Source organism: Mizuhopecten yessoensis, unplaced genomic scaffold (assembly GCF_002113885.1).
Source record: "Mizuhopecten yessoensis strain PY_sf001 unplaced genomic scaffold, ASM211388v2 scaffold8275, whole genome shotgun sequence".
NCBI lineage: Eukaryota > Metazoa > Mollusca > Bivalvia > Pectinida > Pectinidae > Mizuhopecten > Mizuhopecten yessoensis.
The window spans coordinates 74,987-145,146 of record NW_018407466.1 but is presented as its reverse complement, the minus strand read 5'-3'; the positions used below and the strand labels follow the sequence as shown (position 1 = coordinate 145,146).

The window sequence follows — 70,160 nt, the reverse complement described above, 5'->3', positions numbered from 1 at the left end:
AGTATAGGTACTAACACACCACTAACTACCACTGTGTTGTATCACCTAGTATAGGTACTAACACACCACTAACTACCACTGTGTTGTATCACCTAGTATAGGTACTAACTCACCACTAACTACCACTGTGTTGTATCCCCAAGTATAGGTACTAACATACCCCTAACTATCACTGTGTTGAATCCCCTAGCATAGGTACTAACACACCACTAACTACCACTGTGTTGTATCCCCTAGTATAGGTACTAACACAACCCTAACTACCACTGTGTTGTATCACCTAGTATAGGAACTAACTCACCACTAACTACCACTGTGTTGTATCCCCAAGTATAGGTACTAACATCCCCCTAACTATCACTGTGTTGAATCCCCTAGCATAGGTACTAACACACCACTAACTACCACTGTGTTGAATCCCCTAGTATAGGTACTAACACACCACTAACTACAATGTGTTGTATCCCCTAGTATAGGTTCTAACACACCACTAACTACAATGTGTTGTATCCCCTAGTATAGGTACTAACACAACCCTAACTACCACTGTGTTGAATCCCCTAGTATAGGTACTAACACACCACTAACCACCACTGTGTTGTATCACCTAGTATAGGTACTAGCACACCCCTAACTACCACTGTGTTGTATCACCTAGCACGGGTACTAACACACCCCTAACTCCCACTGTGTTGTATCACCTAGTATAGGTACTAGCACACCCCTAACTACCACTGTGTTGTATCACCTAGTATAGGTACTAACACCCCCCTAACTACCACTGTGATGTATCACCTAGTTTAGGCACTAACACACCCCTAACTACCACTGTGTTGAATCCCCTAGTATAGGTACTAACACCCCCCTAACTACCACTGTGTTGTATCACCTAGTATAGGTACTAACACACCCCTAACTACCACTGTGATGTATCACCTAGTTTAGGTACTAACACACCCCTAACTACCACTGTGTTGTATCCCCCCGTATAGGTAATAACACACCCCTAACTACCACTGTGATGTATCACCTAGATATCCATGTGTTGTATCTCCTAATACAGGTACTAACATATCCCTAATCTATCCCTGTGTTGTATCCCCTAGTATAGGTACTAACACACCACTACCTACCACTGTGTTGTATCACCTAGTACAGGTACTAACACACCACTAACTACCGCTGTGTTGTATCACCTAGTATAGGTACTAATACACCACTAACTACCACTGTGTTGTATCTCCTAGTATAGGTACTAACACACCCCTAACTACCACTGCGTTGTATCCCCTAGTATAGGTACTAACACACCACTACCTACCACTGTGTTGTATCACCTAGTATAGGCACTAACACACCCCTAACTACCACTGTGTTGTATCCCCTAGTATAGGTACTAACACACCCCTAACTACCACTGTGCTGTATCCCCTAGTACAGGTACTAACACACCACTAACTACCACTGTGTTGTATCCCCAAGTATAGGTAATAACACACCCCTAACTACCAATGTGATGTATCCCCTTGTATAGGTACTAACACACCCCTAACTACCAATGTGTTGTATCCCCAAGAATTGGTACTAACACACCCCTAACTACCAATGTGTTGTATCCCCAAGTATAGGTACTAACACACCCCTGACTACCAATGTGTTGTATCCCCTAGTACAGGTACTAACACCCCCCCTCCCCCAACTACCACTGTGTTGTATCCCCTTGTATAGGTACTAACACACCACTAACTACCACTGTGTTGTATCCCTAAGTATAGGTACTAACACCCACCTAATCACTCCTTGTACTGTATATCCCCTAGTACAGGTACTAACACCCACCTTACCAGCCTTTGCACTCTATATCCCCTGGTACAGGCACTAACACCCAACTAATCACTCCTTGTACTGTATATCCCCTTGTACAGGTATTTACACCCACCTAACCACCTGTTGCATCATATATCCCTTAGTAAAGGTACTAACACCCATCTAACCAACCCTTGCACTCTATATCCCCTAGTACAGGTACTAACACCAAACTACCCACTCCTTGTACTGTGTAACACCTAGTACAGGTACTAACACACCTACCTAGCCAGCCCTTGTACTCTATATCACCTAGTATAGGTATTAACACCCCCTAACCAGCCCTTGCACTCTAGATCACCTAGTACAGATACTAACACCCAACTAATCACTCCTTGTACTGTCTATCCCCTAGTACAGGTACCAACACCCACCAAACCACCTGTTGCATCATATATCCCCTAGTATAGGAACTAACCCCCACCTAACCAGCCCTTGCACTATATAGCCCCTAGTACAGGTACTAACCCCCACCTAACCACCCCTTGTACTCTATATAACCTAGTACAGGTACCAACACCCACCTAACCAGCCCTTGTATTGTGTATCCCCTAGTACAGGTACTAACATCCACCTAACCACCCCTTGTACTCTATATCCCCTAGTATAGGTACTAATACCCACCTAACCAGCCCTTGCACTCTATATCCCCTAGTACAGGTACTAACACCCACTTAACCAGCCCTTGTACTCTATATCCCCTAGTACAGGTACTAACCTCCACCTAACCAGCACTTGCACTCTATATCCCCTAGTACAGGTACTAACACCTACCTAACCAGCCCTTGTATTGTGTATCCCTTAGTACAGGTACTAACACCCACCTAACCAGCTCTTGCACTCTATATCCCCTAGTACAGGTACTAACACCCACCTAACCAGCCCTTGTACTCTATATCCCCTAGTACAGGTACTAACGTCCACCTAACCACCCCTTGTACACTATATCCCCTAGTTCAGGTACTAACACCCACCTAACCAGTCCTTGTATTGTGTATCCCCTAGTACAGGTACTAACACCCACCTAACCAGCTCTTGCACTTTATATCCCCTAGTATAGGTACTAACACCCACCTTACCAGCACTTGCACTCTATATCCCCTAGTACAGGTACTAACACCCACCTAACTAGCCCTTGTATTGTGTATCCCCTAGTACAGGTACTAACACCCACCTAACTAGCCCTTGTATTGTGTATCCCCTAGTACAGGTACTAACACCCACCTAACCACCCCTTGTATTGTGTATCCCCTAGTATAGGTATTAACACCCACCTAACCAGCCCTTGCACTCTTTATCCCCTAGTACAGGTACTAACACCCACCTAACCAGCCCTTGTATTGTGTATCCCCTAATACAGGTACTAACACCCACCTAACCAGCTCTTGCGCTATATCCCCTGGTACAGGTACTATCACCTACCCAACCAGCCCATGCACTCAATATCCCTTAGTATAGGTATAAACACCCACCTAACCAGCTCTTGTTCTCTATATCCCCTAGTAAGGGTACACCACTGCCCCTTGTCAGTGATTGCTCTGTTTATCCCCTAGTAAGTGTACATCACTGCCCCTCATCAGTGATTGCTGTTTATCCCATTGTAAGGGTACATCCCTGCACCTCGTCAGTGATTGCTGTTTATCCCATTGTAAGGGTACATCCCTGCACCTCGTCAGTGATTGCTGTTTATCCCCTTGTAAGTGTACATCACTGCACCTCGTCAGTGATTGCTGTTTATCCCATTGTAAGGGTACATCCCTGCACCTCGTCAGTGATTGCTGTTTACCCCCTAGTAAGGGTACATCACTGCACCTCGTCAGTGATTGCTGTTTATCCCCTAGTAAGGGTACATCACTGCCCCTCATCAGTGAATGCTCTGTTTATTCCCTAGTAAGGGTACATCACTGCCCCTCATCAGTGATTGCTCTGAGTATCCCCTAGTAAGGGTACATCACTGCCCCTCATCAGTGATTGCTCTGTTTATCCCCTTGTAAGGGTACATCACTGCCCCTCGTCAGTGATTGCTCTGTTTATCCCCTAGTAAGGGTACATCACTGCCCCTCGTCAGCGATTGCTCTGTTTATCCCCTAGTAAATGTACATCACTGCCCCTCATCAGTGATTGCTCTGTTTATTCCCCAGTAAGGGTACATCACTGCCCCTCATCAGTTATTGCTCTGTTTATCCCCTAGTAAGGGTTCATCACTGCCCCTCATCAGTGATTACTGTTTATCCCCGTGTAAGGGTACATCACAGCACCTCGTCAGTGATTGCTGTTTATCCCCTAGTAAGGGTACATCAATGCCCTTGTTCAGTTATTGCTCTGTTTATCCCCTTGTAAGGGAACATCACTGCCCCTCGTCAGTGATTGCTCTGAGGATCCCCTAGCAGTGATTGCTCTGTTTATTCCCTAGTAAGTGTACATCACTGCCCTTCATCAGTGATTGCTCTGTTTATTCCCCAGTAAGGGTACATCACTGCCCCTCATCAGTTATTGCTCTGTTTATCCCCTAGTAAGGGTTCATCACTGCCCCTCATCAGTGATTACTGTTTATCCCCGTGTAAGGGTACATCACAGCACCTCGTCAGTGATTGCTGTTTATCCCCTAGTAAGGGTACATCAATGCCCTTGTTCAGTTATTGCTCTGTTTATCCCCTTGTAAGGGTACATGACTGCCCCTCGTCAGTGATTGCTCTGTCAATCCCCTAGTAAGGGTACATCACTGCCCCTCGTCAGCGATTGCTATGTTTATCCCCTAGTAAATGTACATCACTGCCCCTCATCAGTGATAGTGATTGCTCTGTTTATTCCCTAGTAAGGGTACATCACTGGCCTTAATCAGTGATTGCTCTGTTTATTCCCTAGTAAGGGTACATCACTGCCCCTCGTCAGTGATTGCTCTGTTTATCCCTTAGTAAGGGTACATCAATGCCCTTGTTCAGTGATTGCTCTGTTTATCCCCTTGTAAGGGTACATCACTGCCCCTCGTCAGTGATTGCTCTGTTAATCCCCTAGTAAGGGTACATCACTGCCCCTCATCAGTGATTGCTCTGTTTATCCCCTAGTAAGGGTACATCACTGCCCCTCATCAGTGATTGCTCTGTTTATTCCCTAATAAGAGTACATCACTGCCCCTTATCAGTGATTGCTCTGTTTATTCCCTAGTAAGTGTACATCACTGCCCCTCATCAGTGATTGCTCTGAGTATCCCCTAGGAAGGGTACATCACTGCCCCTCGTCAGTGATTGCTCTGAGTATCCCCTAGGAAGGGTACATCACTGCCCCTCGTCAGTGATTGCTCTGAGTATCCCCTAGGAAGGGTAAATCACTGCCCCTCGTCAGTGATTACTCTGTTTATTCCCTAGTAAGTGTACATCACTGCCCCTTATCAGTGATTGCTCTGAGTATCCCCTAGGAAGGGTACATCACCGCCCCTCGTCAGTGATTGCTCTGAGTATCCCCTATGAAGGGTAAATCACTGCCCCTCGTCAGTGATTACTCTGTTTATTCCCTAGTAAGGGTACATCACTGCCCCTCGTCAGTGATTGCTCTGAGTATCCCCTATGAAGGGTAAATCACTGCCCCTCGTCAGTGATTACTCTGTTTATTCCCTAGTAAGGGTACATCACTGCCCCTCGTCAGTGATTGCTCTGTTTATTCCCTAGTACGGGTACATCACTGCCCCTCGTCACTGATTGTTCTGTTTATCCCCTAGTAAGGGTACATCACTGCCCCTTACAGTTAGTTGTATAACTACTTCCCTAGAAAAAATAGAAATAATATAAACTCTTTGTTGTGCTGAATGACCAAATAAAATTATATGGTAATCTGATACACACGTCACTTTTTTAAATTACTTTAGACGATACAGTGACTGATGGGATTCGATACATTTCCACAGGAAAGTTTGTGAAAGTAAAAAAATACAGTGTCTGGTCAGTTAAGTCTATGTATGTAAATTAATCAGTGTGCAGATGTGTCACTTCCTGCTGAGCTGCCTTTGTTTCGACACTGACAGACTGCAATATCAATTCAATAATAGTAATTAAAACCAATATTGAGTGTCATTATTTATTGAAGATTTGTAATTAAGAAATAAATTTGAGACCTAAGCTAGCCCGTTATTTTCTCCTTATCCAATTGTAGTACAGCAATGCTGGGCAGGTCAATACAAACGTCTGGCCAAAACAAAACTCCACACACACAACCTCCACTTCTCTCCTAATCACCGGCTCAAGACATTCAACAAAATTCACTCAAATTTCTCTGGCCAACATTGAAATAGGTAGAGCCTCAGCAAGCGTTACCAGTGACTTGTGAATGTGTTTGACAGAGGATGATCGCTGGACCACTGATGCTGACTCTGACAGTAAGTACTATTGTTCACCCTTCAATATCTCCAACTGATCGCACCAGTATCCATGTTTTAGATAATTTTGCATTGATTTTTTTTTTTTAACTGGACAACTGGTAGTAGCCAGATGATGGCAGCTTGGACACTGTATGGTTGGCGAGAGATGGTAAGATGGCGCTGGTCTGGCATTTGGTCACACTTTGGCCGCGGAGAGCATCCGTCGCCTCCTTCATTTGTAATACCTTAAAACACTATTAACTTGACATGAAATATGAATTTTAAAGCAAAGGTTGACAGCATAAGTACAAATGCCAAATAAAACTACTACGTATATATACCTACACAGGGTTATTCAACATATTTCGCCAGTACAAGGTAATATATACCAGTATTGTATACACACATGTGGTCAAAACAAGCAATTTATTTTTCATGTGGTATAAATTATACCGAATAATTTTGAAATGATGTCCCCCATGATCTTTTATGACAATATTTAAAATGTTGTCATCAAGAATTATATATTTCTGGAATATTTAAGGATCCAGGTTTATCACATCTGTTGTATATTAATATTTAATATCGAGATCTAAAAGTAAATCTTAGCGCTGTGACATTTTGAAAGCCAATTTAAGGATTGAATTGCCGGATAATTTGGACCAGAAAGCTAACCTATCCAGGGTTGTAATTAAATCTGTTTATTTTCACCAGCCATGACAGAAGGGAAGGACAATGTATAGAAAGTTATAATTCAAGCGGAAACCGTCACCATCACTTTGTAATCTGGCCACATCTATTTTCATCAAAAATCTAAAAAATGTAGATTTTGAAACCTTAGAGAGTTAAATCCTGTAGGACTTTTTATTAGTGCAATTGACCTAACAATTTAAATAAAAAAATATTTAAAAAATGAGAAATGTGAAGAGAAAGACGAGACAGGAGCTGAGATACTCTGGGTCGGGTTTCTTCCAGAAGAGAAACTCAAAACCTATGTATTGACGTTAAGCATCTCCTCAAATCGACATAAATTTTTTATTCTGTTTCTACATTAAGCCTATGTCTTATCAAAGCTTAAATGTCATTAGTAAATGAAAACAGTTGTCGAGGTAGTTTTTATTCCAAATTAAGAGCAGTCATTCACATTTGATTAGTAAAAAGTGTCAAGGCGTTTTCTTTGAGTGTTTTATTTTATTTCTGAAGATGCAAGCATCTTGATGTAATGGAAGCGACACACACAGAGGGTTTACCTTACGGATAGAAGTTTCTCGCATGTTCAACAAATGATGAAAGGTTTGGAAATCTACCAAAATTTGAAAACTTCCAAAGAAAATCTTGAATAATCAATAAGATGTGTGATGTATGTCTTTGTAGGTATAAGCTTGTATCGCTGGGTCAATTTCCAGAGATTAAATGTAATTTCATCTGGTTAACCTAGAACACACCACACAGTCCAAGTAAAAAAAATACATCCAATTAGTATATTAATTCTGATACTGTTACTCATAGACAGTTCAAAAAAACAGGACAATTAAGTATTAAATGTGGGATAAATGGAGACTCTGCAGGTACAAACTGGAACTTGTAAATAATTAATAGTCAAAGTTATCTCATGAAGATGTTGGTAAGATTAATGTTTGAAATTGTCATATTTTTCGAGACATATATTTGTTATGAGCTGTCAATGTCATCCGTGGACAAAAGCATAGACACAGCCCGAGGACCGACAGCCAAGCTTGGACAACTCCACTATAGAAGGAGATATGTAGTTTTTTTCTGTGTTTAGCCTACACCCTGAGTCATAAACACAGGTTTTTAGCCTCCGGACATTTTCATTGTTCAAGTTCAATTTTTTATTGACTATACAGCTAGCAATACTGAATAGAAATCCAAACATGCATAATTAAATGATGATAAAATCTTAAAAACTATCGCCATAATCATCAGAATAATGATCACTTTCAACACCAACACGTTGTAAATCTCGCACAATTCACAGATGGCAAATCTCGACTATTTTATCATTAGAAAAAATGTCCTATATGAAAACGATAAAAATGGAGATATAAATTGATGGGGATTTTTTTCAACAGGTATTGAATTTCATCTCGACTATCACACATCTAGCTTCCAGTATTTGCATAAAGTATTGTTGTTGTTATTCACTCGTATATATTGTTTGTTTTCACATTAATAAAACATAACATCCAATAAACTTGGTATCGGTACAGTCAGTAATTGCTTTTAACGATAAAACACAAAAAAGTCACACTATGTCAACAAAAAACAAAAATTATGGTAAATATCACAAATGTTTGAATTTACTTTTCATAAAATTCATTTTCCCATAAAGTAGAGGCCGCAACCTCATCATAATTACCATAAGTAGCTACTTAATTCCTGTAATGCAATTTGAACATCTCATTACCTCCAGGACTTCATTTATAAATCTAATTAAGTGGTGTAATGAATTGTAATTAGGAATTGTTTGGAAAACTTTGCCATTTATATTTTTTTCTGTAAACTGACAGTCTTGATTTTTATAACAAATTAGGTAATTAGCACCAAATATATGCCATAGTTAACCAATCACTTATTCATAAGCAGAAAGATGACATAATCGTAAAAGTAAGTGTTGAAATGAAGAGTCGTAAAATTGTTTTACTGAGCGTCTGTCTACAGCCGCACATAAAAAATGCAGCCTTGTCCTCAGTATTGTACATATTTGTCAATTCAATCCAACTCATTAGAATGGGGCAAGGACCCCCATTTTTTCTGTTAATTAAACAGCTTAAGGGGTAATGTGGTAACAATTCTCCTCCCTCTCTCTGTCAATACTAATTGTGTCAATTGATTTTAACCATAAACTTTACCAGGCCCATCCTTAGTGAATTCTTTTGAAATTTTGGTGTTCTGGGAATACTACGTCTCTAATTCTGTTTTGCTTCAAAAAAATATCATTGAAATTGATATCTTGGAAAAGAAAATTTTGTGTAGAATATTATAACTGACATTTTGAAACTTTACTAAGGCAATTATTCCTAACATCATTTTTATTTGTAATTTACCTATGAAATTATATATGTACATGTATAAATCACTTGGACACGGAAGATTTTGACTGTTAGCTACAAACACAATGTATTATGAGGTATTGGATAAGAGTAAGTGCCCTTTATGAAGTACTAACAGCCTTTAGCCTACCCATATGTCACAGATGACAGGACACTTATGTCATCCTCGTACTTTTAGATGCTGCCTCATTCAACCAGTAACAGTGACTGACGGAACCTATTTGGATAAGTTGTCCAAGTGTAGTTTTTGTTGTTCTCCAAAGACAGACTTCTGTCTCTTTGATAAGTTGTTGTGTGTAGTTTTTGGTTGTTCACAAATGACAGACTTGAATTTCTTTGAAATTTTGTAATTTTTATGTTGTTCACCAATGACAGGACAACCGTTGATGAGATGTCATTGTGTGTGTAATTCATGTTTATCACAAGTGACAAGACTTTATTTTCCTTCAGTATTTTATTTTGTGTAGTTTTAATGTTTTTCACCAACAAAAGACTGAACCTCCTTCAATACGATGCCATTGTATCTCATTTAAACAAGAGGCCCTAAGGCACCACTCACCTGGCTGTTTTGGAAGTGAGGTTGAAATCTGTCCAGTAGTTTTGGATGATAGCCCCAAGGAATGCTGGCCACTTCATTTGTTTAACATTTAATTCTTATGGGCTAAGGATGCTACCACAACAGTTTGGCTTAAATCTGCCCATTAATTTAGGACAAGATGTTGTTTGAATCATTCACCCCTGAAATTTCATAATGAACTTTTCCAACCATTGAATTGGAAGAGTTCAAATGTGTCTTCAGGGGTGAATGAGTTAAAGAAAATTAGCTGAATTGATCCCTTTTGACCTTGTCTCTCTTCCCCCAAAATAGTCATCCTCTTTATTTTTGTCACTTTTGATCCCATGTGCTAAACATGCTACCACCACAATTTGGTTGAAATTTGGTCAGTAGTTTAGGAAAGGATGTCTAAATTCAAAAGTTGATGAAAGACAGAGGACAGACAAAGCACCATCATAAAAGCTCACCATCAATGACAAACTGAACCGTCTTTGATAAGTTACTATGTGTACTGATTCCGTTGTTAACCAAGGAGCCTTAACCATTTTTGATTGGTTGTCATAGTGTTTTATAATTCTCTTTTATCAAAAGCCACAGTCCCACAAATGTTGGTATTTAGTAAATTAGCTGTTGCCATACAACATCACGATGAAATGGAAAAAAAGTCATAAAACAGTTGGAGATTTAATTGAAATGTATACACATTTATTGAGGAAGCAGCTCTTATACAGCCACATTTATTCTGTAATGTACCCTCATACTAATACACATTAAGTAACAATTAACATGTGTGTAATCAAATTATTCCAGTGTATGATAAAGTTTTGGGCTTTGTAAGATTTGTAAGACCAGGATAGTGTCTGTGGTATCTTAAGACTGTGTGGCTATCAGATGCCAGTCCAACTTCACAATGTTCATCCACAGACCAGCTTTAACATCCACAAATATACCTCGGTACAGATGCGCCACCATTCCTTCCAGCAAACCTGAGTGTCAGAGATACAAATTATTCCAGGGAGATATGTGTGATAAAATCTAGATAATCCTCTCCCTCTTTTTGAAAGAAGTACTGGTAGAACAAAAGGCCTAATACAAGGGGAGTAATTTGAGATTCCACAAGATGCTGGATCTTGTCCAAAATTCTTTATGATATCCATCAGTTAAACACCCCCATCCAAACTGATCAACTCTCCCTGGGTAACAGTCTCTAGTCCTGCACTGCGGGCTGCTCAAATGACAAACATTGTCAACATTCTTACAACTTTCTATAAAACATTGGAACCTAAACAATAAGTCTCCACATGCATTACACACATGTGCAGCTTATTTCTGGTTTAAGTTACTTTGTTGAACATCATTTTCCTTGCTTATTTTCTCACTTAATCTCCTAATGTGTATATGATAGCTTGTGCTATCCAGGCGTTTTGATGAATCAGATTGGATTTACACATCAGGGTCAGGTCAAGGTTTTATTTGTCCAGATTGGTCAGAGCCTTCTGCTTTGTTGTGTCGGAAGTCAAACAGTTTTTGACCTGGCAAGTTTGAAATGGACATAGGTCACTTCGATGGAGGCCAAATTCATGTCACATCGGAAGACATTGCTGCGGTCAACTGGTCACTCACTGTTTGTCCAAAGTTTTCATGTCATCATCTGCAAGAATAGGTGAAAGGTTCACAACACTAACCAGAGATACCTGCCAGTACCAATGAGGTACCCATACCAGTTAAATTACCTACTTAGTAAACCCTTATATACATAGGTAACTAAGACAACAGTGTCATATAAACTTAAAACTATCTCAAAATACAGCTTTGGTAAATTCTTACACTACCCCAACTAATAAAAATGTCAAATAAAATAATTACTAAACTAGAAAATGCCTATAAGACATGAATGTCCCTACTCCCATTAACATGAAGCACTATTTGACAAATTTCTATATATAGTAATGGTAACCTTGGCATTGACCTAGAAACCCTGAAATACAAACTGCAAAGTTTTATCAAAATCTGTAAAGAAATGAAGTTGCTAGATTAATGTCAATGAAAAGGTTGACAAACTTCCATAATTAGTAACGATGACCTTGGTCTGTCTAAGCTTGCCCTTAATTTATTTTTTCTACAATGAATGTTTTCATAAAAAAATATATAAAACAAAAGCCATTTGTAACTTAAACACTGTCTTATATTTCAAAAGATGATTAATGTCTATCAAAATTTATGGTTTCAGCATAAAATGTTCGGAGATTGTGGTAAGTGTCATGATCCTCTGACCTGTTCCACATCTGTAAATGATAGAAAACAATATAAAACTGTGGTGAAAACATGACGCAGATGCTTTAACTTTAACTTTTAAAGCCCTGTTGTGTTTGTCAGCTGAAGGTGACCGCCTGAGTCAGACCTCAGACTGGTGTGTCAAAGATTACTAACGACTTTAAATACACAAGGCGGGATTCCAAATTTTCAACATTTTGGATTTTTTTTTGTGGGTGGCCTGGAGAAAGGTGAAATCAGAGATTGACCAAGTCACTTTCACTTTCTGTGAGTATAATTGAATTATATTGGAATCGCTCCCCCCTTTCCCCCCTCCCCCCCNCCTGCCATCAATCAAAGAACATGTTCCAAAGTACTGTCTGTATATGAATTATTAACATCTACAATAATCAAGGGTGCTCATCTGGTCATTTCCTATTTCGACCAAAGCCAACATGTTGGTATGAAAAACGCCACCTCAAACCAATAATTCTTCTCTAAAATATCAAAACAGAAGGTGTCTAAACTGAATATGTTATGATGAAGATTTGATTAAAAAAGTGATTGTGTGTATAACATGGTAGAGTAAAGGCCGACACCACAGCGACGCAGTGTAAGTACAGATAACACATGGACGAATATAGCCAGACTCCAGCAATCAGACGCTGACCAATCGGGACCCATCTCTGCCACAGTAGATGACACACTTATCTCTGGCCACCTCGCTGATTATAGAGGATTTGCCAAATAAATGTAATATTAGCAAAGAAATGCTTCACAAAAAAAATCCATTTCAGTGAAATTGTCAAATGATGAAGACGGTTTTATTTTGTGAAAGCAAACGGATTACAAAATAAAACATACATTTATATTGATGTACGTTTCTATGAATGTTCAATGAAGTAATAGTCTAGAAAGTTATCTTTATCTTAAAAATTCATATCTAAGGAAAGAGAAAAATGCATTGAATATTTATCTTTTACCTAACACAAATGGTCACAAGATTTCTGTAGCTTCAGTTTCACCGCAATGGCCATGCATAATACGTCTCCAAGATCCAGCCATTGTGTAACCAGCCCTGTCTACGACTAAAGCATTTTGGCATGTTCCAGTAACCTTTAATCTCTGGGATTCAAATAGCCATCAAAAAGTGAGAAACACAATGTCTGTAAATGCAACAATCATAACAATTCAGAAGCAATACGTCACCAAATGTGAGCTGATCGCGGGCAATACAACGTATAATTTCTGATGACATGACGTCTGCCCTGGAGGAAGTCCAGTGTCACACCCAGACATAGGGCTGACACTACAGCACTTTAATTCAAAAATAAATCTTATTGGCTAAAAATATCTAGTAAAGTCTCGTTTGCCGATGACAGAATCTATTCCGCAGTAAAGATGGTCTATTCAATATCACTAATGAGGTGGTGTTTCAAAATATTTCAAACATCAGAAAGGTCACGAGATCAGCCTGGAGCTCTGAGTAAGTGGGCCATGTCAAGTGAAGGACACAGACTTTGATACCACCGTACTGCAAACAATATGGCTAAATCCTCATCTAATAGCACCAATTTACCAGGACAAAGATACCTCAGTCCAGACTACAAATGGTGTCAAACAGAACTAAGAGTCCATAATCAAGACTACTACTGGTGTTACCTGGTAGTAAAATGAGACAAACGGTCCACAGCTCAGATTAGTCCAAGGTCAAAGTCTAGTTCTGGTCCAAATCTTCAAAAGGCAATTCTATTACTGGTCCTCATCAAACATGACAGAGAGTCCATAGTTAAAGTCTAGTTCTGGTCCAAATCTTCAAAAGGCAAATCTATTACTGGTCCTCATCAAACAAGACAGGGAGTCCACGGTCAAAGTCTAGTTCTGGTCCAAATCTTCAAAAGGCAAATCTATTACTGGTCCTCATCAAACATGACAGAGAGTCCATAGTCAAAGTCTAGTTCTGGTCCAAATCAAAAAGATATGTGTTACAACACAAGTCTATTACTGGTCACAATCAAACAAGATAGAAAGTCCACAGTCCAGACTGCTTATGATGTTGTCAAACAAATAAGATAGACTCAGTCGATAGAAACAAGACAGACACAGTCCAGAATATTACCAGTGTCAATCAAACAAGACGGCCACAGTCCGGAATACTACCAGTGTCAGACTAACAACAGACACAGTCCAGAATATTACCAGTGTCAATCAAACAAGGCAGACACAGTCCAGAATACTACCAGTGTCAATCAAACAAGACAGACACAGTCCAGAATACTACCAGTGTCAGACAAACAAGACAGCACAGTCCAGAATACTACCAGTGTCAGACAAACAAGACAGACACAGTCAGGGATACTACCAGTGTCAATGAAACAAGACAGACACAGTCCAGAATACTACCAGTGTCAATCAAACAAGGCAGCACAGTCCAGAATATTACCAGTGTCAATATGGGATGATTGTTCAGGGTAAGGGGGGTTATCAGACACATGAACATCCACACCGTCCTTACTCTCGTCCTGTGCACACATGTGCCCCTCCCCCACATTCAAACAAGACAGACACAGTCCAGAATACTACCAGTGTCAATCAAACAAGACAGACACAGTCCAGAATACAACCAGTGTCAATCAAACAAGGCAGACAAAATCCAGAATACTACCAGTGTCAGACAAACAAGACAGACACAGTCTAGAATACAACCAGTGTCCATCTAAGAAAATCATCGCTGTAAAACAGCTGCTTATAAACTAGTTTCTCTCAAAATATCTGTCAAGTCCTTTCAATTGTCTAAAGGTCAAGATGGTCAGCTTGTCAGTTGTCATGACTCATCTGACCATCACACATACAACAGGCACTGACTTCATATGAAGCTGTCTTAAAATTCCAAAACCCCAATCCTGAGCAATCCTTCCTTTAAAGGCCTGGACAGAAACCTTTGATTTCACTGAACCGTTGCAGATAGCATCAGTTGAGTTAAAGCCATGTGATATACACCCCTTACAAGGTAGAACAGCTTGTAGTTTTACAAGGCATCTGACAGCAGTGTACATCAGGTAAACATATAAAGGACAGTTATTTAAGACTCCATACTGATGTGTTGATGTAAATGAGTCATCAAGGTGCACTGTTCGTGGAGGTGACAGGTAAAACCTGTGTGCATCCCCCGTAACACTTGTTGTGTGAGATAACAGCGTATTGTTGCAACATAAAAGGATCGTACGGATCAGAGGAGGCAGCTAAGAATGGGGACAAAAGCTTTTGCCACCTCAGGAATGAAACTACGGGGACATTATCAACCCAAACGACACTGCATGTTGGGATGTCACTTATTCACTGGGAAGTTACAGAATCAACAGATTGTAATCTTTGGGGTTAAAACCCAATTAAATGCATCATCCGTCCAGCATAGCTGCACAGTTACTGTGCAACCACCATAAACAAGTCATGCGAGTCCCGGAGCTCAGCGTAATGAGCTATTTTCACACAACGTAATTGTACGGCGCCGCGACCAGGGCCCCATACAGACACACATCGCACCCCTTTGTTGCGGTTGGATAATAAATTACTGTGGTTTAGGTAGCTGCAATGAATGATGCAAAGATGCACCGCATTAGCACCACAAAAGGCATTAAGTTTGTCACTGGATTTCAATAAAATGAATTTCCAAGTAATTGGATGCCGTATTAAACAGGCAGATTTCATTTTCTATTCGATTCCTATACAGCACCGTTAAAGCTTTAGAAAAGCTTTCTCTCTGTTAGAGAAGACATGACATTCTTTTTGATTTTTGATTTCAAATTGGTATGAGATTTTTTTCTCCAAATCTTTCATCTTATTTCAAGTTTTTCTTTTTTTACTTTAATAGCTTGCATAGTAAAATCATCCGGGTGATGTAAGGACAAGCGAACATCGACCTAATCGTAGCTAGACTTTTAAAGGCATGCGAGGACAGCTACACTTCATGATAGATGCTATTACAGACATGACTCAAACAAATCTAAAAGAAAATCAACAAACATTGGAACAGTTAGCAGAATCGTCCTTTAATCCTCAACAGTTTTATCCCCGAGTTTGCCAATTACCACCAAGCTTGTCTCTGAGTAACCATTTGGAAGTGCTCCACATTTGTGATCCTTTAATTTTCTATAGTCTGACAAATTTTGACTGACGCAATTTCTTACCTTTATGAAACAGCAATCGCAGCTTCCCTTCTTCCTCGGGTCTTTGTACTGGTCACTCCAACCTGGCAAATAGGCAAGATGGACATTGTACCATTGGTCAATTATCAAAATGGCCACACATTACCATATTTTGAAAAGAAGACTATTGTTACGGTATTGTTTCACCATATTGTTGACACGTGATGAAATTCATTTAACTCATTCATCCCTGAAATTTTACAATGAACTATTCCAAACTTTGAATTGGAACAGTTCAAATGCATCTTCAGGGGTGAATGATAATCAATCAAAATTGAACTTTAATTAATTTACAATAATGAAAAGCCATTTCAAGCTTACACTTTACCTAGACATCAGTTATTAAGTTGTCAGTTGTACCTAAAAAAATGTGAAGTTCATTAAATTCTTAGTTTCACATCTGATATTCAAATTGAAACAAAAAGTGGTTCATTTCAATTCTTAAACAGAAACAAAACATCTGACAGTTGAAAGTCAACAAGAATTAGGTTACACGTATCGTCAAAGTTTTACTTATAGCATGTTGGTAAACTTATCCCTAAGTCACTATGATCATAAATAAATCAGAGATATACATTAATTAGAAATGTGCTTAAGAACACTTCAGACCATGATGGTTTTGAATCATTGGGTCATTTCATGTTTTTCCCTCCTTACTCTCTAATACATACATCGCTATACATGTTGTTCCTGGCTTTTGAGGATAAATAGACATTGGATAATATTTTCAAAACACATTTAACAAATCTATCACATGCTCTGAATTAAAGTGGAAGTCAAGTGTTGTTCAATTATCCATTTCTTCAAGACAGTGTGTCTTGTAAAACCATGTGTGATATTACTGGTTGTCATTTTAAGTCATATGTTGTTAAGTTAGTGACATAAAAATTGAAATTTGGGTCAATTTGGGGCATATGTGTGCTATTGGAGAACGAATATGTGTTACTGGGGAGCGTATATATGTGCTACTAGGGAAAAGGACTCCGGTGTTAATATCCAATTTTTCTCAAATTGGTTCCGTGAATTTCCAAAATCTTTTTTGACCTCTAACTAGGGGAAGGGGGCAAAACAAATCATAGAGCCACCCTTGGTTGACTAAATTTGTTTGTAAGTAAGAAGGACTTATGGTAGACAATCTTTTGAGATTTTCAATCTTTCATCTACTATAAGGCTTATTATATATATGGTATGGAAAAATGAAACATTCATCCCTTAAGCTTCTAGTAACTTGTATGCAAAAATGACTAATGTGTCCTTTTGAGAACACCTTTATCTTCTAGAAAATTGTATGCAAAAATGACAAATATATCCTTTCAAGAAAGAACACCTTAATCTTCTATTAAATTGTATGCAAAAATGATTATAAAATCCTTTTGAGAACACCTATTTTTTTTTATTATTATCTATTAAATTGTTTGCAAAAATGACTAATACATCCTTTTAAGTACACGTTTATCTACCAGTAATCTTATTACACCGTACATGTAGCCTCACAAGGTCAAACGTCCCACATCGAGGCTGCATTAGTGTTGTCCTTTTAACAGACTATACCATGATACAATCAGTGTTATATCACCTAATCACCAACAGCATGCAATAAAGGCCCAGTTTAAAGAAACTCTCTGTTTCATTTGGACCCAGGTTCAACCGGTGCTGAAGATGACTGGGATAACATTTCAATTCATTTAAGTCCTTCTCCTCAAGATTTGTGGTCTATCTTCTGTAGTAATCATGTAATTTCTTAAATAATCAAAGAAAATAATTTGACTTTGTAAAATTATAACTGCTAACAAAACCAAGTTGAGCCAATATGTCTACAGGTTCCTAATTAGTCTAAAGTCTTGCCGTTAGTAACGCTTCTGTCCGCTTCGAGTTGATCTGTCAAGGGTTATCTTTAAACTTAATCTTATACATTCATAATTGATGCCAGGATTTAATTTTAACATAGGTGCAAATTTGCCAATAATGATAAAAGTTGTACACCCTACATTGAACCTTCATTTCAATCATGTCAAGTGATCATTACTCCAATGACCTAACTTGACCTTTGGTTGTCAAGAAAGAGATCCATCGCTTAATGTTTCTATGACATCAAAAAATTTTGTATCTCCAAAGAATCCAAAAGAGTACAGAGGCATTCGAAATTAACAGCAGATTGATAGATGGGGTCTACAAAAAGTCTGGTCTGTACACTATTATATTCTAAGTTATGTAGACTTGTTATCTTAACAACTTTCAGTTATGTGTGGACTGAAATTTTGTGAGAAAGTTATATAATTACCTTTAAACTTATAACTGTGTGTATGAGGAAAACATTGAACAGGGTCATAATCTTTTTATGTTGGAAGGCATAAACTACAAGAGTTCTGATGATACAGATGATCACAATAACAAATTGTTGTATTTTGTTATCGAATTTAGAGATGCCCATGATGACGAAACAAATTTGCTAGACCTATTGTAGATATAATACTATTTAGCTAAATTTATAACACTGGTACAAGTAGAAAGGTTGTCTTGTCCTTTCTAGAGTATCTATAAGGGTGAAATTGTAGTTAACTTATATATTTATTAACACAATATTTCCTAAGAAATCTAACTTCTGAAGTTTTCAATCCTTAAATTATCAAAGTTGTGGGGACTTACGAAGACGAAAAACCAAAAAATGGGGTATTCATATTAACGAGTTAAAATACAGGGTCATAAACTGACTTGGAAACTCAACGTTCACCTGGAGATAAACATACTATCCAAAAGGTTTTAATTCTTAATGATTTAATAATTAACTTCTCACAACTGTTCTGTATCATGGAGAGAGGTGGCATAGGTGCCAATGGAATATGGTTAATGGATATACCTTCGGGCTGACTATAACATATTACTGTGACAAAATGAAATGGTTCTTGATTATGTCATTGTAAAGATGACAAGCTAGTGACATTGCATTGCAGTATGAAAAATTGACTCCTGAACTGAACAGCTGTGTTTTAGAGCTATTAACTAAATCATTTAAAGTTTAATAAATATTGTCCACCATGTCAAAAGAGAATGATTTTATCGTATACCGCTCAAAGCTCATTGCGTAATTTCAATTATAAAGTTGAAGAGTTAAGCCGATATGACATTATCTAATAAAGTTAAATGAAAAGTTCAGCTTATAATCTATATTTCATGCAAACCATCCATAAATAGCAGAAATTTCAAAAGCTTTTTGACTTACAGCCTATTGTAAGATTAATATCTGCGACCACACCTTCAAAACACCATGCACTTATCCCCTCCCTTTAAATCTCAATTCAATTCTGCTAAAACTGTCATGATTAAGGATACTCTTCAGGCGTTTAATGTATCAAAAGGGAAAGACACGGGACAAGAAATGACGGAGGATTGTTTGCTTGGCAGGTCAAAACATTTTGGTATGTTAACTTTGGCAGACTGACCCAGTTGTTGAAACGTATGAACGTCCCCCAGACTTGGTCAAGCCACCAAGATTTTATTTCATTTCCAAGTGACTTTCTAACTTATTTCGAAGAGTCATGGGTAAAGGTGTTGAGCTTAAATGGTAATGAAACATGTTAGCATGCTACATATAGGGGGCATACATTTACTGATAGCCAATAAATGTCAACTCACATACATTAGGTTCAGTGTAAGGAGCTGGAGTGGGGTGGTTGTTTATAATGCTATCTGCCAGTGTGAATTGAAACAAAGGTTTTGATGTTTGGTGGTGAGAGGAACACAATATTGCCATTAATCTTTATGACATCAAAGCTTGTGAAACTGCAGGGTAGTCAGATGAACAGATGATGCCCTGGTCCCCAATACTGTCGGCAGGACAAGTTTTTACATGGGATTACATTTGTCTTACATTAATGTTCATCATCTCTAATCCTAATGACAACTAATTGCAAAATAAAACTTTGTACAAGATGATTATCACAATTGTACAATTTCTTACACACTCTAAAGCCCATCACAATTGTACATTATTTGTACATGCTTGGTGTTCATCACAATTGTACAACTTTGTATGTGTAACTTTGTACATGAAGACCTTGTGTTCAACTTTGTAATTGGCCTTGTGTTCATCAAATGGTACAACTTTGTACATACTGACCTTGTGCTCATCACAACTGTACAAAGTTGTACAATTATGAAAAACTCAAGGCCATTATGTACAAAGTTGTACAATTGTGAAAAACTCAAGGCCATTATGTACAAAACTGTATAGGCGTTGTGTTCATCACAATTGCACTACTTTATACATATTGGCCTTGTGTTCAACACAATTGAACATATTGTGTTTTCTTTTGTTTTTGCATGTAGTGAAAGACAGGAGTCAATCTTTGATACTAATAGTATACAAGATTCAATAATTACAAGTATGGTATCCATTGCACAATGTTTGATCTGTACAATGTATTACAAAATAATTACCCTATGCTGTCACCTGAAGAACAAAGTATTATTCTTAAGTTCTCAGTCTCAACACACATCTTAACAAAGACATAGTATCAGGCTGGAGTTTTCTACCTAGACCAAGTAGTACAGTATAAGACTTGAATTAATAAATAATATTGTTCACAGGAAGTAGTATTAAGGCTCAAGTTGTCTTCCCGCAGGTAATATAAGTAATATGAGGCTCTGGCTGTTTACCTACAGGAAGTAGTATAAGGCTCAAGTTGTTCACCTACAGGAAGTGGTATAAGGATCAAGTTGTTCACCTACAGGAAGTAGTATAAGGATCAAGTTGTTCACCTACAGGAAGTAGAATAAGGATCAAATTGTTCACCTACAGTAAGTAGTATAAGGCTCAAGTTGTTCACCTACAGGAAGAAGTATAAGGCTCAAGTTGTTCACCTACAGTAAGTAATATAAGGCTCAAGTTGTTCACCTACAGGAAGTAGTATAAGGCTCAAGTTGTTCACCTACAGGAAGTAATATAAGGCTCAAGATGTTCACCTACAGTAAGTAGTATAGAGTTTGAATTATTCACCTACCGGAAGAAGTATAAGGTTTTAATTGTTTACCTACAGGAAGTGGTATCATGTTTGTATTGTTACCAACAGGAAGTATTGCGTTGTTTACCCACAGGAAGTGATCTTGGCTATAGTTAGTTCAACATTCCCAAAAAAACAGGGGTTCTCCCCCCAAATAATTCAGCCCAGTTTGTACCAAGCCAAGTGGAAAATTTCATCAAGAATTTCAAACTGTTAAGCTATTAAATAATATCAGGTCAAAGAATTTGAGATTACTTGAAACACTTTTAATATAACCAGTCTGAAGAATGTGTAATGGCACACCACACAGAGTAGTTACACCAGAAGTACCTGTGTCTGTGTATGGTTACCTATCTTATCACTTCCAAACATGAATTTCAAGTATCTTAAGTACTGATTAACTTGGCCAGCTCCAAGACAATGGCTTAAAATAAGAACGTGTCCTAGAATAAACCTACAAAATCCTCAAGTCATGGGGAATCCATTCAAGATTCAGATAGGCAGTCGGTAGCGCCTAAGATGTGTCAAGAAATCAAAAGATTTGTAAACCTGGGAGAAAAATACTTCAACAATGCATGTAAACCGCTTACTGAAATTTCAAGTACAGTACCCAAGAGCCTCCGTAGCTCCTACCAGTTAAGACAATACAGACTCTCCATTCCTTGTTCCTTTTATTCAGGATTAAACTTAACACAAGACATAGCGTGGAAAGGAATTCCTTCAACTCTCTAAGAGGATTCTAATAACCTGTGATCGCCATTTCAAGAGAGGTGGATGTGTAAATTAGCAGGAAGTATTTCTTGTACAAGTAGGATACGCTCTCGACAAACATCAACTTATCCAACAAAACAATTAAATACAACCCTTCAAACGTATTAACAAAAATCTTTGAAATACATTGAGAAACCCAACATGAAAAACTTACGATACCACTTGAACAAAATTACATTCCCAGAAAAAAATTGGCTTCTACATGCAGAGCAGATTAGAACCTGACTCATTTCTCTTGCACAAAATAGATATCTAATATTTCAAAAATGTTCAAAACATTTTAGGATCTCAACAATATACACATGATTTTCATAAGAACTGAATGAGAATCTATATATATGAAGACATTAAGGCAGTCAGGTAAAACTGCAAACATTCTGTAGATCTAGTTTCCTGATTTTATCTGTCCATGAAATAATATTTCACTTTAAGAAACAATGAAGCATTACTAATCGAGTACATGAATCACAAGTTACATAGTGATCACAATTACACAACGGGTTTTTTTAATATAGATTTCTAAAAAGATACAAGAATTTTACAGATGATGATCTATATTGCTCACTCAACCAACCAATATACTCATTTTCTGTTTTGTGGATTTATTGTATAAACAGATTTTTGCGGATAGGCTGCTACGACGAGCCCCGACACAGATTAGCACACAATCACTCTCGCTTCAGCAATACAAGTCACACAATTCACATTAAATTTCACGAAATTAATTTAGAGTATGAAAAAAAAATAAAAAAAATATGGAATTTACTTTCCAGACATGATAAAATCTAATCTCCAAATACAATGGAGATTTAGCATCCAAAACAAATTTTCCATTAATTTTGCAAGAAGATATGAACAGAAATTTTGATTACGTATGTAAATTGAAAACTAAAACCCCCTGAAGGGAGACTGGAATTGGTGATTCTGTATGTACAGGGATGAATACTCATCCATCAATAAGTCTATCGAGGTAGCATGTTCTAACCATACTCATCATGTGATCCAAATATCTCAAACAAATACAAAAATCAAATTATCTCCCTTTACAAATCCTTCTTCTATTTCTCAAAAACAATGTGAAAGGTTTAACTGCATACTGAGTATGTTGTAGGGTTTTTAATGAACTCTCTGCAGCAATTACATACAGGAATACCTTCTAGTCTAATGAAATTAACTGAACAGTTCAATAGGAAATGTTTTAGCACAGCTTAATGGCCATCTTGTTTGGTCTTTGGTGACACAAATAAGTGTCTAAGATAAATGATGACTCAAAGGTGAGTTTGAATTTATTTTTTTTAACTCAAAAAATTCTGAACGCAAAATAAAATCCAGAATTGATATTAAAGTAGTTCCAGGTTTTTCAAAATCATGCCAAGATCAAACTTGGCCCAATGAAAGACTTGGTACATGTATTTAACAAATATCACATCAAATCCTTGTATGACATTAGGTACTGGAAAAAAATCATCGGCTCAGTAGTGGGAAAATTTCAATAATAAAATAACTTTTTCATATTCAGGAAACAGTGAGTCACCAAAGACTGAAATTGGTATGCTCAGATATCAAAGACAATGTCCAATTGGGATCCCTTTGTAAACACTTGAAGACTCAAAACTGTTTTTCAAGTCTGGCCTAAGACGCATTAAGATCGGCGTTAAGGGTCAATTCAGCAAGTCCTTCACTTTAACTGTGAACTAGAATGGGTTTTCACACTACATCTGTGTCAAAATGAAATATGTCATAACTTGTCAAACTGTTTTTCAGTTGACTGTATTGTCCGGGACAAGAAACTAACCCAACTCTCTTGGCCATGAACCTACATTGTGAAATTCTTCAGCTGACAAATTTAACTTAATGCTTTTTCTGGTGTGGGTCACACGTCTCATAAACTGTACACATCTACACAGCGGTTAACTGGTCAGAATTTAATGACCAACAACATACACCTGTAAACATCAAGACCCTTTTATTGCGACGTCCCCCATCGGAAAAGTGCAGCTTACAGTACATATATAGATATATGGACCTGATAGTATTTTTCATTTTTATCTCTGTACACTTTTTAAAGTACAAAGTCCATTACTGAGTGTTTGAAAGTTTTCTGATCCCAACATCACGTATCCCGCATTGTCAAGAATTTCCACATGGGGCAATACACGTTAAAAGTGCCCTCTGGTTATTAATCTGTTAACATCAGTCCTCGATAGAATGACCTCAGGACGACATTAGGTACAGTACAACTTGAAACTTTAAAACAAAAAAATTCTATTAAGCAAATTATAATTGTTCGACTTCCTGTAAAGGAAGTTGACACAATACACAATGACACACTTTTGAAGCTCGGCGACATAGTTCACATCACTGCATACGTACTAGTGACCACATAAACCAACAAAAATACTCTACAAAACTCAAACGCTTTCCATATATAGTTTCTGTTTTACTCCACAAAAGACTGGCCTTTGTTCCTCTCTCCGTCTCTTTGTTTTTCAAGTGCTCAAATTTTTAGTTCACAGGAAAATGTTTCAAACATGAATCACAAGGAACATTTTATGTGCCCCTATTATTAATCTCGATTTTAAATGCTAAGTGCCGTATATAACTTGAAGGCTTTAAATGTTCAAGTACTTAACCATGAGATGCCCTATTTGATTTCATCTTAATGAGAGAAATTACAGCCATTAAAATGCTTTACTGCAAAAATATAGTTGTATGAAAATGTCACAAATTATGCCTGCCGATGCTTAATTACAAAACTTATTTAACTCGGTAACAGATAGGCAAAATAATGGATGATTAATTTGGCTGTTGATTTGTCATGTAAATGGAGAAAGGAAAAGCCAAGGCTCTCAATGAGCTACTTTCCTCATTTGCATCATTTTAAAATGAAGTAAACGACCCTCAGCTTTTAAACTGTCATCCGGCCCAGCGAAAAACGGAGTCCGATTCAATTTCATCATTCCACAATCATAAGCTCATTATATTTCAAGATTTGTTTTGTTTCATTTCCATGGTAACACATCATTAAGTGAAAATGCCATGCCATTCAGACAAGACTTTATGAGTCAAACAGATTTTCTGCGCCCCATTTCCATCTATCTTTCTCAAAATTTCAATTTAAGCTGCCTTGTGCAACCAGTTAAACATGCAGATTTGGCCAAAGGATTGATTAATAAAAAGAAAAAATCTTATGCAAATAGGGCCTTTCAATCCAAATTAAATTGCTGCTATTGATTACAGAACGACGGAGATCCAGTTTTGATCATAAATCCCTTTTGATTGATTGTGTGGAACTCCTGAAATTGAAATGACAAGGAAATTGCAATCCAATAGTGAAGGATCTTGAAAATCTAAATGGGCAAATTTTACGTGAAAACGCAGGATTTTCTGTCCAATCACCACATTACGCTGGCCTTTCAAACCCTGACCAGAATTCAAACTCCCTCATAAACTTAAGTGAAAAACAAAATGCTTTTAACACAAACAACTAATACAGCAAGCTCCTTAAGCAAATACATTAGAACGGAGCGCTTAGGAGTACTTGTTTTAGGTGTGGCCTTGTACAGAATTCCAGTCATCCACACCTCATCGGCCGCCTCCGAATCACATCGCCGGCTCACAACACCATCAATCAGACCGTGATGTGTGTAATTGAAAAATATATTTACACCAAATTACATCATTACACACATATGTGAATTTAGCAAAAGGTGTCATTTGTAAATATTGGAACTGTGTGCCAAACGCAAACGCTTAAAAATAAAAATCCAATTTCTCAAATTATGTTGTCCTAATTCCAATGGAAATATCACTTTATTCGGTTAAAATCTAATTAGGAATGAATTAATTCTGGTGAATGTGTCTTCTGTACCAATGATATATGGCACGACAAGATAAAAAGTCCCATCCTCTACACATGAGCGTAATCCTTCTGTTTCACTTTATCATTACTGTTTCATAAATTCAATCACTTTTAAATTGGAATTTGATAAAAAAAAATGGACATGACTAATCACAGACGACAGCGTTTAATTGCCCATGAAAATGTGGCAACAACAGGAATAACACAAAAGTTACCAGGAAATCAGACACATTTTCACCATTGAAATTACAAACATTTGCCAGCGAAGTATGTGTCTTTCCTGAGTATGTAGGATTGTTTTGTTTTGATCTGTTTTGGAGAGTTAGTACTTCAGGATTCAAAGCTTTACCAAGAAAAATAATCTATGTATAATAAGGACCTCATTAAACATGCAAGACAGATCCTGATTTGTTAATTATTGTGGTTCGGAGTTTGACTACATAATGTCATTACACTTATGTCATTTTTGTTCATGTACACAAGTGAAAGTAAGCGCTTTCTGAAAAACAACATTCACAAATAAATAGCGCTATACCCGTTCTATGCCAAATGGGCTGGGCAATTGGCGTGACTTCAGAGTAACGATATTTGGAAATACTAAAAAAAAAAAGCTGTCATGCCCACATCTACATTCTTGGCACATCGGTATACATAGAATTATGTAGATAGTCAACTGATTGGGTTAAATTGATTTCCTTACAACTGTTTTCAAATGTACATAACCGTGCTGTTTTATAATTATATATGTATAAATGTATTGATATATTTTTCATATTTAACTCAATTGCCAATGAAAGCAGCATTGTCTTTGGCGGACTTTCTCAATATTAGGATGTAATATAGAGGCACATCTTTCAAAACACATGGAACAAAACGTTTCTAGATTTCAATTAATTTCAAGCGTATTGTTCTGCAGTTACCTGTAAGACAAATGACAGCGCATTTAAAAATAAATAGTACACATAAATCAATGGTGCATCAGCATGTCCAAGATAATTAACACTGTACACTTTTACAGTTTCTATATCTGTTTTTCAACATCATGGTGTCTTTATAATCTGGATAATTAATACATTTTTCACAAATACCAAGACAAAAGAACTGTACCATTGTGTTTCAAAATACCTATTGTCATTTTGCTTGACTTGCTTTAGTACTCTTCAAATTGTGAATATTGAAAGTGTCATTTCTAAAGATACTTAAACAGGTAAATTTATTAATAATGAAAAAGAAGGACAGCTGTGTCATTCATGATTCATCTGATAATTAAATGACATTTATTCTTAAAGTCTTAGGAAGAATTCAACTGAAATAAGAATCTTGTTCATTCTGAATGCATATATTTTTTCAGTCTTTGACACTGTAGGCTAAAAATAAATAATAATAAAATTGTAAAATTTTGAAGTTAAGCAACATTTTGAACTTATTTATATAATCTGTTGTAATAATTTACCTGCTAGAACATTTCTTGTGTCAATTAGCTATAATATAAATGTTCTTCTTAACAAAATAGTTATAATGAATGTTTTAATACAAATTTAGAAAAATACTTATATCTAAATACGAGTTAATTAAGTCCTTGACCAAAACAGCCAACCCTGAGCCCATATGGAATTGATATCACATGAATTCCTTTTAAAACATTCCATTTCAGTTCTCACAAATTCATACTTTTGAGTCTATAAACTTCAGTGCCCTAGAAACCTGACAATTTAAGTTTGTGACATTAATAGTGTAAAACGGACTTAACTATTCAGCTTACTGCAGTTTCATCACAAATTATACATGAACTTGTCAACTTTTCGCCCTCAGATCCAAGTGTTGTATTCCGACTCCCGGCAATGTTTTACTCCAAATTACACCCCCATACCTATACATAAAAAGGGGCTGCCATTAATTTTATTTTTTAATCTTCAATAGATGAAAGGAATCAACAGAAATTATTAATGATAATTGGAGTATAATCAAATCGCTGACAATTGACGTTTTTACATCACGGCTAATGACCATTGGTCTGTGCTGTGTGAAGTAGGGTGGACAGATGTCTAATAAATAATAGATCCCCTACAGTGTGCCCACCCTACCCCCGGCACGCTGCTTACAGTTATATATTGATATCAAATCTATTACCACCCAAACTAAACTCCGTTAGTTATTTAAACAACATATGTAACATTACCTATAAACCATATGTCACCGACTTTCTTCAATTAAACTGTTAATGGCATTTCCAACCAATGATACAGCATTACAAGCTAACCAATGATTAAACATAACATCAGTAATTCTTAAGAAATAATCATACATTATTTGTCTTAATATGAATATTTCATATGACATTTTCCAATCTCTAATTCTTTGTTTTTCTTTTCTCAAAAAACGATTACTTCAATTTTATTTTTGTGTGTCAATTATGTTTAGATATTCAAAGTGATTAGAAAAAATAAGCACATATTTTCTTACCTGATGAATCACAAGAATTTTTGATTTACGGTAAATTGAATAATAAATCAAGCCCTATTATTTTAATGATTGAAAGTGAAAGAACCGAGCAGTATGTATTTTGTTTTACTGTAAGTATGTTGGGAGTATAATCACTATGTACGTTAAGTATTTATGTATGTAGCGTATCAATCAATCTCTATACAAAGTACTCTCACTCCCCGATTAAAAACCTATACCACACAAAAAATATTTTGAATGTTTTAACTTTTAACAGCTGTATCCATCTTAATTAATCTGACCACAATCTGGGCTAACTTTCATAAAATGTTTAAACACTTATTTATATGTAGCCAATCCATCACATCCCATCTGTTTGACATTTATATTAATGTACCTATTCATAATGAGGACAACACTGTTCAAATACTTAAATTTAGAATCCAGGTTATTTCAATAGACTTATAAATGACTAGGACACATCAGATTTTTTTTAAATACGATCCAGTATACTGGTATACTGTAGATTCTCCTTTACTACATAGACATATTAGTAGTGTTGTTAGCTCTGTTACTACATAGACATATTAGTAGTGTTGTTAGCTCAGCCTCCTCATTTCAAATTCTATAGAAAATTTAGCTATACAACAATCAGGAATTTCACCACAGCTCACGAAAAAAAAGTAATCATCCATTTCTGTTGAGGAAGATTAAAACCAGAGACACCTGTGTGAGATCAATATAAAGGCGATGGTCAGAGACCCTTCGGTACCAGGTCCTTCCTCAACAAGCACTAGCCACTGCTGGATCACATCTTCTGGTGCGCAAATTAAATTTGCTGTTCAGTTATCAGTACTTTAAAGTACATTTGTCAGGCTGAAATCACCATAGCAACCCTAACGGTTTTTCTGTGGTCAGGGTTTTATCTAGTGTATTTATAAAGATAAACCCACTGGAATAAAATGATAATAATCAGCAGAAATACTTGATATCTAGCATATTTCTACAAAAAAATAATCTTATATAGATATATAATATCTATTTCTATATTTATTATGCCTATAACTTTATATAAACATATGTGTATCATACAATTTAATGCATATTCAGAAAGACAATAGACAATATCCCATCCCGATAAACACAGAGACATTTCATGCTGTTTATGTATATGACTACTGGAGATTGTTTAAACAATGCCTATAACTTGTTCGTGGTTTTCATTTTATGAACATAGAAGCTACTTAAATGGTACAGAAGTAGACTTCAAAAGGCAATAATCTCTTTTGTAACACATGTTGAAAGCTTTTTTACTTTAGTCACTATATAAGCGGCTTTGTGTCAATTCTTATTGAGAATTTCATGTCATTTTATTTACGTCTATTAAACACAATATATTGAATTTTTTATTTTTATTTCATAAACAAAATGGAGGATGATAAATTTTGAACCTTTGATATGAGTTTTTGAAAGCACACGCTACAAAATTTTCTTCATATAAAATAAAATTATTAATTAATTTGTATTGAAAATGTCCAAGGAAATATTTCAATAACATACACCTTGTCACCTTTTGACCAAGGCCTGGGAATTCCTCACGTTTCGGCACAGAACTTTTTATCTTTTCACTTATAGTTAAATGAAAAAATATAATTCAATTTAAATATTTCAACGTACTACCTTTTGCGCATTTTATTTGAAGACGGATACACAAAGAAATGTGTGAAGTTTCAATTATATTTGAGAAAAGTAATTGAATATTTTCATCTCAAATTCAACAGCTATTGGGTTTCAAAGAAAATATTTAAAATTCGTAAACACCCCTGACTCTTTTCTGACCTTAAACTTTTCAATTGACACAAAGCTGAAGTATAAAAGCTATGCAAACTTTTTCTCCATCTAATAGGATATAAAAGTGTAATTTGTTTGCCAAAATCCAGCTTTCAACATCAGTTTGAATGACTTTATTTTACGAATAAAAAAAAATCTGTATATCATACTTAATATCTTGTGACTAGAAATTTTATGACAGAAATACCAGTTAAATGGGTCATTTAAAATATTTCTTTTGAAGACAGGCAGGACCCGATTTAAAGCAGTATTAAATGTAGAGGGCGAAGTTGATAAAGCTGGTAGATGTTAGTGAGCTGGACTGACAGAAGCCCTCAGGCCATACGCCTGGACATCACACCGACTTAACGCAATTACCATAAATATATATTTTCTCCTTCAAATCTACTTCTCTTGTTCCAAATGTACCTCTGGACATAACTGGTCAAGGAGTAGCTCACCAATTTTGTTTAGTGGACAGTTGGTCAGCCGATGAGCACTACTACACCTGATTTTTACCTGTGCACAAGGTAAGTGTTTAGTACTAGAGTCCAGTGTTGGTGATGTACGCCTGTCAGCTACAACAATTAGGTCTCTGTTATCAACATATCAATGTCTTGTTACAGGGGGTCTTTCCAACAGGCAGCAAGTTGTCTCCCCTTATTTTGCTACTAAACCATGACTGGGAATTGTAAGTAATGCAAGCATTTTCAGTGATATAAATTCCTGCCAAATGAATAAACAAAAATGAACTCATAAATCTTACGGCACTTTCAAAAAGGATTAAAACTACTTATATCCCAAAAACACAAAACAAAAATTTACATATAGTTCTTTTGTCAATTGTAAAAGTTCAAAAAATTCTCATCTTCATTTTTTTTTTATTATTTACGAAATGTACTACATGACAAAAACTTCAACTATTCCATTAATTGTAAACATCGTTCTGCGTGTACTAGACCTCAGGTAAGCTACAGGTGTTGATCTCTAAACATCTTAACCTTAAACTATGTCCTGTCATTTGTCAAGCTGAATACCTGCCATCAGTAGGACTTTTGCCTAAAAGCAAGTACAGTATACATACAGTATACAGGCATCATGTCTCCTTACTAGATGTTATTTTATAACTTTAAAATAGTTTACACATTTCATGTTTGGGTTTTTTTTCTCCTGTAAAAATGTTTATTATTAATAGACAATGATAACATGTACGGAAGAGTGTTGCAAGTTAACCGTAAACATAAAGAGACATTTCTATTTCTATATTTTTTTAACGTGTTTATAAGAATTATTTTTCTGATTTATGCAAACATTGATTTGTTTGACAAAGTTGACATATTTATGTTTACATTAGAAGCTACCAACCCATCCATTTTCAGTGATAAATCTACATGCGAGTCCAGAGTCCTGTACTAATAGAATTTTGAAGGGACTAACAGAATTTCTGGAAATAGTTAAAGTTAACATTGTGGGACTCATTGTTTTTAGCATTACAGTTGAAAAGGACTCACTGCATTTTAATGGAAAAAAATGTGAGCAAATTGAACTTTTCTTTGCCATATTATCAATAAGCTTTTTATTAATGTGTTCCATATAGTTCAATTATTTGAACAATATTTTTACAGGACCTCTAACAAGAAAAATTGAAAATCCTGAGAAACAAGTCAAATAAATATAATTAATTTCCTGTATACATTATTTAACAAACAAATAAGATTTATTGCACATGCAACTGATTAGCATCTATTCTATTGCCAAATATGCATGTCAGTCCCTCACCTAGATCATTCAAAAGGACAAATCAGATAGGGAAGATATGTCAGTCATTGCGATTTATACCCTGTAAAGTAAGGTCAGCTATAGAAAGCCTACTGTCGAAGTGTTGACAAGGAGGACAACAATACCTCCACAGGTAAACGGCCAATCTGTGTTCACACAGGTAAGACATATTAACCAGGTAGGTAAACTGTATACCTGCCATGTGTCCTCCCTGATGTAATCATCACCAATTAGCCTTATCAGCTGACTCACTGATTTATTGCCTTTTGAAGGCTGATGTTGATCTGATACTAGATATAGGGTCACACATTAACAGAGGTGACATAATATTTCAATCCAAATTTACTGTCATTGTTAAATTATGGAAATAATATTTAAATTCTGTTTCTGTCATGTAGGCTCCGAATTATAAAGGGACATTTAATGTATCAACTATAAAGCTTATTCATAATTTAGTTTACTGTAGATATAAGGACTTTTTAGCTAAGATAATTATTTTTTTGGTATAAATAAAAAATATAAAGATTTATAATAAACTTTGCTATTTGTAATTTTCAAATATCTATCATATAAAGCATTTGAATTATTACACAAACAAACCTTATAATAAAAAAAAATCTTGACGAAAAAATTAACATGCATTGAATATGAAAGTTAGGCTCAAAATGGCAAAACCAAAATAGTTATTCAAAATCCTGTTATTAATAAAATAGGCAAAAGTAAAGGACTTTACAAAAAAGTTGCATTTGGAACTATTATATTCCATTTTATATTCCTTAGTAAATCAAACAATTGTTTTATTCAATTATGCATTAGAAATAGAACAAAATGTTTGTTCATATTAGCACAAAAAAAATAACACTTTGTATTAAATATATGTGATCAGAAAACTATACATTATAGATTTTACATGTAGAAAACATATCTTTAACTGAAAAAATTCATCCACAATAATACAATGAGGAAATCTATTACACCTATTTAATTTTGAAACGTAATGTAATTATGACAACATTCATATAATATAACAATAAAACCTTTGGGTCTATGCCATTTATGGAAATGTAAGGGATGCCTTAAATATTACGAAAGGTATAGAATTTGTTACTATCACACAGTTTTTATGCTTTCAATTGCATAATACATAATAAACTCAAATGCCAAATTGATATCAACATTTCAGTAACATTCATCACATTCAGATTTCAGATTTTATTTCCAACACTCAGACACATGAAAATGTGTAACATGAGGTACATGTACATGAATTCATATATTAAATTTTGACAGGATGGACAGGTGCATGCATGTATACAAGGCAAGATTGTATTGACACTCAGACACATAATATGTGTTACATGAGGAAATAAAGTTGCAGATATGGAAAATGAAGTACAATGGACAGTTCAATTTAGAATCGGTACGGTATAGTAACATGATATGACATACAATGGAAAATACAAAACAAACATAAAAAACAACCATACATATAATTCACAAGTTATTTAACTATTAACAGTTATACATATGCATCATTCACAAAAGAGGAGCCATTTTGGTTAGGAAAATAGATAAACCTGTCAGAACTCGTTGATTGCATAATGATAAAAGACCTTTAAACTTATAAATATTTGGGTTTGTGCAATAATAACGGGGAATATATTTGTTACGTAAGGTGGATATAGTTATATTATTACATTCAAATATATAATGAAATTCATCTCCGACACTTTCCGCGCACAAATTACATAGTCGATTATCTCGGGGTATGTTATACCATCTACCTGTTTCAATTGGAAACTTCAAATTCGAGGTGCGCAGTTTTGTTATTGGTGTTCTGATATGTTCTGGCAGATTTAATAAATATTTTTCTAGACCAAATTCCGTTTTAAATAGAGTGTAGAACTGCCCACGAGATGAGCTAGTAATGTCATCGAACCATTGCTGTACAAAGTGATCGTTAAGCCGTTGTTTTAAAATGCATTTGTAAAATCCATCAGGCATATGTAATTTATTATCAAATATGTAAGAAAATCCCGTTTCATTGAAAATACCTTTTATATAGTTAATCCATTTGAACTGAAGAGTATCATCGTTTTGCATATGTAAAGCTAGTCGTAGTAATATGCTGCTGAGTTTGTTTTCATTACTAATTATTCTATTCCAAAAACCTAACATTCTTAGTTTAACATTTATTTCCAATGGCACACGACCTAGCTCGCCATAAATCATAAAATTAGGCGTTGTGGATCTCACTTTAAGAATTCTTTTACAAAATTTGAGATGAATCTGTTCGATTATTTTCAGGTTTTCGAATCCCCATACATCCGATCCATACAATAGAATCGGTTCCACTAAAGAATCAAATAGTTTTAATTGTAAATCTATAGGAAGAGAAAGGTTCCTGATTTTTTTGTAGATAGCAAATATTGACTTTTGGGCCTGGTTGATCAATCTGCGTCTTGCGTTTACAAAACTGCCATTGTAATTAAATGTTATTCCTAAGTAAGTAAAATTATCTACAATTTCTAAAATTTCATTTTGTAATACAAATACATGTTGTTGTTTACTTTTCCTCTTGCGAAAAACCATGACTTTTGTTTTATTTACATTTATATTAAGCTTCCAAATCTTACAATACTGCTGGAATACATTCAAAGCACTCTGCAGTCCCTCTGGACTTTCTGAAAATAGGACACTGTCATCAGCGTATAGGAGTACAAAAATTTCTACAAAAATATGTAGTTCATTATACAGCTTATCCCGTACATTTTCGAGTGGAACACAACTTAAAGAAGCAAAATAACTTTCAATGTCATTAAGAAATACTGAAAAAAGAAAGGGGGATAAATTTTCCCCTTGTCTAACCCCGATCAAGCAGGGGAAAAAATCTGACGTTTTCGAGTTGAATTGAACACAGGATTTAATATTATTATACATGTTATAGATAACTTTGAAACATTTCCCGTTTATATTGCTGCTATGTAATTTTTGCCACAGACCTGCTCTCCAGACGGTATCAAATGCCTTTTTAAAATCGATAAAGGTACAGTATAGCTTTTTGCCACTTGAAAGATATATAGAAATGAGAATATGCATAATAAAAACGTTGTCTATAGTTGAATGACCTTTTCTGAACCCTGCTTGACTTCGAGATATTAAATCAATTTGTTTTTCATATTCATTAAGACGGGTATTGATGATTGAAGTAAATAGTTTACCAAGACAACTAATTAAAGTGATAGCTCTATAATTATCAGGGTCTTCTGGACTTCCCTTATTTTTGTATATTGGTTTGATAATTTTATGCTTTCAATTGCATAATACATAATAAACTCAAATGCCAAATTGATATCAACATTTCAGTAACATTCATCACATGAATCATTGACCAGTCCACATCAAAGAATCACAAACACAAAGAACAATGAGAGCTTTATGTTGTACAAACAGTTCACACTGTAAAAACAATGACTGTTTGGAATGCACAGATCTGATAAGTAAACACAGGATCAAACAGAATAGTTTCTTTGTATGATAAATAAAATATGTTGACAAATGCCAGTGAAAACATGTCTTTCCGAATATCATCAATTTTTAATGCAACATGAAATTAAATAACACAGATAACAAGGCTTTAGAAGTATATAATTAATATACTGAAAAGGATTGGTTCAAACTATATATCACATATATGCAATATCCTTATTAAAAATAGTTTGTTTTTTTTAAAAAGGAAAGTTGAAAAAAAACTTATTGTTTATTTTTTATATTTTGATTAATCAAAATAAGTATTGTCAAATTTTTGGTTGTATTCAAATTTAAATCTAAATGCTGAATTAAAGTTTAATCTGTTTGTCAAAATCTTTTATCTCAAATTTTCAATGATTGACTTATCCAGCATCTCTAATTAGGGATTTAAGTTTGAACCAGGAATTTATCATAAGCTGATAACAAGTCTTGCATATCTAAATGTATGTGCATGTAATTCTATGACATGAGTGTGTAAGATATATGGCTCAGCAGTTACCCCATGCCTTGGTCTCCCTGAAGCCATGCTGCTTCCAGATTCAATACCTACATGCTAACATGTATCAGCTTTCAAAATCTGATATTTACCATTCAACATGAAGTGATGTACATTATCCAAGCCGGCCCTGCCTCATTAAAATGCAAATTAATCTAATATATCTGACCAGTCGCGCGCCGCCTAGCTAGGAGCTGTAATTTGTTTAACTGCTTAATGTCAAGTTATATATTAGGCGTATCCATGGTAATAAGGAAAATGACTTATTTGGAAATCCCAGTCTTCAGATGATTATAATTTAATATTCATTTTCGAGTGATGCAAGCAAGTCCAGCCCCTAAAAACGAGTGGGCGTGAGCTGATGTGTATGACATGTGCCATCCCCCCTGTGAATTCATTTCTACGGCCAAAACAATAGCCTCTAACGGCCCCAACACAATAACGTGTGTTGATAAACATCAGCTCAAGCAGATCGAGTGAAATTCCAAGCCATGCGACATCTCAACGTAACAGAGCTGGCTATGCAAATTAGTATATGACAAGAAATCTAGAAATGCAGTCTCTGTGCAATGACAAATCTTTAATTTAAATCACTCACCTTTAAAACAACTGGTCATAACACGGAGAGTGCTTTACTATTATCACAACGTGTTTTCCCTGCCGCCATATTGGTTTACATAGAAAGGCATGCTGGGTATGAAAAGAACAAGATGGCGAGAATAGGCGAGTGCGGCAGTCCGTGAGGTAATTTTTTTCTTTCGATTTAATCATATCTTTATGGAATGTTGTGTTTTGGTAATTTTCCCGAGTGTAAGTAACTATGGACTACCCAATGAAATTATTTCGAAGTTCGGTAAGTGTATTTAAACTTTGTTAAACAGCTGATGAAAATTGCTCTGTACTGTCCAGTATGATATGGGAATGAGAGAGCTCGGTTAAAATTTTAATTTACGATACACACGCTCACAGCCTCCCGTTCTCGGCTTGTGTAGCACTTGTGATGGTACTTACAAAAATTGGCCTGGAGTATCAGAGGCGAAGCCATATTGTTTTTATGCTGTAAACTACACGAGTTTAGGATGTTTTCCATTTTTATAAAGTTTTTGAAACTAAAAGTGTTTTCGGTCGTTCGGAGTTGCGGCCTTGTGTTATAACGAAGGATGCTGTACTATTATACTCAACGTTGTATACATACAGCTTCTACAGTTTTGTGTGTGGAATGTCGTGAATTTCGCTGGATTTCATCCAATATTTATTCTTCTAAGACTTAGTATATTGGTTTGTATTTGTGACGTGCGTGCACGCTGCAGTGTGCGTTAGACTGGACACTACCGTGGATACTCTGCGTATGGACCTTCTAATTACATAGCGTAAATTTTCGATCGTTTGTAGTGGTGTGTTTTCGTGCAGCTTTCAAAATAATGAATGATTTATCGACCGGTCACGTTAAAAATTTATGCAGCAAACCGAACAAATATAATAAATTCAAAAGTAATTAATTCAATAAGCTGGCTTTGGAGTTTGGATGGAGTCGACTTTGCTCTAATGTTAAAGGCAAAAGTGAATTTTATACAGGACACTTTACAGAGTTACACAGTAAGTGTTGCTTGACTTTATTATGTTTTAATTTCATTTTGAAGACGAACCATCTGTATCTTTTTTGTTGTTGTATACCAGGTCATTGTTTGTGGGCCTTTGTGCCGTGGGACTATTGTTCACTGTAAAGCTTGTATCAAAGGAGGGCCGACTGTTACAGTTTTTCAACACAGCTTAAACAGATTGAATATTGATTGAATTTATCAATTTTCCATGTTTTGCTCCAAAGCTATTTAACTGTGGATTTAAATCTTGACAGATGGAAATTAACATGATGTTTTTCTTTTGAAAGTGATATTGTAGTAAGTGAATCAATGGGGGATCATGTTTCAAATGAAAGTGAAAAAACACACGATTTTAAACCTTGATTTGGCATGTCTATTTTTCTTGTCTCCAATAATGATTGATACATGATTAATTAATCCATCATTGGTTTTTGTATTATTGAAGCAGTTGAACAATGTTTAAAATACCTGACCTGACAATAGCTGGTGATATTTGATTACACCTGTGTGACTTATGACCTGTCCAGGGCTAGCTTTGTGATCATGGCCAGTGATCTATCAAACCCTTCTTGTTTGGAATAATAAAACAGTGACCAGGGGCTATTATGGCCTGATACAATCATGCTTGAAATAAACCCTGTCCATATTTGGGAAATTTGATGGCCAGTGTTGAAGCATGTCATAGTTTTATGTTTAAAGATAAGAAATATATCACTTATGGTGACTATCTGTGGAGTCTTTGTCATCGGTGTGGAAGGACTGTTAGATGTTGTGTGATAGGCACTATCTCATTATAAGGTGTGGTCTGGCTTATCTCTGCTTGACACCCTTGCTAACACCCCTGGACTCTAGGGGGGATCATCCTGCACCCTATGTACCTAGGTAAGGAAAAGAATTATTTCCTTCTTACAGTCAATAATCCAACAAACGGTAAAACATTCTGTAAACACAGTGAAACTTTCCTAATCCTTTGATGTATTTTTTCAATTAAGTTGTATGGAAAGTGATTTTAATTATTCATAGGTACATACAATGGGAACTTAGTGTAGAATATTTGATAAAAAGATCAAAAACAGATGTTTGGCATGCCAGTATTTGCAATTGTCTTAAGCTACAGCAAGGCATTTTCTTTGACAAAATGTATTAAAATATGTGGACATACTGGTGTATGTGGGGGATGGGAAGCGTGGTGATTTTATGATTACCATGTGTCTAGGTATCAGTTTTCACTGAGGCTGTTACTAATTCTGTACAAAGTCATTTACATATATATACTGCTGCCTTCTCTAAACATGCCACAATGCAAATTTACATCTGTTTTACACCAATGTTAGTCAACTCCCCACTCACCTTTAAAGTTGATCTATCAATTGAAAATTGTAGGGGGTTTGGAATTCGTTACTTTACAATTATTGTAGCACTGATAGATATTGTATATGTAGTAAGGTTTTCATAAAAAAAAATTGGTGTATTTCATTTTGAATCTCAGTTTTTTGGGGTCTTGTTTTAATCATCTTTAATTCCTTTAAAATGTGAAATTTTGTTAAAACTTCAAATTCAAATTAATTGTAATTTGTATAAAACAGTTCAAGAAAAAGTCATACTAAAGTTTACATGAAACTCAAATTTTTTTATTCCTTAATTTTGTGTTCAGTTTTGTTTAAACAATTTTTTAAGGTAATATTTGTGTAAAAAAAACATAATTAATGAAAAGAGCATTTATGTAATGTCTGAAGCTATATATACAGTCAACAGATTGTAAGTCACTAATAACATTGATGCAGAACTATTAAGGATGCTCTTAGTTAATCATCTTAATGAAATTGACATGATGTTAGGTACATTATTTAGTTTTTGTGTGGTGAAATGTTTGTAATGCTGACCAGATGATAGAAGATTCTACATAGCTTGACAGATATATAGTTAGTTTTGTGGCAGGCATAAATAAATAGCATGCATGCACACACGTACCTACATGTAACTTACATGTGCATTGGCTGGCCACCAGGGTTTACAGAGGTCGCTGGGTAATCAATAGGATGAGCCAGTCTGAAGGGACCAATGTAAAATAAAATTCCACCGATAATTAAATGACTTCCAATTGTGCTATCTCATAACATTATGCAAATACAGGATTGAGTTGGTCACTCCACAGGAAGACCATTTGAAACTGTTGGCTGGCTGTAATGGAAACAGCATTTTATGATGTGCTTGCCTGAACTAATTAGGCATATGAAAGATTGCCATCAGTTCTCATTCATGGCTGAGTAATTAAGATGCAGGGTTTTCTCCACAGACACTGAGGTAAAGTAGCGTTGATTCATATATTTGTTGGATTTTTCAATGAAATCAATTTTAACAATGGCTTGTCGGAATATAAACTTGAATCAATTTTTCTTTTATCGTCTAGTTAATGATTTTCCTCCCTTTTTGATCTGGTTTTATGTCTAAAATTGGACCATTTCTGTGATAGACTTTCATACGAAAATGTCACTATCATGTTCTTGTTTAGATTGGGCAAGCCAGCATTGATCTGGTAGAAAAACACCATGACCAAAACAACTTAATGGTTAAAACATTGATCGAAGCTAAGGATTGAAAAATTGACTGAACAACCTGATTTTAGTTCAATCATTGGTATTGACATATGCTTCTTTTGTTCTATTTAAATTTCACATTGATTTAGTAATCAATATTTTTCTTGGGAAGACAATCCGAAAGATAAATAATTCTTTAAACCTCAAGCATTTTATCGGAAAGTATGTATTTGGTAATACATGTACTGTGTATGGAAATGAATAATGATTAATGATCGATAAGGGAATGTGACTTGACGATGATTAGAGATCTTCAGCAGAAAAAAACATCAAATTCCATTGACATGAATTAGCACAATTTTTCAGATGAAAAATGATCAATGGAAAAGGAATGCTCTTCTATATGAGTAACCAATGTACAAGCTTATTTTGGGGGAATGCACAGATTGCTAAATCTGTCACTATGTCAATTTTAAAATTTGTTTCGACTGACTGTAGGATTAAATTAGCTAATATCCCTTGTGTAAGTAGCTGTATGTTGGGTAGAAAAACCTAATTATACCATGTTGCTTATATTATACCATTGTGTGATACTTAAAAAAAGAAAACTAATGTGTATTGATCTGAAACACTTGCATTATTTTACGAGGGTTTGATATCAGACATAAGGCTTTTGTAGCTATTCACATCTAACAAAGGATTATGCACAAGTCAAGTGTATTAAATTGTACTGTACTTAATGATTGTGGCATTTACCCTGTCCAAACCCCAATCACTAGTACAAGTCTGTTAAAAACAGGGCTCACAAAAAAGCAAGCACTCATCAGAAAGGCAGCCCATGTCTCCCTGGGTTTAATTCCCGTTTTTTGGTGGAATGATTAATGAAACAAAAGCTGTGTTTTATGGCGAATCTAGTGACATGATACAATGTTGATGTATTCACATCAAAGAAAAAATATTTCAGATGTGTGCATGAAATAATTTTACATATATTAGACACATAATCATTTGGGTTTATGTGTTTCAGAAGACAAATTTGTGAAGATTTGGAAACTTGGTTGAAATAATGGTTTCAGTATTATTGTGGAGAGTTTGTGGCTGTGTACTGAAACTGCTAATGTGGATCATGTTGTATTGGTGACTACAAAGACATCACAGGAAATTAATTAGAACATCAAATGTAACCAAGTCCTACTGGTTTAATATACAGACAAGAACACATGGCTCTGCTACCAAAAAATTAAGTGTGTAAACAGAGTTGGCACAGCATCACAAAAAATGGAAATCAAGACAAAACTGTAAACAAGTCTAAGCTATAGGTAGCACAAGTACATTCTCCAGCAAGTTGATTCTGAAATAAAAAAATAATAATATTAAAACTAGACATATTCCTGTTTAAGTATTCAACCTTTTTGTGAAAATAATTTTTCTGTAGCTTTTTCAAAAATCAACATTAAAAATATGTTTTTCATCAAGAATTAAAAAAAATAGGAGATTCAAAAAATTGTCATTTAGTCCTGTCATCTTCATAGCTTTGACTAATTATACCTCTTTTGTTTAAAAAAACAGATGTTTCAACTTAATAACTTTTGAAAATGAGATCGGATGTTAAAAAATATTCAGCAAATATTACATTACAAAATGAAAAAATAAGAGAATAATTAAACTTAATAACTTGGAAACAAGGAAAGCAGAAATAATATTTTCATGATAATGAGGGGTTATTATTTGAAATTACATTTAAGATAAAGGCAATTTATTTCAACTAGATAATGGACATGTCTGATTGACTGGCAAGGAAATACTAGAGGAGGGGAGAGAATTGGCCATCCATCATAGCTCTCCTCTACATAGCAGATGCTTGCTGTGCCCAACACACTACAATATTATCCAAATATTATTCTCCTCTCTCAATTTGTAATTCTCTTTCATTATGTTTTCATTCGCAAAAGTTACTAATTACATGCAATTAGCCTATGGTACTGAAGGATCTTCCATTATTTATGAAATGTGAAGTATTTTATTTCAGTTTGTAATTAAAAACTGTGTACTTTAATATTTATAGTAAATTACTGCAACTTTACTGATAAGGATTTTTTAATAATATTTCTATAGTACTAGACTATAATTGAATATGTTATGTTTCTTTTTTTCCTGAAAGATAAGGTCTCTTCACACTAGTAATTTTCATGTCAGAATTAGCATTAATGTAATTTTGTCCAGCTTTTGATGAAATTTTAATAAACTGTAATGTCACCTATAACATGTATACAGTTTTGCAAATAAGTTTGCAAATTAGTTGAAAATCAATGTCTCCTCACAAAATCATACAATACAGATGTACATTTGGATTACATAGAAACCCCACCAGCATTGTTTGTCCATTGCCCTGTCACAGCAAAGGGATGAAATATTTGAAATTTTATTAAATTATCAATAACATAGTGTAAATGGCTATACACCTGTGTCATTCTCAAAATATTACTCAGATATATATATACTATCAAACTTGCCACCTTTACATGTAAAATTTCCTTCAGGGGCATATCTGCACATCAATCACTTCAACTCTCAATTTTATCCGGGAAGTAGGCAACAGATTCAAAATGTTTAATAATTATTGGCCTAGCTCTGTCCAGATCACCTGAAGCTATATGTATACAGGTAGAATACTCAAAACCTTGACTTACTAAACTTACCCAGCTTTTCTAACCCCATGTACACACATGCCTGTGGAATGTATATATACAGTACTACAAAATAAGTATTAAACAAATTCAACTGTTTCACTTTGAGCTGGTCTGATCAGGTGAATGGATTTCATTTTGGATAAAACACAAGTATTGTCCAGACTGTAAGTTATTTTATTTTTTTGTAAATAATTAATTTTATAATTTTGATATGTTCAGACCCAAAGAGAGTTTAACATGCATATTAATATAAAGTGATGAATTATTGGGGAGAACTTGCTATATCAAATTAATAGCATCACTTGGTAGAAAATTGAAATCCAAGTAGAGGGATCCATTGGCACCTGGCCAGCTTGTATTGTAGTATTTCTCTCTGTACATACCTCTAATTAGAACAGGCTCCATGGCTATATATAAAACCTTATAGACAGACCTACCATGTTAATATAACAGTTATCTAATCCGAATATTTGTGACTGAAAATGAGAGCCGAGCCAAAAATAATTGTGTTTTGCATTATTTGAGGAGTGTCCACCTGTATACCTGGTGATAGTTTGTACGGTTAGGTGTGATATTTTCCGTAACTCCCATGTCATTAAGACAAATTTATTGAAAGTCTGAGCACTCTAATGGGAATAAAGGTGATATATACCTTTGCTTCGTTTATATGATGCTGTCACGCTTTACTATTGAACAGGATCACTGCTTTATTTCAATTTATCTGGTATAGAAATTCACAATAGAATATCTGTTAGGTTTTACTCTCAAATTCAATGATTTGACCGGTGGTCAGCAGTGTCTTATTATCACATTGGTTGGGTGTTAATACCACCAAGCATATTGGATGGACAGTTGTTAATTTGAGAACCATGAAAACTGGGTAGAGACTGGTATGTAATTAACTCTAAAGTTTGATACAGCTACAATGTTAATACCGAATATTGTTAATAGAGGATTGAAGTAACGCCATTGAATTATTGATGTACTGGGTTTATGATTGGTCAAGGCAGTATGGTGTTACAGATAAATGTCAAATTCTGGACACTCCTGGTCCAGATGTCGGGCACACATTGGTCAGTTTTAAACAAATAAATGTCAAATTCTGGACACTCCCTGCCTCTATATATCAGGCATGTGTTGGTCAGTTTTAACTGAGATGGAACCTAAAACCTTATTATCTCTTGCATACTGTATAAGAATTGGTAAGTGCGTAATTTTAGACAAGGATTTCTCAGCTCTTACATATTGTATAGCACTTATTTGTTTTCAATCATTATTGGAACAGTACATTGTATATATTTATGCCTCAATAATTTATTGCTCAAATCTTTTGAATGTGAGGGTTATTTAGTTTACATTCCAACTAATAAGACTGTTTCTTAAACAATATGTATAAAGTATGTAGTTAATAGGAAATCATGTTTCTTTTCATTATGAATTAATCATTTTTCTGTCATTTTTTTATTTCAATATTTGATGGATGGCAATAAAACAATAGGTTTAATGTGTTTTTTAGGTAATGTGTACATTATTACATTAATATGCTACAGTATATATATATACATAGGTCTTTAACCTTACATATTAATTCTATTGTTTATCAGAAATATTTTTATAAACTAAAATATTTCTGAAGCAATGAATAATTACATGTATTGGTACATGTTATTTGGGTAAAAATCACTTTTCTAAAATTTCAAAATTTCAACTGTAACCTGCAATAAATTAATTTTGTTATTGAGATTACAAAGCAGATAATTTGGTAAGATTAAAAATATAAATTACTAAGTAATGAATTATTATGTGCGATGTAATATTTACAAGGTAATTAATGTGTTGTTTACTTTATATTTTGCAGGCTAACAAGAAAGGACTTGGATTCAAGCCACAGTGAACTAATGATGAAAGTTCTCAAAAACTAAAAACTTTATACTCGCCAAGGGGAACTTAATGCAGGGGTGACATATCGCCTCTGCCAACAACCAACAAAACTTAACCAGAATAACCAACCAACCAATTTAAATGTTCCTGCCAACCACTGCCGCACAAATGCTAGCCATGGAGACATTTGCCTTTGACAAAATGAAGTCAAGTCGCCGAAAACAAAGCAAACCTATACGGGTATCTTACAGCGCAGATAGTGAGGGGGGAGGAGCTGACCCAGGAGCAGCCTTCCCACCACAGAAACCCCCTGAGGTTGAGGAGGAGTTCGTCAATGGAGCAGGCAGTCCTGGGATAGACTCTGAGGGACCCATGGAGGAGGAACAAAGAGCTTTTAACTTAGAACGAAGGAGCCCTATGGAGCCCCAGATACATCCATCTGAAAGAGAACTAAATAGTCCTCTTGAAGAAAAGCAGACAATACCTGTTGCTAGGGACATAGACTCTCTAAAGGAATTCCCGTCGAAGTATCATCATCTTCAACAGATGAGTGAGGAGAAATGTCCTCCTCCAATTTTTCCTGACATGGAAGCCATGAGAGACTCATTTCCAACAAAGTACCACCAGCTTGGTAGTGAATTGTTCCAAGGAAATCAGTTTGATCCAAATGGAGAAGAAAATAGAAGCGAATTGATGGATCAAAATGTGAATTCTGAGGATCCTGCTAAATATACAGATCCTAATGAGGAAGGACGTAAATTGAACGGTTCTGGACGCATTTTCCATCAAGATGCATATTGTGAAATATGTGATCGTGAATTCTGTAACAAATACTTTCTTAAGACTCACAAGGCTAACAAACATGGTATTTTCGACCCTGCGCCTTCACCATTTTCTATGAATACATTACCACCAATTATGTCACTACCTCAGGAGCTCAGTCCTCCCCAGCCTGCTCTCCCTCCTCCTCCTCCTACGATGCCTCCATCATCCTCCTCATCTTTCAAAGTCATGGACTTCATTCAAAGTTTACCTGCCTCAGAACCTAAACCACTACAACTAGCAGAACCTGTAAAGACGCCTAAACCAGAGCTGGAGAATACTCCAGTGTCTAATGGAAACAGTAATGCTGGCAGTAGTAGTAATAGTGGGAAAGTCGGCAAGGACATGGAAGACTTTTGTGAACTCTGTCAGAAACATTTCTGCAACAAGTACTACCTCAAAAAGCACAAGCAGGATGTGCATGGAATAGCTCCACCGGAAGGATCCTCTACTGCAAAGCGTGGTGGCGGAGGTGGTCGATCTAAAGACTTGCAAGCACAACTTGATGCAATCACCTCATCAGCCGTGGCCTCTGCTACTTCTATAGCCCCACCAATGATACCTCATTCAATGGCCAACATGGCAGGTTTGCCCAACATGGCAGGTTTGCCCAACATGGCAGGTTTGCCCAACATGCCTGGTGTCATGGTTTTGAATCCGTTCATGGCCCCCATGTTGATACCTGCTGGATCACTGATGCCACCACACAGCCAGCTTTCAACACCACCAGGAATGTCACAACCTCTTCCCATGCCTGCAAGTAGCCCAGAGTCTTCTGCGACCACTACAACTTCAGCCAGTTTACCGAGCACACCAAGCGATCCAATGCGTGGAATTTCTGGTGGAATGGGAGTTCTTAATGCAGAAGCTTACTGTGAATTGTGTAGAAAAGAATTTTGTAACAAATACTTTCTCAAAGTACACAAAGCCAACAAGCATGGAATGTATTTGGATGAGTTTCCTCTAGGTGTGCCTGTCGGCCCTGTTGGACTTCCAGGAACACCATTCATACCTGCTTCTTCAATTGATTCAACCGCAATTACCTCAGAAACCCCTGTATCTTACTCTAATTCAGAGCTTAACAAAATGTATGTAAAACCAGAATCCAGTCCCAAACCTGGCACCTCTCTAGTCACTAGCTCTGCTAGCCAAGATAATTATGTGACCTATTGCAACTTATGCAACCAAGAATTTGCGAGCAAATACACCTACCGTATTCATAGGATCCAGGTTCATGGAATGCTTCATGAAGGATTAGAGGGATCTCTTACAGAAGAATTCATGAGAAGTGTGAATTCTATGCGAGAGAAAGAGGAAGCAATGGCCAAGATTTCTCCAGGATCAAGGATGGTTGAGGAACCTCACACAGAGAACAAAGTTCCAGAAAATGGCATGACAACCATGTTTGGTAATATGGTTGCAGCAAAGCTTGCTGATCGTGTTACCTGTGATATCTGTAATAAGGAGTTGTGCAATAAATACTTCCTTAAGGTACACAAGTATAAAGTTCATGGAGTCGGGACTCCCAGCGTGGAAAGGCAAGAAAAACTAACTAAAAGAATGTTTGTTGGAGACTTTGAGACAATCAAAAATGGAAAGCCAATAGCACCAAAGATGAGATCTGAAAGACCTCATCACGCAAACCCAGTCAAGTCTGAACCAAAGGACTTTTCCCTACACAGCCCACAGCTGCCATCCTCCCTGCCACTTCCAGTTCTTCCCAAGGCCAGTGAGGTTCCCACAGACCTCTCGCCTAGTGCAATCCTAGAAAAACCTTCCCATGATGAGCTAGTCAAGATGGGCATTGACCCTGAGGCTTATTGTGAAATCTGCAAAAAGGAGTTTTGTAGTAAGTACTTTTTGAGGACTCATCGCCTCAACATACATGGAATTCGAAATGAAAAGTCAGAATCTCCAGAGATGGAAAAGTTTTCTCTTGCCAACTTTATGAAGAACAACAATATCATAAACAACAACAATAACTCTCACAACATCAACAATAATATCAGCATGAACCACAGTATGAACAACAGCATGAACAACAATATGAACCACAGTATGAACCACAGTATGAACATGAACAACAGCATGAACAACAGCGTGAACAATAGTATGAACAACAGTATGAGTAATATAATGAGCAACATCATGAACAGCAGCATGAACCAGATGATGAATAACAACAACACAAACAATCCAAATACCAGCAGCAACAACAAGCCATTAAACTTAAGTATGAGTGGCAACCAAAAAGGCAAGAGTGGTTTTGAAAAGCACACCTGGAGATGGAAGGAGCCTGTCAATTCCTCACGTGTTAGTTGTGATATTTGCAATAAGGAAGTTTGCAACAAATATTTTCTTCGTACTCACAAACTAAACAAGCATGGTATCTTGCCTAGTGAAAGTTCATTGTCACCAAGTTTGAACAATTCCCCAACTACCTCAGATGTGGAAACATCAAGTAATTCATCCTTGCCTACTGATCTCAGCATTCGTGATAGGAGCAATATCAGTCCTCTTGGAGTTAGACTCGACAGCAACATGACACGCATGAATGAAGAGCGCTTAAAGCAAAAAATGCATGATGTACCATCAAGACATTTCATGAAGAATATGGAGGATGAAGCCATGGCAAGTCGCTACTTCAATCACTACAGTGAGGTATGCTATCTGTGTGATCGTCGGTTCAAAAGCAGCAAGTGGTTGAAAGCTCACATAATGAAGGACCATGCTGGCATGATCCCAGGAATGCCAATGGGTGCCAGAAAAAAATTGATGATGGGCTTCGATATGGGTATGGAGCAGAGGACATGCCGCCTTTGTGATGCTGTCTTTCCAAGTGAGCTCTCCATGCATCTTCACATGATCCAGGAGCACAATGCCCAAGTCAGTCTGAACACATCACAGCAGTCGCCATCACCACCTGCGACACCATTCGAGGATGCCCCTATGCCTCTCCCAAAGAGGTACCCGACCAGTCCAAAGTTTTCGATGAAGCATAGCTTTAGCGCCAAAATCAAGCAAAGACTATACACATGCTCTGTTTGTGATTACAAGAGCAAATGGTTAAATAATGTCTGTTCCCATGAAGTGAAAGTACATCATATTATAAACAAAGAAAACATGCAGGTCAGACAGGGCAGCCACGGACTCGTTGTTCGTAAAACAGTCGGAAATATCAAAACATACAGATGCATAACTTGCAAGCGAAGCTTCCCATCTCCAATTCTCTGTCATCACCACATCAGGGAGGAACACATTCGTAAGAGGACATTTAAAGTGAACAACAGAAAGTCGGCCATGCGACACTCTTGCAATTTGTGTAACTTTACAACTGGCTTCTCGAAACAGCTTAAACATCATCTGGCCCGTGTCCATACCAAAAGGCATGTCATGTCGTCAATGATCCGCAACAACGGCTTGAGCATGGACGATGACGATTCAGGGAATATTGTAAGCCAGCAAGGTAATCTCCATGTCCAAGCTGTTGAGGACCTCCAGGAAGATATGTCTAGCGATGATCAGCAGTCATTCCATCTGGAGGACTGCTCCTCTCAGAGTGACTTTCTCACCTCTGTGGTGAAAATTCCAGTGAAGAGACGGTTGAGTGCCCCGGTGACCGTTACCTTTCTCCTCACCCCTATGGAGCAGTGAGTAGGGGGAGCAATGGGAACTGGTCATGTGTTCAGGTATTCGCAGTGTATCTCTCATTGGTAATTTCAAACTCTTGATTATTTATTACAATTATTTTAACAGAACTGTGTGTTTATGAAAATGGTTATGTGCAATCAGTTGACGGGGATACTCTGTTCTAGTTGTGTGTTTTCCTGTGTTCCATACCGTGTGTTGTAGTGGCGGTCAGCAGGTCGTCCACTTACTTATATCTTTCTGTTTGTTTCAAGGCAGCAGCTAATTTTCAGGAAATTATGTAGAAGCTATCTAATTCTGCCTGCCCAGAATCTCAGTATTAGAATTGGTTCGATTTTTACTCTCCAATATTTAATTTATTGCTATGGTTGGTTTTGTAGATTAGTTTCCAATTATTATTATTTTGTCAAATTTTCCTGAGTTCGAACCGATTCAGTTTTTATTATTATCAATTTCTAGCAGATAAAATGAAAATCTTGCCCTTTATATATAATATATAACTTTTTTTGTAATTCAAGCACAATCTTGACCTAAACCCAACAAATTAATATATTATGATATTAAGAATTCATTGCATTTATTTAATTGATGAGTTTGAACTAATGAATAGTTAAAAGGTATATATCATTTGGCTATTAGTGACTTGTTATTTATTTATAGAGATGAGGTTTTGTTTGTTTTGGGGTGTAAACTCTTGTGATTTCTATATATATATGACAGGTTTGATGTGCTGTGTGTGTGAATGACTACATACAACAGGATTGTTTTTCTCAGATTTGACATTGTTTTTCATTTTGGTTGAAATATTTGCCTAACCATATAACTACATGTGTATATCACGGTGTGTGTGTGTGGGTTTCCTCCAAGCTTGCCATGGTCTTAATGCTGCACCGACTAGCCAGCCAATTGGTAATGGTCGTCAGTCTCACTACTATGTTTGAATGTTTTGTGAACCCTAGTGCCATTTTGAATCTCATGGTAACAGGTGATCTGTTTCCTATGTATTTGTACTTATGAGTATGTTTATACTGTTTGCCTTTACATGTACCAGCAACAATATAAATGATACTCAATACTACAATACACGATACCTTGCATTAGTAAGTAAATGTCCATGTAACCTAAAGGTATACATGCTATACCTTGTTTTTGTATTTCTCTATATACCTAGTCAATATCTTCGTTCAATAGCTTCTTCTTTTTTTTCCCTGCATAGCTTTTGTCATTAGGAAACACCCTAGAATTTTATGACCAACCAACGGAATTAGATAGCTGATCAAATCTAGCTGATTGTCGTCATGGAAACCTACAATATGATTGAATTATTTTGGAAAAGCTTTCATGGGAATTTTTTCTGTGCTAAATAGAAAATCAAGGCAGAAAAATATTGGATTTTCAGTTAATATTGACCTCTTTTTTTAAGTTAAACCATGATTATCAAGATTCTCAATTTTAATATACAAATTTAAGTTTGATGTATAACTAATGTGCAATTTCTATATGTTGGTGTTCTTTCCTGATGTATTGTATATAAAAATTGTAGTATATTTTTCCTTACGAGTATAGTGTTTAGCTACAGATAGGTAACCCCTAAAGTATGGCTGTGATGTGATGATGACCATCTGCTATTGCAAGTTACAGACTTGAGCTTGACATGTAACAAGAATGTATCTATATGGAGCACTGCCTTATTATATAATACGGGTCATTTTCTATTAATTCAAATCTCAAACTGGGCTTGCAATGTCAGAGTCTTTGAAACCATGCAATATTCACTTTTTGTGCAATTATTATATATATGATTAACAATTTTGTTGCTGTAAAAATACTTATGGATACTATTTATGTATGGATTGCTAGAAGATTGGTTTCTTTGGGATTTATCTTGGTGATTTTTGTCGTCGAGGTAATGCCCTTGAAATGCCCTTGGTCGTGACTGAAAGGTTACCATGAGATTCAGAATTGTCTTTTTGACCAGCTTGGTACTCACAACTAACTGACAGCATTGTGTCTGTGTAAACACAATCACAAATTGTAAAAATAGCAACAAATTGTATGATGACACTTTTTTCCATGTGTGTGTTTTGATTGGTTGTTTGAACCCCTTCCCTTTTTCTCCTCATTCCTAGAGAGTTCCATGGCCAACAGGTTATATCTGTTGGCCACGCATGCGGATGATGTGATTAACTCTATTTTTGATATGCCAATTTGTGAGGCTCTTGTTTTTCCTGGCTTAACTTATATAATCCTGTTTGAATATTATGAAAATTGGACAGTTACTGCCTGTATATGTGAATATATTGTACTATAGCTATTATATATATGATTATATATATATGATCTACCAGGTGTGGTGGCATAGGACAGTTTATATCTGAGTTTGTTTTTTTCTTTCTCTCATCGCATAAGGAAGGGATTTTTCTTCTCCTGTTAGATATATTGATATGATAATGAAACAATGGCAGACTAGGAGCTTCTGTGTTCACTGTAGAGTTTTTATTGATTTTGAGAGTGTGTATGTGTATATTTCTCTACATATAAATATTTATTGTGTGATTTCATAGTTTTAGACGTATGCATGTATGTAAATAGATATATATATATATGAGTGCAATATGTGGGTATGTGCATGAGAGTGTGACGTCATTTTGATATTATTGGGAATTGGTGCAATGTTCACACTTGTGGTGCAGTTAGCTTACCTCTCTACCATACTGTTATTACTTACTAAACATAACCATTTCATCAGGGTTTTTTAAGTCATGGTGGGTAAGAAACCAGTAACTTCAAAAGATTTTAGGTTAGAAACATTTAAGATAATCATAAACAATGGGGTGTTTTTTCAAGAGTTAAATCTTGAAACCATTTAAAAGACTATCAACAAAACCATGTATGTTATTTATTGTCTAGGTATTAAGTTCATGTCCTAATCTTATCATGTAGATTTATATGGAGAGAAAGGATGACCGACAAGTTAAAGCTTGCAAAGAACACTTGATTATTATTTATTTTTTGTCTAACAAGCCAGTTTATGTATCTGTGAACATATAAGCTTCTGCTCTGCCATTTAATGATGCAAGTATATATATAATTCTAGTCTTTCCTGGCCACTGATGGTCAGCTTACCAAAGTAACCAAAACTAGACAAACGGACCTCATCCAACACAATTTCCATCTGTATTATATTAATATATACTATAATAGTCTAGTTAATTAGTAAAATATCCGTCTATATATCACAAAGTGACTCCTAAATGTTAATATTTGTCTTTTTTTTTTATTTGTAACTTAATACTGTCATAACCACGATTATTTTTGTTCAGTTAAGGTTATTTTTGAGATAATGGAAAAATTATTAATGTATAGTAGAACAGGAAAAAAGAAAGAGAGAATAATTTCACAGTGTGTTGACCAAACTTGTTAAAGCAGATTGCTGTTTGGTTGAACACGTACGTGGTATATGACTGCCTACTACCCACACTACCGGGTGATGTTAAAAAAAAGCTAGTCATAGTGTTTATATATGTGTGACCGGTCGGGCCAGGCAGGGCGGGGCCGGTCACTTCTGATGCCCTAGGGGGACAGGGAGTGCCATCCTTTTACCACTACCTCACTTTATATAGTCAAATATTTATTCTGTGTATTCAGAAGAAACGTAATTATATTTTGGTCTTTACACAAACAGTATTTAATATGTGTCGATGATAACTCTAATAACTGTTGTAGATGTTAGTGTATTTATTGGTGTCCAATCGTAGAGACGTCTGTGGTGTATGGCAGGGTGCTGTCCAGGGTCATGTCCAGTTGTAGAGATTTTTATTGTGGTGTACGACAGGGCGCTGTCGGGCGTCAGCCCTGTTGCCTTAGGTGTAAATGGGAATATAGGCAGAACACTATGGTTACATTCCAGTACTCTGGGAAATAGTCCTAGCATAGTCTTAGTTAATACTGTTTAGACAGCCGGAAAAGGGGGCTTCATTCACTTTGTATTTCACTCTGTAATTTTCTGAATGATTGTCAGACAAAGTTGGCGGTGGCCAGCACCTGGTCGTACACAATAACTAATGTATGTTTGGTATTGTAGTCGTATATGTTTGTGACAAGTTTATTACGAAAAACAAAAAACCAGTGTAAGATGTTGTTTTACTATGGTTGAACCCTCAACCCAGGGCATCACAGTCTTTTTGTAATTTTATTGAGCAAAGCATAATTTATTATCATCATTGCACTATATGTAAAAAAAATATAATAAAAAAATACATATATAGTACTACAACTAAGGCTGAGAAAAAAAAGTTACATGAGAAGGGAAAAATATACAAACCATTAATCTGTATTGGACAAATTCAGGGAGTTTTATCAAAGTTAAATGTATAGACACAGTAGCGATTAGACTGTATTCCTGTTTGTCCTTGTGGTAGTCAGAACAACAAACTTCTTGAGATGGTTATAAAGCGTGTTGTCTATAAGTGACAATCGGTGTTAATAGCATAATGGTTATCAGTCTTTGTTTCTTTGAGTTTTTGACAGATTTTTGTTGCGAGTTCTTGCATAAATTTTTAAACTAATTTATTGTACACGCCAACAAGAGTCTTGTGCACTCGCCCCATAATTCCACCACATGTGGTCTCGTATTACGTCTTATTTATTGACCCCGAAGCACGGGTGTCTAATGTTGATTTTTCTAATGGCATGTGTGTTCTTTTGTCAGCTATGTTGATATTCTGTTTTTCTGTATAGTGGAGTGATTTTCCCTCTTCTACACTGTCATTAGATTTTTTTTGCAATAAAAATTCAAAGGTTGTCCTTAATTACGGAATTTGTCTTGTTTTTACGACATAGTTTTCTTCTTTATACTGTAAATACAACATAGTTCTCTTCTTTATACTGTAAATACGACATAGTTCTCTTCTTTATACTGTACATTTATTTCAGCCCTGGCTCTAAAAGTCGAGATAAATTCTCAATTTGTTGGTACATTTAAAGGTTTGGAAACATTTTTCAAGTTCTTTTTAAACTTAACATACTAAACTTACATACTAAATTGCTCATTGAAAACAAGGAAAGTTGCTCATTGTTCAAAATTCTTTTGCATTAAATAACAATTTTCACTGTTCAACAAAACATTAATAACATTATTCAAATCAAAATAACTTAATAAAATGTCCATAAAATATGATAATATAATTCAAAGAAACATGAGAAATTACACACTGGATTTATAATTGAATGACATAAATTTTCTGTTGGAACAAAAAAGATCACCATAGATCATTGAAATATGAGTGACATCAACTCAAATGTTTATTGAAACATAATAAACCTACACTCAATGTTCATTGAAACATTATAAACCTAGACTCCATGTTTATTGAAACATTATAAACCTAGACTCAATGTTTATTGAAACATAATAAACCTAGACTCGATGTTTATTGAAACATTATAAACCTAGACTCAATGTTTATTGAAACATAATAAACCTAGACTCGATGTTTATTGAAACATTATAAACCTAGACTCAATGTTTATTGAAACATGAAAGACATTAACTTCAATGTTTATTTAAACATGAGTTACATGCATTGACTCAATGTTAATTGAAACATGAGTGACATCGACTTAAATGTTTATTGAAACATGAGTTACATGCATTGACTCAATGTTTATTGAAACATGAGTGACATTGACTGAAATGTTTATTGAAACATGAGTTACATGCATTGACTCAATGTTTATTGAAATATAAATGACATCAGTCATTGGTTTGGACATATGTCATTTGCCATTGTTTATTAGAAACATTTTTATTTTTACAAATGACATTTCTTGGTGTCCATTGAAATAGGAGTGACATCTCCCATTGTTCATTAAAATGTGGGTTAATTTCTCCCTGTTCACTGAAACAGTAACATAACTTTTTTTTGTACAGATGAGAAATGTTGACAGTTGTTTACTGAAATGTGGATTGAAGCGTGAAAAGCATTGGGAATTATGTATTGTAACCAAAGTTATATTACCAACTTTTAATTAAAACATTATTTATATTTCCAACTACAAGGAAGATAACAAAGAAAGATTGTAGTGTTTATTGAATTATCATAAGAGATGTCAACCGATATAACCTGGATCCTGATGCCCCCAATGGTTTATTGGAATGGAACAAGTTACATAATAGAATCTTCAAAGGTGCACTATTGTTGCTGTATACTAGGTGTGGAAGGGAGTCGGGACATGTATTATTTAGACCAGAGCAATAAATGAGGGCTGAAACATTTTATTACCCAATCAGTCAATTGGTTTTATTATAGTTTTATACATACATATTACAGAGGCAGTAGGCTTTAACTTCCCAGGAAAACTTCAGGCAAAATATGTTTCTTTTCATCCCTGGTAATTAGAAATAAATATTCGGATATTTTTTTTTATAGTAAAACGTTATATTCTAATTAACATTGGATAGCTCTTTCAGAAAACAGCATATCTAAGCTTTATTACAAACCTTACCTAAATAACAATTCTCGAAGTTTGAAGCATCCTAGAATCCTGGGAATGTTTTACTTTTGGATAATAGAGTAATGGTGATTTGATAAAATATAACATCAAGTTGAATAACCAGATATCAGATTGTTTAAACAATTTTAGAGTGCATCGGGTAAATATGAAGTACTTGGATGGCTAAACAACAAATATAAGTGGAATTTTATAAATAAACTGACGTGATTTATGATGCAGAAACTACATATGAGCAGAGACATATAAAGCTATAGTAGTATATACATCTCCGATATGAGTCGGCATGTCACCTATAGACTGATGGGTACTGAGATGTAGATCACCTAGAGACTGATGGGTACTGAGATGTAGATCACCTATAGACTGATGGGTACTGAGATGTAGATCACCTAGAGACTGATGGGTACTGAGATGTAGATCACCTAGAGACTGATGGGTACTGAGATGTAGATCACCTAGAGACTGATGGGTACTGAGATGTAGATCACCTAGAGACTGATGGGTACTGAGATGTAGATCACCTAGAGACTGATGGGTACTGAGATGTAGATCACCTAGAGACTGATGGGTACTGAGATGTAGATCACCTAGAGACTGATGGGTACTGAGATGTAGATCACCTAGAGACTGATGGGTACTGAGATGTAGATCACCTAGAGACTGATGGGTACTGAGATGTAGATCACCTAGAGACTGATGGGTACTGAGATGTAGATCACCTAGAGACTGATGGGTACTGAGATGTAGATCACCTAGAGACTGATGGGTACTGAGATGTAGATCACCTAGAGACTGATGGGTACTGAGATGTAGATCACCTAGAGACTGATGGGTACTGAGATGTAGATCACCTAGAGACTGATGGGTACTGAGATGTAGATCACCTAGAGACTGATGGGTACTGAGATGTAGATCACCTAGAGACTGATGGGTACTGAGATGTAGATCACCTAGAGACTGATGGGTACTGAGATGTAGATCACCTAGAGACTGATGGGTACTGAGATGTAGATCACCTAGAGACTGATGGGTACTGAGATGTAGATCACCTAGAGACTGATGGGTACTGAGATGTAGATCACCTAGAGACTGATGGGTACTGAGATGTAGATCACCTAGAGACTGATGGGTACTGAGATGTAGATCACCTAGAGACTGATGGGTACTGAGATGTAGATCACCTAGAGACTGATGGGTACTGAGATGTAGATCACCTAGAGACTGATGGGTACTGAGATGTAGATCACCTAGAGACTGATGGGTACTGAGATGTAGATCACCTAGAGACTGATGGGTACTGAGATGTAGATCACCTAGAGACTGATGGGTACTGAGATGTAGATCACCTAGAGACTGATGGGTACTGAGATGTAGATCACCTAGAGACTGATGGGTACTGAGATGTAGATCACCTAGAGACTGATGGGTACTGAGATGTAGATCACCTAGAGACTGATGGGTACTGAGATGTAGATCACCTAGAGACTGATGGGTACTGAGATGTAGATCACCTAGAGACTGATGGGTACTGAGATGTAGATCACCTAGAGACTGATGGGTACTGAGATGTAGATCACCTAGAGACTGATGGGTACTGAGATGTAGATCACCTAGAGACTGATGGGTACTGAGATGTAGATCACCTAGAGACTGATGGGTACTGAGATGTAGATCACCTAGAGACTGATGGGTACTGAGATGTAGATCACCTAGAGACTGATGGGTACTGAGATGTAGATCACCTAGAGACTGATGGGTACTGAGATGTAGATCACCTAGAGACTGATGGGTACTGAGATGTAGATCACCTAGAGACTGATGGGTACTGAGATGTAGATCACCTAGAGACTGATGGGTACTGAGATGTAGATCACCTAGAGACTGATGGGTACTGAGATGTAGATCACCTAGAGACTGATGGGTACTGAGATGTAGATCACCTAGAGACTGATGGGTACTGAGATGTAGATCACCTATAGACTGATGGGTACTGAGATGTAGATCACCTAGAGACTGATGGGTACTGAGATGTAGATCACCTAGAGACTGATGGGTACTGAGATGTAGATCACCTATAGACTGAAGGATACTGAGATGTAGATCACCTATAGACAGATGGGTACTGAGATGTAGATCACCTAGAGACTGATGGGTACTGAGATGTAAATCACCTATAGACTGAAGGATACTGAGATGTAAATCACCTATAGACTGAAGGATACCGAAATGTAGATCACCTATAGACAGATGGGTACTGAGATGTAGATCACCTATAGACTGAAGTATACTGAGATGTAGGAGATGTAGATCACCTAGAGACTGATGGGTACTGAGATGTAGATCACCTATAGACTGATGGATACTGAGATGTAAATCACCTATAGACTGAAGTATACTGAGATGTAGATCACCTATAGACAGATGGGTACTGAGATGTAGATCACCTATTGACAGATGGGTACTGAGATGTAGAAAGCAAACATGAGTCAGGGTGTCACCTAGAGACTGAAGGGTACCCAGATGTAGATCACCTAGAGACTGATGGGTACTGAGATGTAGATCACCCAGAGACTGATGGGTACTGAGATGTAAATCACCTATAGACTGAAGGATACTGAGATGTAGATCACCTATAGACAGATGGGTACTGAGATGTAGAAAGCAAACATGAGTCAGGGTGTCACCTAGAGACTGAAGGGTACTGAGATGTAGAAACCAAACATGAGTCAGGATGTCACCTAGAGACGATGTAGAAACCAAACATGAGTCAAGATTTCACCTACTGACTGACGGTTACTGAGATGTAGAAACCAAACATGAGTCAGGGTGTCACCTAGAGACTGAAGGGTACTGAGATGTAGAAACCAAACATGAGTCAGGATGTCACCTAGAGACTGACGGTTACTGAGATGTAGAAACCAAACATGAGTCAGGACGATAAAGAAACCACGCCTGAGTTAGAATATCACCTATATAGTGACCAGGGTTTTGATGACGCTCATTGTACGTCTGCAGCCTACCATATATGATCCAAACGTTTATGGTGATAAGCTACCCTCTGTAGGAGACACTGTCGGGAAGATGTCATTACTAAATGTTACGTTTATCGCATTCTCTTAAGGCTTTACCATCAACCACTTCGAGCCTTTTTAATGATTATCTAGGGCGTAATTTTTTTTAAAGATTTTTTTACATTATTAGAACATGTTTATATTTATATACGGTAATTTCTCCTGATATTGCCACCAATTGTTCAGCCAAATATGGCGATGTAAATAACTTTGGTGATATATTGAGGGAGGCATGCAAGTGAATCGTTCACAAATAAAGGAAAATGGGAAATTGAAACAAAATCAGTAAAGAAGATGGCCAATGTTACGACTGTCGAGTGGCATTATATCGAGGTTTTACTGTATATGTATATACATTTAAATGACCACAGGTAATTCATATCGGACTAACAAGTTACGAAAGAAGAAAATTTATGACGTTTCCTGAATTGGCCTCAAACTAGCCGAGAAATACCAGCTATACATGATCACCACACCGTCACCCCCATCAATGGGTTAGTGCTTTAGTAGTGACCGGCCCGGTACCCTGGACATGGTCATTAAGTGACAAATCGTTATTGATGATGTGACTGCATAGATTGAAGTGTATACATATACACAGGGATCATACGAATTGCGCTAACAGTATTTATCAGAAACAGAACAACTTGACAGCTAGTTCATATCTTCAACTTTCGGATCAACATTCATTAACTTGATACGAAACATATAAACACAATTTATTGAGGAATGCGATTGATTTTCGAAAAAAAGAAATACCGCTGCCCGACTTAAACTTAATTGTAACCCGACTGAATTTGCAATGGTTGTCTGCTAAAGCGCAACGCAAGTTTAGATTTAGATAGCTCCTTTCGCTGTTATGCACATCTTTATAGCCCTTATAAGAAAAAAAACTGTATTGAGAAATGGTTATGAAATATTCTGATGATGTTCTTGAATTTATATAAATATATATCTGAACTTCATTTATTTTACAACAATTATGAAACAATTCATTTCAACTTATATTACTCGCTTGAATTTATAACTATTTGTATAATTGATGGAGAATTCTTCACATTACTGCTACACATTTTAATTCTGCTATCGTTATCCACTGTTACTAGCCTATACCTCCATCACGATCTGGGTGTCCTAGCTTTAATTGGGGTTTTTAATTATTTTATACAATTATTATGTATTTGCACTGTTTCTGAATTATGGAAATTAAAGGTAGGTTTTATAAGAACTTTAATATGAGGAGGGGGTATGTTTTCCTTGTCAGTGATAGTGCCTACCGCGCATAGATCACTAATGTCCAAGTTTCTGGCAGATTTACAGCACTTTATGAAAGATGAAAATATTTTAATAATTCAAAACTATCTCGCATTAACACGAAATATAACTTAATCTTGACATGTATATGTATCAGTTTCATATTTTAATTAATTCAATAAATTTTAGGATGACAGGTGAATTAAAAACTTGACATTGATGTACAAGTGACACTATGCTGAGATATTTGGAAGTTTAGAGAAATAGTTGCCAAGGGCTTTCTCTTATACTGTTGACTGTCATCAGAAAATAAATTGAAATTTGAGCGGGAGTTGAAGTGAAGATTTAGTAGTGACTGGACGAATGGACATAGGATGACCCGGGGAGACTTCACATACAGAGGTCATAACTCATCTGGTCAAATTTGAAGGTTTCCTGCGGACACGTAGGCTTGATTGGCTGGATGTCTAGTTTAACCATGTTGGGCTCTCATTAAAAGTAGCCCGGACATAGTGGTGAGGTAATTTTTCTTTTTTTAGGCCCCTCAGGCTGATCTAGGGCTAGGACAACGTGATGAAGTGGATGACACATTTTACTATAGAGTAAGACTTGTCAAAACTATGGACGATTTCCCTACCCATCCCAAGTTCGTATGTCCATCACATTATACGGACAAACACAAACCGGAAAATCTTCTTTTGTGAGACCTTTTTCTGACCTTTTTCTGACCTTTGACAAAAACAAAAATCTACGCAGGCAATTCATCAAATCTTGACCAATTTGAAAAAAACCACTCATCCTAAAACAATTAATATCAATTAAAGTAAGTTGTCATTTGATTGTTATTTCATACAGGAAAGAAAGACAAATATCATCAACAAAGCTTAGCATTAATCAACAGGCATGCTTATGTATTTAAATATTCGACTTATTGGGAAATAAATACTCATTTCATCAATATATATATAAGTTATTGTTTTGCTTGAATATATATTTTTTGTTTATCTTAAAACGACACTTTTGTTTTAAAACAGAAGAAAATTTGTTTTGATTTTTAAATTTATAAATAACGTATCCAGTGATTTCTTTTTTTTCATTTGCTTTTTTTCGATAAAATATTGTGTTAAATGCAGCGTGTTTTAGAGTCTCGCCTTCCACCGGGAGCATCGTGTAAAGGATGTAATTAGTGTTTGTATATTAATTTATTTACTTATTTATGTTATTTATATGTGTTATTTATTTATACAGACCAGGTGTTTAAACAGTGACCCCGCCCCCTCGGAGGGCCACCGCCCTTTGTCCTAACGAGCCCATTGTCTGTAGAACCCTGACCACTAACTTCGAGCTAAACCCAACCATCTGTTAACAGACATTTTGGTTATCACAAGTTCCATTTTCCTGAGTAGAGGAATCGATGACGTCTCTAATCAATAGTAAACTGCTTTGTTCCACAGCGCCATTACGGTCAGTTCTTAACTACGTGACTCCATGACGGTAATTAACTTCTTTTTTTCTTCACAAAATCACGTGAAATATAAAATTTGGCTGAATTATTTACCTGTTGAGCGGGCCGACCCGGTGTACAGCTATTGTTGTAATAGGTGATACCAGCTGTTAACAAAACAAGCATGTTTCAAGCTGTTTTTATTACAACAATAGGTTCAATTTTACACATTCTTTCAGCACCCAGTGTAATAATAGACCAGAGGTTACGTAACCGCTCAACCTTAAACCCATTTAGCTATTAAAATGGATTTTTATTTGAAAATTAAATCGTTGTGACTGGGTGGGTTTAAATAGCTGGCGATAACCTTCCTGAAAGGCTTACAAAGTCAGTGATATGTGGGGATCAGGGGTGAGCTAATTATCCAATATTTTACTTTAATCCCCTACCTAAGGAAAGAAAAATCAACTTTCAAATCCATGTTTTGAGGCAAATAAACGGATTAAATAAAAAGCTGTAAAGCCGATGTCGACTCAACACAACGTCGCGGGGTAAACAACTCCACGATATAATACGACGCTTTGAAGTAAACAACCCCTCTTCATAAAAAAAAATAAAAAAATAAAACGAATATAGGGCAGTGAATTTATGGGATGGTCGTTGAATTATAAACACATAAACTTTATTTCTGCCCAGATATTTCATGTGGCCTTCTGTCAGTGGCTGTGGTTTACGGTTTCCGTTTGGCATCTGTCCGTGGCCTTTGTGCTTTCAGGTATACGTTTATTTAAAAAAACACATTTTAGCGTAAATACCATAAAATGTAGTTTTTAATATTCATAAGTCCGAGTGAAATTTTTGAGGTGCCATTATTAAGGGGTCACAATCAGATCAAGGTGTAAATATCTGGAACGAATTTCAGATTGAAATGTTTGATAGACGGAAACATGTGAACCGTATCTTTTAAAGCATTTTAATTTTAGTTTGGCCCTAAGATATATACTTTCCGATCCGATTAGCATTAGAGTCAGACCGCGGCATATTTAGGGCTGGACTGTTTACCTTTCTTGATAGAAAACCTATTCTGAAGATTAAATTTAGTGAAAGTTTATTTAAAAGTTTATTTAAATTTATTTGATCCAATTGATATTTGAAAGAACTTGATTACCACACACCGAGTTTCAACCATGTGAAATATTAAACTAATTAAAAAATTCTATTAAAAACTAGCTTAAAAGGAAACGTAAACCTAGGAACGGTGCCAAAGTTAACTTGCTGACTTTGGAGTTAAGATTTTAATCCTGCGACAAAACTCCCCTCTACACTCGTACTATTAAAAGCCTTTTGTGAAGACAAAGTCGAGAACAAGAGTTCTTTGGTCTGAATATTGTAAATAAGTTTACATCAAATCTTAATTATATTTAAGTATAAAAGTCAGTCATTACGTAGATGTGGACAATATACCAAATCACCATTGTTCGAACTGTTTCAATCTGTACATTTAAAGTAAGCTTATGTTTGAAATCTAATGTGTCATAATATATCAGTCTTTTATACCATGCTAATCTTTTACCCATTTTTTTATTATTATAAGATATAATTCAAACAGTTAACTACAATATATGTTACTATTTCTGAGGATATCTATATTAGTGTATGGAATAAATTTACATTTTGATTTATTGATTTTAGCTTCAATACGTGTAACCTTTTCTAATTACATCTATTTTTGTGTATGGAATATTTTCTGTCAAAAATATAATATCGAATATTTATACTTTGATTAATTGTAAACACTACAAAATACGTCCACTAGAGCGTTGACTACGAGATTTACTCGTAAAACCAATCAGATGTGTGAAGCTCCTATTCAGATAGGTTCTTTGTGAAATCATTTATCGAGAATTATCGCTGTGTGCTTAATTTGAAATTTACATTGTCCTCAGCCGCTGGACTCACTGGTCCGGCCACCATTCCGGTAATTATGTATCTCTCCCGATCGCCTCCGTCATTGATCCAGTATTTTCACATTTCATTTATTTATTATTTATTTGCAGAAATATCGAGCCGGAGCAGATCAATACGTGTAAGAAATTTTGACACATTTTCATGTTATCAGCTTGTTCTGTAAACGGATTTTTGTAATCTTTAGACCTGAGGAGAAAATCAATACTCCAACCCGCACAGATACCTGCCGGCTGGTATGACAATTACCTAGCTGTGGACCACCTCGTCCAGCATCACATCCCCGCTCTTCAGCTTCACTTTTATTTATATCACTAGTTTTTCTGTCTTTTATTGTATACATATATCAAAAAGAAATAAATCTGAAATAGGATTCCGTCCGCTTCGTGCGTGCTTATCACACCTGCGGCCAACCCACCTGTCCACAGGTAACTGGAGTGCGACATCCTCAGCTCTCTCAGGCCATAAAATTAAGTCACACACTAATAGCATTACACATAAGTTAAATGCACGTATATAACATCATATTATTGTTCTGTAGGCCACTTATACATCTATTATTTGTTCGATTATTAAGTTTTTGATTGTAAACAACAATAAGCTGTATACGGGCAGCGTGCATTACATTATACCTCTTTATCAATAGAGATACAGCATACTATATTATCTTTACTAGATCGATCAAACTCAGTGACCAGGAGTTCACATTAAAAGTATTTGACACTGTTACATGATAGAAGTAACAATGTACGTGTTATATACTAGAAGTAACAATGTACGTGTTGTATACTAGAATAACAATGTACGTGTTGTGTACTAGAATAACAATGTACGTGTTATATACTAGAATAACAATGTACGCGTTATATAATAGAAGTAACATTGCACGTGTTGTGTACTAGAATAACAATGTTCGTGTTATATACTAGAATAACAATGTACGCGTTATATAATAGAAGTAACATTGCACGTGTTGTGTACTAGAAGTAACAATGTACTTGTTATATACTAGAAGTAACAATGTACGTGTTATATACTAGAAGTAACAATGTACTTGTTATATACTAGAAGTAACAATGTACGTGATGTATACTAGAATAACAATGTACGTGTTATATAATAGAAGTAACATTGTACGTGTTGTGTACTAGAATAACAATGTTCGTGTTATATACTAGAATAACAATGTACGTGTTATATAATAGAAGTTACAATGTACGTGTTGTGTACTAGAATAACAATGTACGTGTTATATAGTATAATAACAATGTACGTGTTATATACTAGAATAACAATGTACGTGTTGTATACTAGAATAACAATGTACGTTTTGTGTACTAGAAGTAACAATGTACGTGTTTTATACTAGAATAACAATGTACGTGTTATATAATAGAAGTTACAATGTACGTGTTGAGTACTAGAATAACAATGTACGTGTTATATACTACAAGTAACAATGTACGTGTTGTATACTAGAAGTAACAATGGACGTGTTATATACTAGAAGTAACAATGAACGTGTTGTATACTAGAAGTAACAATGTGCGTAGTATATACTAGAAGTAACAATGTACGTGTTGCATACTAGAAGTAACAATGAACGTGTTGTATACTAGAAGTAACAATGTACGTGTTTTATACTAGAAGTAACATTGTACGTGTTATATACTAGAAGTAACAATGAACGTGTTGTATACTAGAAGTAACAATGGACGTGTTATATACTAGAAGTAACAATGAACGTGTTGTATACTAGAAGTAACAATGTATGTGTTATATACTAGAAATAACAATGTACGTGTTATATAATAGAAGTAACATTGTACGTGTTATATTATAGAAGTAACATTGTACGTTTCTATACTAGAAGTAACAATGTACGTGTTGTGTACTAGAAGTAACAATGTACGTGTTATATACTAGAAGTAACATTGTACGCGTTATATACTAGAAGTAACAATGTACATGTTGTATACTTGAAGTAACAATGTACGTGTTATATACTAGAAGTAACAATGTACGTGTTATATACTAGAAGTAACAATGTACGTGTTATATACTAGAAGTAACAATGTACGTGTTGTATACTAGAAGTAGCAATGTACGTGTTATATACTAGAATTAACAATGTACGTGTTATATACTACAAGTAACATTGTACGTGTTGTATACTAGAGTAACAATGTACGTGTTATATACTAGAAGTAACAATGTACGTGTTGTATACTAGAAATAACAATGTACGTGTTATATACTAGAAGTAACAATGTACGTGTTGTATACTAGAAGTAACAATGTACGTGTTATATACTAGAAGTAACAATGTACGTGTTGTATACTAGAAGTAACAATGTACGTGTTATATACTAGAAATAACAATGTACGTGTTATATACTAGAAGTAACAATGTACGTGTTGTATACTAGAAGTAACAATGTACGTGTTATATACTAGAAGTAACAATGTACGTGTTGTATACTAGAAGTAACAATGTACGTGTTATATACTAGAAGTAACAATGTACGTGTTGTATACTAGAAGTAACAATGTACGTGTTATATACTAGAAGTAACAATGTACGTGTTGTATACTAGAAGTAACAATGTACGTGTTATATACTAGAAGTAACAATGTATGTGTTGTATACTAGAAATAACAATGTACGTGTTATATACTAGAAGTAACAATGTACGTGTTGTATACTAGAAGTAGCAATGTACGTGTTATATACTAGAATTAACAATGTACGTGTTATATACTACAAGTAACATTGTACGTGTTGTATACTAGAATAACAATGTACGTGTTATATACTAGAAGTAACAATGTACGTGTTGTATACTAGAAGTAACAATGTACGTGTTATATACTAGAAATAACAATGTACGTGTTATATACTAGAAGTAACAATGTACGTGTTGTATACTAGAAGTAACAATGTACGTGTTATATACTAGAAGTAACAATGTACGTGTTGTATACTAGAAGTAACAATGTACGTGTTATATACTAGAAGTAACAATGTACGTGTTGTATACTAGAAGTAACAATGTACGTGTTATATACTAGAAGTAACAATGTACGTGTTGTATACTAGAAGTAACAATGTACGTGTTATATACTAGAAATAACAATGTACGTGTTATATACTAGAAGTAACAATGTACGTGTTGTATACTAGAAGTAACAATGTACGTGTTATATACTAGAAGTAACAATGTACGTGTTGTATACTAGAAGTAACAATGTACGTGTTATATACTAGAAATAACAATGTACGTGTTATATACTAGAAGTAACAATGTACGTGTTGTATACTAGAAGTAGCAATGTACGTGTTATATACTAGAATTAACAATGTACGTGTTATATACTACAAGTAACATTGTACGTGTTGTATACTAGAATAACAATGTACGTGTTGTATACTAGAAGTAACAATGTACGTGTTGTATACTAGAAGTAACAATGTACGTGTTATATACTAGAAGTAACAATGTACGTGTTGTATACTAGAAGTAACAATGTATGTGTTATATACTAGAAATAACAATGTACGTGTTATATACTAGAAGTAACAATGTACGTGTTGTATACTAGAAGTAACAATGTACGTGTTATATACTAGAAGTAACAATGTACGTGTTGTATACTAGAAGTAACAATGTATGTGTTATATACTAGAAATAACAATGTACGTGTTATATACTAGAAGTAACAATGTACGTGTTGTATACTAGAAGTAACAATGTACGTGTTATATACTAGAAATAACAATGTACGTGTTATATACTAGAAGTAACAATGTACGTGTTGTATACTAGAAGTAACAATGTACGTGTTATATACTAGAAATAACAATGTACGTGTTATATACTAGAAGTAACAATATGCGTGTTGTATACTAGAATAACAATGTACGTGTTATATAGTAGAAGTAACAATGTACATGTTGTATACTGGAAATAACAATGTTCGTGTTATATACTAGAAGTAACAATGTACGTGTTGTGTACTAGAAGTAACAATGTACGTGTTGTGTACTAGAAGTAACAATGTACGTGTTATGTACTAGAAATAACAATGTACGTGTTATATACTAGAAGTAACATTGTACGTGTTGTATACTAGAATAACAATGTCCGTGTTGTATACTAGAAGTAACAATGTACGTGTTATATAGTAGAAGTAACAATGTACGTATTGTATACTTGAAGTAACAATGTACGTGTTATATACTAGAAGTAACATTGTACGTGTTATACACTAGAAGTAACAATGTACGTGTTATATACTAGAAGTATCAATGTACGTGTTGTATACTAGAAGTAGCATTGTACGTGTTATATAGTAGAAGTAACATTGTTCGTGTTATATAGTAGAAGTAACATTGTACGTGTTGTATACAAGAAGTAACATGGTTGATGTTGCATGGTAGTAACAAAATGAATACGCTGTTTATTTGAATTTTAATATTAATTAACGTGTTATTTGGAAGTTGATAGATACAATGATTATGGTGGAGCGTTGAAGTGATAGATTTCATGAGTATGTCGTGAAAAATATCGCTATATTTGATAAGTTTCTATTAATTTACATTCAGTGTCTAATCAGAATAATTGCATTCACCACCGCTGATTATCTCTTCAGATGCAGGAAGAATTCAAGGCTGTTTTGGAACATCTTTTGGTACTTGCACTAAGGCATTTACGTAACTACACTTTGAAGAACCTGTTAGACAATGACCGAAGATTCAATTGAGATATCGATATTTTGTCACACAAGTGATATATCCAGAGGTGGAATTTAAAAACATTTTATGTGATTTCATTCAACGAATAAAAAAATACTTTTTATAAGTTCTGTATCTATATTGTCACTACACTTTACACTACTATATATTACGGTATATATTGTCACTACACTTTAGACAGTTTGGTATATATTGTCACTACACTTTACACTGTATGTTATATATTGTCACTTCACTTTACACTGTACAATATATGTTGTCACTTCACTTTACACTATATGTTATATATTGTCACTACACTTTACACTGTACGGTATATATTGGCATTACACTTTACACTGTACGGTATATATTGTCATTGCACTTTACACTGTACGTTATATGTTGTCACTACACTTTACACTGTACGGTATATAGTGGCATTACACTTTACACTGTAAAATATATGTTGTCACTTCACTTTACACTGTATGTTATATATTGTCATTACACTTAACACTGTACAATATATATTGTCACTACTCTTTACACTGTTCGTTTTATGTTGTCACTACACTTTACACTGTTCGTTATATGTTCTCACTACACTTTACACTGTACAATATATATTGTCACTTCACTTTACACTGTTCGTTATATGTTGTCACTACACTTTACACTGTTCGTTATATGTTGTCACTTCACTTTACACTGTTCGTTATATGTTGTCACTACACTTTACACTGTTCGTTATATGTTGTCACTTCACTTTACACTGTTCGTTATATATTGTCACTACACTTTACACTGATCGTTATATATTGTCACTACTCTTTACACTGTACGGTATATATTGGCATTACACTTTACACTGTTCGTTTATATATTGTCATTACACTTTACACTGTTCGTTATATGTTGTCACTACACTTTACACTGTTCGTTATATGCTGTCACTACACTTTGCACTGTTCGTTATATGTTGTCACTACACTTTACACTGTACAATATATATTGTCACTACACTTTACACTGTTCGTTATATGTTGTCACTACACTTTACACTGTTCGTTTATATATTGTCACTACTCTTTGCACTGTTCGTTATATGTTGTCACTACACTTTACACTGTTCGTTATATATTGTCCCTACACTTTACACTGTTCGTTTATATATTGTTACTACTCCTTGCACTGTTCGTTATATGTTGTCATTACACCTTACACTGTTCGTTATATGTTGTCATTACTCTTTACACTGTTCGTTAGATGTTGTCACTGCACTTTACACTGTACAATATATATTCTCACTACTCTTTACACTGTTCGTTATATGCTGTCACTACACTTTGCACTGTACGGTATAAATTGTCACTACACTTTTCACTGTTCGTTTATATATTGTCATTACACTTTACACTGTAAAATATATGTTGTCACTTCACTTTTCACTGTACGGTATAAATTGTCACTACACTTTTCACTGTTCGTTTATATATTGTCATTACACTTTTCACTGTCCGTTATATATTGTCACTACCCTTTACACTGTACGGTATATATTGTAAATACTCTTTACACTGTTCGTTAGATGTTGTCACTGCACTTTACACTGTACGGTATAGATTGTCGTTACACTTTTCACTGTTCGTTACATATTGTCACTACACTTTACACTGGACAATATATATTGTCACTACACTTTGCACTGTTCGTTATATGTTGTCACTCCACTTTACACTGTACGGTATATATTGTAAATACTCTTTACACTGTTCGTTATATGTTTTCACTACACTTTACACTGTTCGCTATATGTTGTCACTACACTTTTCACTGTTCGTTATATGTTGTCACTTCACATTACACTGTACGGTATAAATTGTCACTACACTTTTCACTGTTCGTTACATATTGTCACTACACTTTACACTTTACGGTATATATTGTCATTACACTTTACACTGTTAGTTATATGTT

The 70,160-nt window shown here is 35.4% G+C and overlaps 1 protein-coding gene and 2 long non-coding RNA genes across 3 annotated transcripts; 2 read left to right on the top strand and 1 right to left on the bottom strand.

The window, feature by feature from the left end:
• Positions 1 to 10,418: 10,418 nt before the first annotated feature.
• LOC110455551 lies at positions 10,419 to 36,695 on the bottom strand. The gene is made up of 3 exons (XR_002463458.1): positions 36,615 to 36,695; positions 16,288 to 16,349; positions 10,419 to 11,498 (listed from the first exon to the last, which is right to left on the bottom strand). It is a non-coding gene; the product is annotated as an uncharacterized LOC110455551 (long non-coding RNA).
• LOC110455550 lies at positions 36,680 to 54,006 on the top strand. The gene is made up of 2 exons (XM_021505737.1): positions 36,680 to 36,760; positions 44,703 to 54,006. Exon 2 carries the CDS (start codon positions 44,867 to 44,869, stop codon positions 49,199 to 49,201), a length of 4,335 nt encoding a protein of 1,444 aa, XP_021361412.1. The 5' UTR covers positions 36,680 to 36,760; positions 44,703 to 44,866; the 3' UTR covers positions 49,202 to 54,006.
• A 7,423-nt stretch (positions 54,007 to 61,429) lies between these two features.
• LOC110455553 lies at positions 61,430 to 68,210 on the top strand. The gene is made up of 3 exons (XR_002463460.1): positions 61,430 to 61,530; positions 63,538 to 63,566; positions 68,099 to 68,210. It is a non-coding gene; the product is annotated as an uncharacterized LOC110455553 (long non-coding RNA).
• Positions 68,211 to 70,160: the final 1,950 nt, after the last annotated feature.

Bases quoted from the DNA above. Each gene is read 5' to 3' on its own strand.
- LOC110455550 (XM_021505737.1), top strand. From the start codon at position 44,867: ATGTTCCTGCCAACCACTGCCGCACAAATGCTAGCCATGGAGACATTT.